Source organism: Lolium rigidum, chromosome 2 (assembly GCF_022539505.1).
Source record: "Lolium rigidum isolate FL_2022 chromosome 2, APGP_CSIRO_Lrig_0.1, whole genome shotgun sequence".
Classification (NCBI taxonomy): Eukaryota; Viridiplantae; Streptophyta; class Magnoliopsida; order Poales; family Poaceae; genus Lolium; species Lolium rigidum.
Window position 1 is genome coordinate 217,171,547 of NC_061509.1, and position 72,089 is coordinate 217,243,635.

General features: G+C 45.8%; 2 protein-coding genes across 2 annotated transcripts in view; both read right to left on the reverse strand.

The window, feature by feature from the left end:
- Positions 1-22,353: 22,353 nt before the first annotated feature.
- LOC124692959 (cation-chloride cotransporter 1-like) lies at positions 22,354-43,706 on the reverse strand. The gene is made up of 14 exons (XM_047226400.1): positions 43,676-43,706; positions 43,231-43,415; positions 29,651-29,797; positions 29,408-29,486; positions 28,998-29,089; positions 28,501-28,615; positions 28,155-28,255; positions 27,399-27,460; positions 26,831-27,079; positions 26,634-26,748; positions 25,793-25,987; positions 24,892-25,292; positions 24,011-24,172; positions 22,354-23,918 (listed from the first exon to the last, which is right to left on the reverse strand). The coding sequence occupies exons 1-14, from the start codon at positions 43,700-43,702 to the stop codon at positions 22,819-22,821; spliced, it is 3,030 nt and encodes a 1,009-aa protein (XP_047082356.1). The 5' UTR covers positions 43,703-43,706; the 3' UTR covers positions 22,354-22,818.
- Positions 43,707-71,713: 28,007 nt separating this feature from the next.
- Positions 71,714-72,089, reverse strand: part of LOC124688138 (putative aminoacrylate hydrolase RutD) — a 2,050-nt gene continuing 1,674 nt past the window's right edge. Inside the window, exons 3-4 of the mRNA XM_047221853.1 lie at positions 71,967-72,034; positions 71,714-71,849 (exon numbers count right to left, since the gene is read on the reverse strand). Coding sequence (XP_047077809.1) covers positions 71,714-71,849; positions 71,967-72,034 — 204 coding nt within the window. The remainder of the gene's footprint in view (positions 71,850-71,966; positions 72,035-72,089) is intronic.

The window sequence follows — 72,089 nt, forward strand, 5'->3', positions numbered from 1 at the left end:
GAGCTATTTTCTGCCAGATTTGCTTTGATCTAGAAGCACCATGGTCTCCAACAACAAAGACAAGGGGCCTTGGAAGGAAGAGATGGATGAAAGGATCAATAAGGAGAAGAAGAAGATAGCATCAGCAAAAGGAGAGTGGGAAACTACGAAGAGTAAGCCAATCTTGGTGGGATCGGTTAACACTGGGCGTTCTTTTTCTCATAACTTGCAGGGAGTTCTTCCGCCTGCTCTGGACCTCGACTCTTCCCCTTGTGTGGAGGAAGCAATACGGGTTGCTGATGAGTTTTGTGATCAATATCGTGCTCTCAAAAGGGAAGTGGAGATACTTCAGGAGGAGAACCAGCGACTTCGCAGAATGCTGGAATATTACTCAATTCCCAGCACAAGGCCGTCACCGCCACATTCGGATAACAATGAGTCTCTTCAAGTTTTGGTGCAGAATTGCAAAATTGAGAAGCTGAAGCTGAAGGAGATCCTTATGAAACGCGAGAAGAATCCATCACCATCACCACCGAAGGAGTAATTCATCATCGGTATTGGCATCCCCTTGGTTTGTTCCAAGCTTGGGGGAGTGCCGCGGTATCACATCATCACTACCTTTATCTTTTACTATCAAGTAGTGTCATATCATGAGTAGGGAAGTTATCATATGGAATAGTTTGCAATGTGGAAGTATCTCTCTTAGTTGGTTATCTATGTATCCGTTGGTGTGAGTTATCGTTATGGAATATTAATGAGAAGTCTTATCATTTACTTTCTGCACACCTTATTTTAGTTTGCAATCTCTATTATATGATTACTCTTGACATTAGTGTTGATATCACTTTGGGAGCATCAAGTAAATCTATTTGGTTTTGGCAAACTTAGCATTGGTCAATAGCAACAACATTTTGATGTTTAATAGAAGAGAGAAATACACTTAGACATATTACTCTATTATCTCCATGCTAATGAGTTTAGTATTCTGAAGTTAAAATTGCTTGTGCTTATGAGAAAGATGCATGATTGTTCTATCATATGTATATTTGTTTGTTTCCCTCAACCTTTATGCTTGCTATCAAACCTTGCTAGCCAAAAACCTGTATTGAGAGGGAATGCTTCTCATGCATCCATAACCTTAGACCAGACTCATGCCATTTGTGTCCAACATACCTACCTACTACATGGTATTTTCTGCCATTCCAAGTAAATGCTTCATGTGCTACCTTTAAATAATTCAAACTATACTACTCCTTATTTGTGTCAATGTTTTATAGCTCATGAGGAAGTATGTGGTGTTTTATCTTTCAATCTTGTTGGGCGGACTTTCACCAATGGACTAGTGGCACATCCGCTTATCCAATAATTTTGCAATAAGAGCTGGCAACGGGGTTCCCAGCCCCAATTAATAACTTTCATTAATAATTCTCTTCACATGTTTTGCCCTGATTTGTCAGTAAGCAACTTAATTTTGCAATAGACACTCCTCCATGGTATGTGAATGTTGGAAGGCACCCGAGGATTCGGTTAGCCATTGATTGAGAAAGCCAAGGTTGGGGGGAGTGTCATCCATAATAAAACTAAAATACATGTGTAAACAAAAGAGAAGGGGGATGATCTACCTTGCTGGTAGAGATGCCGTCCCTCATGGGAGCCGCTCTTGGAAGGTTCGTTTGGCAAGGGGGTTAGAGTGCCCGCTACCATTCGTTGACTACAACAAACACCGCTCAAAATCTTACTTTTATGCTCTTTATGTGATTTCAAAACTTAAAAAGCTCTAGCACATGATTTAATCCCTGCTTCCTGATGACCCACAAGTATAGGGGATCGCAACAGTCTTCGAGGGAAGTAAAACCCAAATTTATTGATTCGACACAAGGGGAGGTAAAGAATACTTATAAGCCTTAACAACTGAGTTGTCAATTCAGCTGCACCTGGAAAAGCACTAGTAACAGGGGTGATGTGAAAGTAGCAGTAATATGAGAGCAGTAGTAAGAGTAACACAGCAGCAGTAATAGTAATATGAGAGCAATGGCACCGGAAAATAGTTGATACTACTTCCAATGACATGAGGAACAAGTATATGATGATGCGAGATGGACCGGGGTTCCCAGCTATCTACACTAGTGGTAACTCTCCAATAACAAGTGTTGGGTGAACAAATTACAGCTTGGGCAATTGATAGGATTGATAAGGCATTAAGAAAGAACATCAATTCATTAATCATGTAGGCATGTTTTCCATATTTAGTCGTACGTGCTCGCAATGAGAAACCGCTTGCACAACATCTATTGTCCTACCAGCCGGTGGCAGCCGGGCCTCAAGGGAATCTACTCGGATATTAAGGTACTCCTTTTAATAGAGCACCGGAGCAAAGCATTAACACTCCGTGAAAACATGTGTCCCTCACATCACCGCCATCCCTCCGGTTGTCCCGATTTCGTCACTTCGGGGCCTTTGGTTCCGGACAGTGACATGTGCATACAACTTGTAGATACAATCTAAGCAATAATTATAGAGCTCAAATCTAAGATCATGCCACTCGGGCCCTAGTGACAAGCATTAAACACAACAAGATTGCAAGCAACAATAACTTCACAAACTTTATAGATAGACTAATCATAATGTATCATCCATCGGATCCCAACAAACACAACACCGATTACATCGGATGAATCTCAATCATGTAAGGCAGCTCATGAGATCATTGTATTGAAGTACATGGGGGAGAGAATACCAACTAGCTACAGCTAGAACCCGTAGTCCATGGGGGAACTACTCACGGAGCATGATGGAGGCGATGGCGTTGATGGAGATGGCTTCCGGGGCACTTCCCCGTCCCGGCAGGGTGCCGGGACAGAGACTTCTGTCCCCCGAATTGGAGTTTCGCGATGGTGGCGGCGCCCCTGGAGTCTTTCTGGAGTTTCGTCAAGTGGTACGGTGTTTTTAGGTCGAAAGGGATTTTATAGGCGAAGAGGCGGCGCAGGGGGGGCACCTGGGGGCGCCACACCCTAGGCCGGCGCGGCCAGGGTCTAGCCCGTGCCGCCATGTGGTGTGGTGGCCCCCTGGCCCCTCTCCGACTCTTCTTCGGTGTTCTGGAGCCTTCCGGGAAAAATAGGAGGTTTGGCGTTGATTTCGTCCAATTCCGAGAATATTGCCCGAACAGCCTTTCTCGGAACCAAAAACAGCAGAAAACGAGAACTGGCACTGTGGCATCTCGTTAATAGGTTAGTTCCGGAAAACGCATAAAAACATCATAAAGTGCAAGCAAAACATGTAAGTATTGTCATAAAACAAGCATGGAACGACAGAAATTATGGATACGTCGGGGACGTATCAGCATCCCCAAGCTTAGTTCTCGCTCGTCCCGAGCAGGTAAACGATAAAAAGAATAATTTCTGTAGTGACATGCTACTTACATAACCTTGATCATACTATTACAAAGCATATGAAATGAATGAAGTGACTCAAGGCAATGATCTATAGTTGCTAACAAATAGATAACATATAGCAAAACTTTTCATGAAGAGTACTTTCAAGACAAGTATCAAAAGTTTTGCACAAGAGTTAACTCATAAAGCAATAAGTTCAAAGTAAAGGCATCGAAGCAACACAAGGGAAGATATAAGTTTCAGCGGTTGCTTTCAACTTGTAACATGCATATCTCATGGATAATTGTCAACACAAAGTAATATGATGAATGCAAATAAGCAAGTATGTAAGAATCAATGCGCAGTTGACACAAGTGTTTGCTTCTAAGATGGAAGGAAGTAGGTAAACTGACTCAACATAAAGTAAAAGAATGGCCCTTCAAAGAGGAAAGCATCGATTGCTATATTTGTGCTAGAGCTTTGGTTTTGAAAACATAAAGAGAGCATAAAAGTAAAAGTTTTGAGAGGTGTTTGTTGTTGTCAACAAATGGTAGTGGGCACTCTAACCCCCTTGCTAGACAAACCTTCAAGAGCGGCTCCCATGAATTATTTTTATTTTTGGGTGGCACTCCTTCCAACCTTTCTTTCACAAACCATGGCTAACCGAATCCTCGGGTGCCTGCCAACAATCTCATACCATGAAGGAGTGCCCTTTTTATTTTAGTTTTATTATGATGACACTCCTCCCCACCTTTGCTTACACAAGCCATGGCTAACCGAATCCTCGGGTGCCGTCCAACAATCACATACCATGGAGGAGTGTCTATTTTTTTGTTAATTAATTTGGGACTGGGAATCCCATTGCCAGCTCTTTTTGCAAAATTATTGGATAAGCGGATGAAGCCACTAGTCCATTGGTGAAAGTTGCCCAACAAGATTGAAAGATAAACACCACATACTTCCTCATGAGCTATAAAACATTGACACAAATCAGAGGTAATAAATTTTGAATTGTTTAAAGGTAGCACTCAAGCAATTTACTTTGGAATGGCAGAGAAATACCATGTAGTAGGTAGGTATGGTGGACACAAATGGCATAGTGGTTGGCTCAAGGATTTTGGATGCATGAGAAGTATTCCCTCTCGATACAAGGTTTAGGCTAGCAAGGTTATTTGAAGCAAACTCAAGGATGAACCGGTGCAGCAAAACTCACATAAAAGACATATTGTAAACATTATAAGACTTTACACCGTCTTCCTTGTTGTTCAAAACTCAATACTAGATATTATCTAGACCTTAGAGAGACCAAATATGCAAATCAAATTTTAGCAAGCTCTATGTATTTCTTCATTAATGGGTGCAAAGCATATGATGCAAGAGCTTAAACATGAGCACAACAATTTCCAAGTATCACATTATCCAAGACATTTTACCAATTACTACATGTAGCATTTTTCCAATTCCAACCATATAACAATTTAACGAAGAGGAAACTTCGCCATGAATATTATGAGCTAAGAACACATGTGTTCATACGAACCAGCGGAGCGTGTCTCTCTCCCACACAAGGATGAACTTATTCAGAGAACTAAGATAACAAAACAAAAATAAAAGCACACACAGACGCTCCAAGTAAAGTACATAAGATGTGACCGAATAAAAATATAGTTTCAAGAGAAGGAACCCGATACTTTGTCGATGAAGAAGGGGATGCCTTGGGCATCCCCAAGCTTAGACGCTTGAGTCTTCTTGAAATATGCAGGGATGAACCACGGGGGCATCCCCAAGCTTAGAGCTTTCACTCCTCTTGATCATAGTATATCATACTCCTCTCTTGACCCTTGAAAACTTCCTTCACACCAAACTTCAAGCAAACTCATTAGAGGGTTAGTGCACAATTAAAAATTCACATATTCAGAGGTGACACAATCATTCTTTACACTTCTGGACATTGCATAAAGCTACTGGACATTAATGGATCAAAGAAATAAATCCAACATAGCAAAAGAGGCAATGCGAAATAAAAGGCAGAATCTGTAAAAAACAGAACAGTCCGTAAAGACGAATTTAAAGCTGGCACCAGACTTGCTCAAATGGAAAAACTCAAAACTAATGAAAGTTGCGTACATATCTGAGGATCACGCTCGTAAATTGGCAGATTTTTTCGAATTTTCTACAGAGGCCTGTGCCCAGATTCGTGACAGACAGCAATGCTGTTTCTGCGCAGCGATCCCAAATATAACATCAACTTTGACATAGAAACTTTACTTGGCACAAAAACATGATAAGGAGAGGTTGCTACAGTAGTAAACAACTTCCAAGACACAAATATAAAACAAAGTACTGTAGTAAAAAAACACATGGGTTATCTCCCAAGAAGTTCTTTCTTTATAGCCATTAAGATGGGCTCAGCAGTTTTAATGATGCACTCGCAAGAAATAGAAGTTGAAGCAAAAGAGAGCATCAAGAGGCAAATTCAAAACATATTTAAGTCTAACATGCTTCCTATGCATAGGAATCTTGTAAATAAACAAGTTCATGAAGAGCAAAGTAACAAGCATAGGAAGATAAAACAAGTGTAGCTTCAAAAATTTCAGCACATAGAGAGGTGTTTTAGTAACATGAAAATTTTTACAACCATATTTTCCTCTCTCATAATAACTTTCAGTAGCAACATGAGCAAACTCAACAATATAACTATCACATAAAGCATTCTTATCATGAGTCTCATGCATAAAATAATTACTACTCCCAACATAAGCATAGTCATTCTTATTAATTGTAGTGGGAGCAAATTCAACAAAGTAGCTATCAAATATAGGAGGTATATTGTAATCATAATCAAATTTATCCTCCATAACAGGTGGTAACAAAAGACTACTATCGTTATAATCATCATAAATGGGAGGCAAAGTATCATCAAAGTAAATTTTCTCCTCAATGCTTGGGGGACTAAAAATATCATGCTCATCAAAACCAGCTTCCCCAAGCTTAGAATTTTCCATATCATTAACAACAATGGTGTTCAAAGCATTCATATTAATATGTTCCATGGTTTTTTTAATTTTCGCATCAAACCATCCATGTCTTAAATCAGGAAATAGAATAAAAAGGTCATTGTTGTCCATTATGCCTAACTAGTGTAAACAAGAAACCAAATGTCGCGATTGCAGAGTCTAAAGGAAATATCTTCGAGCACACACAATGGCGCCAGAAAAGTACTGTTACCTGGAACCAAAGTATGAGTGCCTTTTACCTTTCCTCCCCGGCAACGGCGCCAGAAAAGTGTCTTGATGACCCACAAGTATAGGGGATCGCAACAGTCTTCGAGGGAAGTAAAACCCAAATTTATTGATTCGACACAAGGGGAGGTAAAGAATACTTATAAGCCTTAACAACTGAGTTGTCAATTCAGCTGCACCTGGAAAAGCACTAGTAACAGGGGTGATGTGAAAGTAGCAGTAATATGAGAGCAGTAGTAACAGTAACACAACAGCAGTAATAGCAATATGAGAGCAATGGCACCAGAAAATAGTTGATACTACTTCCAATGACATGAGGAACAAGTATATGATGATGCGAGATGGACCGGGGTTCCCAGCTATCTACACTAGTGGTAACTCTCCAATAACAAGTGTTGGGTGAACAAATTACAGTTGGGCAATTGATAGGATTGATAAGGCATTAAGAAAGAACATCAATTCATTAATCATGTAGGCATGTTTTTCATATTTAGTCGTACGTGCTCGCAATGAGAAACTTGCACAACATCTATTGTCCTACCAGCCGGTGGCAGCCGGGCCTCAAGGGAATCTACTGGATATTAAGGTACTCCTTTTAATAGAGCACCGGAGCAAAGCATTAACACTCCGTGAAAACATGTGTCCCTCACATCACCGCCATCCCCTTCGGTTGTCCCGATTTCGTCACTTCGGGGCCTTTGGTTCCGGACAGTGACATGTGCATACAACTTGTAGATACAATCTAAGCAATAATTATAGAGCTCAAATCTAAGATCATGCCACTCGGGCCCTAGTGACAAGCATTAAACACAACAAGATTGCAGCAACAATAACTTCACAAACTTTATAGATAGACTAATCATAATGTATCATCCATCGGATCCCAACAAACACAACACCGATTACATCGGATGAATCTCAATCATGTAAGGCAGCTCATGAGATCATTGTATTGAAGTACATGGGGGAGAGAATACCAACTAGCTACAGCTAGAACCCGTAGTCCATGGGGGAACTACTCACGGAGCATGATGGAGGCGATGGCGTTGATGGAGATGGCTTCCGGGGCACTTCCCCGTCCCGGCAGGGTGCCGGGACAGAGACTTCTGTCCCCCGAATTGGAGTTTCGCGATGGTGGCGGCGCCCCTGGAGTCTTTCTGAAGTTTCGTCAAGTGGTACGGTGTTTTTAGGTCGAAAGGGATTTTATAGGCGAAGAGGTGGCGCAGGGGGGCACCTGGGGGCGCCACACCCTAGGCCGGCGCGGCCAGGGTCTAGCCCGCGCCGCCATGTGGTGTGGTGGCCCCCTGGCCCCTCTCCGACTCTTCTTCGGTGTTCTGGAGCCTTCCGGGAAAAATAGGAGGTTTGGCGTTGATTTCGTCCAATTCCGAGAATATTGCCCGAACAGCCTTTCTCGGAACCAAAAACAGCAGAAAACAGAACTGGCACTGTGGCATCTCGTTAATAGGTTAGTTCCGGAAAACGCATAAAAACATCATAAAGTGCAAGCAAAACATGTAAGTATTGTCATAAAACAAGCATGGAACGACAGAAATTATGGATACGTCAGGGACGTATCACTTCCCTCTGCGAAGGGCCTATCTTTTACTTTTATGTTGAGTCAGTAAACCTATTTCCCTCTATCTCAAGCAAGCAATTGAGTTGTTGTGAACCAACCATTTATGCGATGATTCAGTTAATCATGTCTTTTATACTTTCTTGTTTAGTACAAATTTTATCTGAATAAATATGACTTTGAAGTTATCAATGATTATGAGGAGATTGTTATGATTGAATATGAAAGTCCTGCTATATAAGTTCTAATATGAAAGCCTTGCTTATTAAATAAGAGCAATCTGTTAGTAGTTCTCTGACCAAGAACAAAGTTTGCCATAACCATTTATGATTTCCTATGCACCTTTACTTGTGATTTCTCTTTACTTATTTCAAGTTGAGTTATATGAAGAGAATGTTTACTAGAATGTCTTGTGTGAATCAATATGATGCTTCTTGTCCGTATTTTATTTATCGACTCTTCACTCCATAAACATGTGGTCTTGTTTAGTGAGCTCAGTTTCGCTTGGGGACAAGCGAGGTCTAAGCTTGGGGGGAGTTGATACGTCCAATTTGCATCACTATTTTGTACTCCCTCCGGTCTCTTTTAATTGACTCAGATTTAGTACAACTTTGTACTAAATTCGAGTCAATTAAAAAGGACCGGAGGGAGTATCATAATTTGCTGTTATTCATTGATATATTTCATATTGGGACACAATACTTATGTTATTTCATCTATTTTGCATGTTTCATCATTATTGGAGGATCAAGCACCGGAGCCAGGATTCTGCTGGAAAAAGCACCGTCAGAACGCAATATTTCGGAAGATCAACTGTGGAAGGAAATTACACGTAAATTCCTATTTTTCCAGATGACGAAGAAAGCCAGAAGGGGGAGCCAGCTGGACCCAAGGTGGGCCCAGATAACATGGCGGCGCGGCCCATGGCCTGGCCGCGCCACCATGGTGTGTGGGGGCCCCACAGCCCCTCTCGCCTCCTTTTCTTCGCGTACTCCTTCGTCCCGAAGACCTAAGCCACAGGGGGTACCTCACGAAGAGTTACAGCCGCCTCTGCGGGGCGGAGAACACCAGAGAGAAAAGAGCTCTCCGGCGGGCAGGAATCCGCCGGGGAAATTCCCTCCCGGAGGGGTAAATCGACGCCATCGCCATCGTCATCGAGCTGGACATCATCTCCATCATCATCATCATCATCTCCACCATCTACACCGCCATCACCACCGTTGCACCTCGTCACCGCTGTAACGATTTGGGTTGGATCTTGATTTTTTGATAGGGGAAACTCTCCCGGTGTTACTTTCTACTTGTTATTGATGCCATTGAGTGAAACCATAGAACCAAGGTTTATGTTCAGATTGTTATTCATCATCATATCACCTCTGATTGTATTCCATATGATGTCTCGTGAGTAGTTCGTTTAGTTCTTGAGGACATGGGTGAAGTCTAAATGTTAGTAGTGAACTATGGTTGAGTAATATTCAATGTTATGATATTTAAGTTGTGGTGTCATTCTTCTAGTGGTGTCGTGTGAACGTCGACTACACGATACTTCACCATTTATGGGCCTAGGGGAGTGCATCTTGTATTCGGTTGCTAATTGCGGGGTTGCCGGAGTGACGAAACCCGAGCCCCCGTTGGTATATCGATGCAAGAGGGATCGCAGGATCTCGGAGTTTAAGGCCGTGGTTAGATTTATCTTAATTACTTTCTTGTAGTTGCGGATGCTTGCAAGGGGTATAATCACAAGTATGTATTAGTCCTAGGAAGGGCGGTGCATTAGCGTAGGTTCACCCACACAACACTTATCAAAACAATGAAGATTATTTAGCTACATGAAGCGAAAGCACTAGACTAAAATCCCCGTGTGTCCTCAAGAACGCTTGGTCATTATAAGTAAACAAACCGGCTTGTCCTTTGTGCTAAAAAGGATTGGGCCACTCGCTGCAATTATTTCTCTCGCATTTTACTTACTCGTACTTTATTTATCTATTACATCAAAACCCCTTGAATACTTGTTTGTGAGCATTTACAGTGAATCCTTCATCGAAACTACTTGTCAACACCTTCTGCTCCTCATTGGGATCGACATTCTTACTTATCGAAGATACTACGATACACCCCCTATACTTGTGGGTCATCAGGGTGTTACCTCCATACGAGGGCCCCGGACCTGGGTACGTCGCGGTGTCACTCGTGCCCATACCCGCATCCGGATACCGCCTTAGACCATTGCAGGAACCACTCTCTTTAGCCATCCTATGGCATATGCCGTGACGATACCACGACACTAGGGTTTGGGGTTTGGCCCAATCCCACCTTGGCCGGCATCCCCACTTCCCTTGGCCGGCCACCCATGCATCCCCCTATATAAGGTGTGGAGCACAAGGGTTGGAGCATCCCCAAGGCATTTTCGAGAGGAGAGCTCTCTCCCTTCCCCATGCGCCTCCACTCTCCCTCTCCCTCACGTGTTCTCTCCCGAGCGTGGATCCCTAAAGATATTTGCACGTGGTAGTCAACTCCATCCCAATACGCCATCATGTTGTTGGGCTTTCAATCTGGAAGATCTACTTCCGCAATCTCGGTTGGATCAGAGGTCCGAGAGTCATCATCGGACACCGTACGCTTGCGAGACCACATTTGTGCTGATATTTGTGGCCCATGTCGTTGTACAAGGATCATCTCGACCCTGAGGTTGGCGACGAAGTACGACTACATTATCCGCGCTCCAGCGGAACATTAACCGCTTTCGGTCTATGAGGGTACGTCACCGAAATGTTCTTTGGTACAACATTATCTTAGATAGATCTGAGCATTCGAGGTACGCTAGTTAGAAAAATTATTGTTTTCTACTCCGAACCCCTTCATAAGGAGGCATTTGCTCGTTTGGAGCTGTAAGCTGCCTTTTATTTTACTAAAAACTCCTCAAACTACTACCCCTTCCATAGTTCCAACCTAAGCTCCTCTCCAATTCCCCACCTCAAAAAAGAATCATATCCCCACTAAGAAGCTCGAGGGGCGCTCGGTGGTGCGACCGCACAGGAGACTGGGCGCATAGGACGAAGGCTTGCTCGTCGCCGTGCCTCCTAGCTATCATGCCGCAAGGTTGAGCACGATCTGCTCCCGGTGTTTGTGGATGGCGAGGTTCAAGGGGCCCTAGTCGCGAGGGGCCGGGGCTCGTCGACCCTCCAGCCCACCAAGGAGCATGAATGTTTGTTGGCCCGCCGGACAAATCGCGCAATCACGACAACATGGACGTCCCGAGGAGCTCCCTCTCCCATCTAGGGCAGCCACACCGACTTGCCCTCAGGTATCGCCTCCGAGGTGGCTCGCCATGCAGGAACGCAGTCGCACGTGGCGTACGTGTGCAGCATCATCTCTGCCCACGCATACATGACTGAATTGCGTCGTGGACGGCGACCGTGGCTACAGCGTACCGAATGCACGACCCTGACCTCCGTGTTGTCTGGACGTGGCGTGGGTCGGCTGCGCAGCTCGTGGCCTCACTACAGCGACAAGGGGGCGCGGAAGACGTCTGCTTGCTGCTGCAGGGAGCGGCCCTCAACTCCTCCACAACACGGCTCAGCCGGGGAGCCCCTGTAATATCCCAGGTATTGGGGTTACAAATATAGAGGAAAGAGATGTGTGCATTGCATTCATGCATAGAAAATCTGGGGAATTTTCGCGCTTTAAAGTAAAACAGTCACAGTACTGAAGTTTCACTTGACCTTGATGGAATTGAAGTAGATCATCAAGCCAAGTGCAATAAACCTCAATGTGACTTTGTTAAAACCTTGTTTTGGGAAAAGATGATTTGATCTAAGGGGTTGGATCAAATGGAATTAAAACCAGCAAAAGAACATATGAATCAAGGATCAACTACTTGATCTTATTTAAGATCACAACATGGTATTCTTTGCCATAACATATGAACATCCATTTAATTGGAAATCAAGTAACAATAAATGAAGAAACTATTCTTCACTTATCTTTTCCATGTCTTAAACCAGATCCATGATCCTACCATGAATATCATGGTAATCATTCCACCTCACTCTTGGATTCATGACAAGGAGATCAACTCTAGAAATATAGATTATTCTCTATTCCAAACATAATATACATCAAACCTATAGAAGTGAGAGTTCTATCTTAATTATTGGAGAAGTAAATAACAAACCTTGAGCTAAACCTTGGATATACATCCATGTGCTCAAATCATCATTCTTAAGAGAAACCCTAGGATATTATTCCAGACATTTCCTAGAGAGAGAAACTATCTATGATAATTAGAGATATTGATGATCACATCATTCTCCATGAAGTCTAACCTTAGGTTAGTATTAAAGACCTTCCCAAATGAGAGAGACCAATCATACTAATTCTAGCTTTACCTATTTAGGATCCAGGACAACCCTTGAACTAAAGTATTAGGTTTTAAACCATTTCCTCCTGGAGTGGTGAGATAACCTAATATCAAGTGGAACAAGATTACAACCATGAATTGATGTAGTAAAGTAGTGACTAACCCAGTTAAGTTATCTAGGGGGAGACTTAACCTTTTCCTATCTAATGAGATCTTGTGAGTACACCATAAACCCTAGAATAACTATACCTATATGAGAGAGATCAAGCTATGGAGCTACACCCAAGCAGTTGAGGCAACACTTGAACTTTAGGGAGAGACCTATCCCTACATCCAAATGGTTAATTAAACCATTATTCCTTAAATAGAGCTATAAGTTATTATCTCAGGCATTCTCCTGGGATATAAATTATTGTGTGGCAACCATAGCAGTACTATCCAAGAAAGTAAAATAGAAGTGCTATACCTTAATTGATCAAGACAATGCTTGATCATGGAAGTGAGAACCCCATTTAATGAGAGATCCTTAGGAAACCAAATCTTGATCGTTATAAATTGAGTGATGATCATAAACCCTTAGAACTTGAGGTAATGATATCAAGAACAAGTTGATCATGTCTAACCATGATCATGCTCTTGAGGTATGTGAGGATAAGTTAAACCCTAATAGGATCAGTAGATACCATTCACCACGTGAAATCATAGGGAGGTCACTGGTAAGCAACCCTAGGCTTATATCCCACCCTTAACTTGTGAATCACTTAGGATCATAAGTAGAATCCTACCATATCTATGTTTCATAAATTAAAGAACCTAAGAAAACCTTAGAGTAAAACTCCATACTTAATATGGTGAGAAACCATCCATCCATATGACCAAAGTTAACTATAAAAAGAACTAGAACAACTTTAGTTACTATAAAAAATAGATTAAGGATAAAATAGAAATCTATTTGTATAATATAAAACCAACTCTCAAGTCCTTAGTAACTAAAGGAGAACCTCAACCATTAAGTAAGTACCCACCTTATCATGGTTAGGGGAAACTAAACCCTAGTACATGCAATATGGTGTCACCCCATATCTATAACCTAGAATTATGCCTTAAACTTAGTTTGTGTATCACATGGGTGATCACAACTAAAACATAAGCCACAATCAAATTCTCAGATAAGAGATTAAGTACTTAGAAAGACTTATGCACATGAGATCATGTCATTAAGTTCCTTGTTTAATAGAACTCCATAAACAAACATTACTTGGTAACTTGTTTCTTGCAAAGCAATACCAAATAAAACAAGACATATCACTAAGTAAGAAAACTACCAATTGGAAAACAATTTGAATATTCCCAAAGATAATATTCAAATTCATGTCTATAGGGGTATTGAAATTCAAATACCAATAATAATAATTAAACCAATGTTATGGTGCCATATTAAAATTGCAAATACACCACTCAAGACCTTGCAGTATCTTGAACTGATCCTTATATGAATTAAATGAGCAATACCTGCAAGATAGAAAACAATTAAAATATGCATTTAAAACATAATTCAAAAACAGAAAATAAGAAGAAAAAGAAAACAGAGAAAAATGGAGAGAGGCTTACCAGACTATCTAGCCGTGCAGCCCACCAAGGGCAGCCCACCACGAGCCCACCAGAACGGCCCAGTCCACCAACAGAGCACAGCCCAATACCCATTCGTCTGAAAGGAACGGAGAGGGGGTCATCCTCATCCCCTCCTCTCGCATGGTCGACAGCACGAAGCCGTGCTCGGCTTCGTCTCGACGCTGGCAGCTTCTCCTCGCCCGGTGGTGTGACGAGGCGCGCACGGAGGCCGTATAAAAGCCCTAGTACGAACCCTGACCTCGGATTTCTTCTCCCTCTGCTCAAATCCTTCCTAGATAGAAACCCTAGCCGCCCGGCCGATTCTCGTCGCCGACGATGGAGACATCCCCGTACCTCGCCGTTGATGCCATCGTCCTCACCACCATCGACTTGCCCATACTGCCCGAGGAATCGAGCCGCCGCGCGCGAAATCGACGCCGTCGAGCTCATCTTCCCCGACACCGGGAGTGACGAATTCCGGCGATGTCGACCACCCCTCGCCTCGCCAACAAGCCGGACGTGTTTGCAGTGAGTTCCTGGTTCGCCTGAGCTCCCCAGCTCCTCCTCTCGCGTCTCCTAGCATGCTCCGCATCATAGGCCCGTGGGCACCGCCGCAGACCATCACCGCCGGTCACGCTCCGGCGACTAAATCGGAGCGGCGCCACCACCAGGAGGTTCGCCTCGGCGTCCTCTTTCCAGCGAGCATGCGCACGCCCCCGCGGGAACCCGAAATCGCCGGCGGCGACCATCACTGGCCGCCGGTGAGGCACATGGTTGCCACGTCGACACCACGTGGCCGCCAGCGTGGACACGGCCCACCAGTCATGGACTGTGTGGGTGTTCTGTCCGGGTAGCTTTAGCAGATTTCCTTTTATTTCAAATTCAATAATATCTGCAACTTCAAATAATTGTAGAAAATTCCTAAAAACTCAGAAAAATACAAATAAGATATCAAAATTCTTATAAAAGAAAAATCTATCCAATAAAAATATAAAATGAAAATTATATTTTTAATAAAAATTCAATTAGTTAATACTTGTTATTAAGCCTTATTTATTAATTCTAAATTCAATTAAACTTCAATAATTAGGAAAACTATCTAAAATAAATAAAAACCAGTAAAGTAAATATAGAAAACATTAACACTAATTTTATTTATTTGTAACTTATTTAAATCCTTAATACTGGAATTTAAACCCTAATTAATAATTACCCTAATTATTAATTCATTAAAAATAATAAAAAGCCCCAAACTAATATTATTTTGATTTCAAAGTTATTAATAACTTCAACTTTAAAAAGAAGTTATTACCTTAAGAATTTTATGGTAGATTAGAAACCCTAGTTCCATTATACATAAAACAATAGTTTCATCATTTAATGTGGAACCCTAAAAAACCCTAATTCATTTAGAAACCCTAGGTCCACTATTTCATGTGAACCTTAATCTGTTTCTAAACCTAAACTCTAGGTTAGAGCATGTGATCATACTACTTTGATTTCATAGCCCATGGTAGCAACTAAACAATTGCCAAGTCTTCATAAAATAATAGAGACCCATCTCTAATACATTGGTATTACATGTGTTCATACCTAGTTGATCAAATAGAACCAACCCTAGTTCCTATCTTCTGAGACACCAACCCTAATCATTCCTATTTAGCACCACACCATTATGATAAACCCTAATAGTAACCATGACTGATGTTCACCTTACATACCATAATCCACTAAACCCTACTAGTGTGAGATACTTAGGAACCATTCCATTTAAGAACCAACCATTCTTTACTTAAGGATCCAACATCAAACCTAGACAATCTCCACTTAATTGAGATACTTCTTATTACTTAAGAAGTGTGTTCTTCAAAAGTTATTCTTTTGAAGAAAATAAGGAATTATCATCAATCCTGCCTAATAGGACCTATAGCCAATAACCAGCTGTCACCAAAGAAGGTATACCAACCTTGATAGCAACTAATTATAATAAATTGCTCAAGATGCCTAGGCTTAACTCAACCTTACAAGCCCTTTGGGTTGATGAATCCAACTAGGTTGTGATCCATCTAATACTTACTCCAAAAACTAGATGAAACCATAATCAACCATAGAACCCCACCAATCTAATTATCATACTTGTTCTTTATTCAAGAACATGTTCTTCAAAAGTTATTCTTTTGAAGTATATGACAAATAATCATCAACCATACACTATAGGACTTAAGATTGACAACTGCTCTTTACTTATTATACAACTACTAATCTTTGATATGTATGATTGATTACTATGCTTTATTTTGTAACTTGTACATAATACCAAGTAATCACACCTGAATAAGAACCTTGTTTGTGAATCACTCTAAAAGTGCAACACACCCTGAACCAATCTTTACAACCACTGATCCTAAATCATCGGGGTTAGGTCACGCTTAGAGCGATTGCATCTCATACTTATGCATTACTGCATCCTTGCCAATCTTTTAAACATCGTCCTTACCGGACGATGATGCTATTTCAGAATTTGGAGTTATTGCGTATCGAAGACCTTGCCTGCATAATCTTGCAGTCAAGAAAGGCAAGTTCATCGCTTGCTCATGTCATTTGAGTATTTTTTACCAAATTACTTGCAAAGTACTATGTTTATCACTATTGCATAAAAAGCAAAACCACTATTTTCATAACTATGAATATGACTATGTGGTGGGCAATGGAACCATGGATTGTGTTGATATGGTGGAGGTTCCATTGCAAGGGTTTATATCCATCTAGGATTAAACAACAAATGTCGTCCAGTGATTCTTGTGCCGTAATACCCGTGTTAACCATAAGATCTGGAATGGGACGGAGTAGTCAAAAGTGTTTCCACCTCTCGTTCATCAACGGATGCTCATTACCGGGTGCACATGATCTCGAGAGACATGATGCAGGGGTGGGAACCCGTAGAAGTCCCGACGGGAATGAGGTCTATGATGGGTTGCAACTGCCGGCGTAGGAATGTATGGTAGAGCCCTGCATTGTCGTCGTGGTCGGGGACCAGCCTTAATTGGCGTAAATGAACCGGCGTGGACCCAGGGTCAGAGATTGCAACAAAGGGTGGGTGTTCGAGGTAGCGGAGGACATGATTGACTAGGACCTTATACCGGGCCTCACACCAAAGGAAGTGTGGACGAGAACATGACTCGGTTGGCACCAAGGTTAAGATCTCTTATGGGTAAAGCAACACACCTCTGCAGAGTGTAACGAACTGTGACCAGTCACTCCCTGTTCCGGGATATGGAACTGCGAACGCTGCCGGAAAGGAACTCCATGAAGTTCTAGTCAACCGGTGAAGGCCGACGGACATAGCTCTTCGGAATAAAAGCAACCTTTTGAAGAAATGTTTACAAAAACTTGCATGCCTATGACTTTCTGGTCTATGGCTGTAGCTAGTGCATTAAACACCTCTTTCCTATAATGAACTTGTTGAGTACGCTCGTACTCATCCCACTCTTAAATCCCCTGCTTAGGTATGGAGACATCAAAGGAGAATCTACAGTGTAACTCGAAGGCCGAGGAGTCAACAACTACTTCAAGAAACATGACCATGTCAGAAGAGTCGGATACCACATTCAACAAGGAGAAAACCTAGATTAGCAATAGAAAGGAACTAGCTTCCAAAACTTAGCTCCTATTTAGCTAGAATCTATTCTTAGCCTCTATAGCTAGTTAAATACTCTACAAATAGAGTTCATGATAGGATTAGACTACGAGTCGTTCTTCTGGAGCTTATTTGAAGATTTACCTCATTGTAAAGTAGGAGGCTGTGCTGATATTCTGTAACAGAGTCGGAGTTGTAATTCTATAGACATGCCTTGGACCCGCATATGTTTCTGTTGTACCACTCTGAGCGATATAATACTAGTGGAACGGTGTTTCATTGGTGTTATATCAGACTTGCATACTACACCATGCAGTGGTATGCCGGGTCACCACAGCCCCGCGCCAATTCCTCTGCCCCTCTGGCATGGGTGGACGCTAGAGCATCTCCACCGGTAGTCCCCAAATAGGCGCTGGCAGGGGCGCCGGCATCTTCATTTGGGAGATGCCGGCACTGCATTCTCTATTTGGGAAAGCCGTTTCCACACCGGCGTCCCAAAACGGCGGCCCCGATATAAGTTTTTTTACACAAACTACATACTATGCTTAGAGTTTCATGTAATGTTATTTAGGATGGAGGAATGAATAATATTTTCGGGCAAAACCGAGTAAAACATTATTCACTCCTCAACCCGGGATGACATTTGAAACATATTATCTCTAGCCTACTACCTACTGGCTACCCGGCTCTGTGGAGGTGGACGATCGACCGGAGCTCTCTCCCATGCTCTCTACCCTGCTCCTCCATCGTTGATCCCCCGCTGATCTCTCTGCCACGAACGTCAAGTAGGCGGCTCTATCCGCGGCCGCCGCCTCCTGCTGCAGTTGCCGCTCCAGCTCCTCCCGCCGCCGACGGTGATCCAACTCCTGCCTCTGTAGCCGGAGCTGCATCTCCGCCAAACGACGTGCCTCGTAGACTTCATCCTGACGCTGTGTCTCCTCCCACAGCAACCGCCGCAGCGCAAGCTCCTCCCACCCCTTCTGCCGTCGCGCCTCCAGCCGGCACTAGGTCAGCTCCTCCCGCCGCTGCCGCGACTCCAGGAACTCCAGCCGCTCCGCCTCCTCGAGCGCCACCCGGTTCTCCTCGTCATGGCGCCGCCACTCCGCCTCCTGGCATTGCCGCTCCACCTCCTGCCACGCCTCCCCGCGCTCCCGCCGCTCCTTGCGCTGCCGCTCACTCGCGTCGTAGGCATCTACGGTCGCCACTAGCGCCGCCTCCTCCCACGCCTCGTACTCTGCGAGCTGCGGGTCTGTCTCCACCACTTCTACGGCCGCCTCTAGCGCCGCCTCGTCCCACGAATCCCACATTGTGCTTTTTTCTAGTGTTTTTGCAACAATGGCGGGGGAGGAGGGATAATATAGACCGCCGGCGAGGCGGGAAACATCCCGCGCGGCGCCGTGGCGGGAGACTTTCCCGCGCGGCACCGTGGCGGGAGAGTTTCCGGCCAGGCGTCGTGGCGGTAAAATATCCCGCGCGGCGCCCTGGCATCAATGACAGGTGGCTCCCACGCCCAAAATTTTCATCCCCGCGAGGCGCCGGCGCGCCCGATTCGCACCCTTGGCGAAGGGGCCGGCACGGGGTTGCCGGCGATTCTATTGGGCTCCAAAATTGGCCGGCGCCGTTTGGGGCGCGCCGGTGCGAGCCCATTTTCGCTCCCGGCCCCCAAAATGCTATCGGGGGCGCCGGTGGATATGCTCTTAGCGTTTCCGCCCTGTAGAGCTGCAGCTGATGCCGGCAACACCAACGCACGCGCCTTGCTGCGGCCACCAGCACGTGTCCGCAAGCACCGCCACCTCGCCCTGGTACGTTGTGCCTGGCGTCGCCCCGCAAGAACCGGCCGCCCTTCCTACAACCGCGCCGCGGCCACCTACGCGCACCGGCAAGAACACCGGTGATCTCGGGGTCGATGGGGAGGAGTTGTTGGGGCCTGATGCTGATGAGGCTCGGGAGCGGGGGACCGGCCATGGAGGCACGCACGGGAAAGAGGATTGAGGTCCTTAGCCCTTTAGTCAACTTTGCAATTTAGCCCTTATTTCTTTTTCCACCTTAGGCCAGGCTTTTTATTATTCGGAAATGCTCCATGTAAACAGTTAGGGACTGATAAACATGTCAACCACTTGCCACGTCAGGAAATACATCTGTGTAAGATAACCTAGTGACCCAAATAAACATTGTGCAGTATTTACGTGCCATACATCGCGTAACGAAAAGTTTTTTTTAGATGAACAAGGAGCGCTCCCCAGCTCCATTTTCATTGAAAATGAAACATACTAGAGTCCTACAGAATGATCCAGCCCACCATTACCTGGGGTCTTATAACAAGGAACATCTCAAGTTCAGAAAGAAAAGCTACATAGGAAGTAACATACATGAAAACTACTCTCCAGCTAAAACAAGGATTTATGCCCAGATCGCATCATGCAACTTCCAGCAACCTTGCTCTCTTCATCTCCGTTATCTTTTGCTTTTTGAAACCACCCACGTCAAGTCACCACATAGATGTTGTCCAATTCTTTAGGTAGGCTTCAGAAGCACGGCCAGCATATGAAGACGTTGAAAAAGCTTCCCAAGTTGAAATCCAGTCGAAGGAGGTACATCTCAGTCCGGCATCAACGATGGCAAGCTCTTCAGTTTTCTCACCAGGGGATCCTACTTCAGATTTTTGAAAGGCATCTGCCAGGTCGTTAGATACGACGGGACCAGCCCCCACACTTATTTCATAGATAGCTAAGTTTTTCTGTTGACCAAGTGGTTTCTATTATTTCATATGCTTTAGACTACAGCAGATAAAACTACATTGAACTACTCAAAACTCTTATTGCATAGTCATTTAGAAGCGAAAGAAGGTAATCATTAACTTCTACACCGACGTAAATCGAAAAGTGACCATATACGATACCGTGGTTGCATTTTACTCCGCCGAGATTGTAATTCTGCTTGCCTTGTTGGGAGTGGAGACAAAGCGAGACACACGGTGTATACGACACCAAATTGTTACGGATGTGTTATCTGTTCCAAATTTTCAACTTTCTCACCACGTAGGCCATGTCAAACATTCCTGAAATTGAACCTGTATATAGTACTTCTTCTATTCCACAAAACAAGACCATATTTTTTCTGACGGAACAAAACAAGAAAATATAAGTTTAATTATAATTTAAAATTTAAAAAGTTGGCTAACTCATATAGCAACTCACGATTAGCACGATCATAACGCAAATCTGGGAGATTTTTCTAGTTGCAACCTCATTTTCAGTTGCAACCCAACTTGTAACACAAAAACCTCAGTTACAACATATTTTGTAACTTAAGTTCATGAATCACGATGCAAATTTAATAGTGTAGGACTCGACTTAGAAATAAAGTTAATTCTCAGCAGCAAAACGGTTCACGCAAACATCCTTTATACCTAACCTCTGCAACAACGAAATGTCCTAAAGATTTTACGGATGCATACAACCCTACTAAGAAAAGAAAAAAAGAAAAATCCCGTTACCGTGATCAAAATCTTGTAGCTCCAACACAAACCACTGCCAAGATAGCATCCCGAGTCCACGCTCTCAAAAAAATGCTTTCAACAAAGCAATTGTTAGGTACAACCAATTAAAGCTAGACCTTTAATTTTCACCATGGAGCAAGTCCGTCATCTCAAAACAATGTCTTCGGTAAGGGACCTTAGATTTTCACTCTTAAAGATAAGACTATGTACTTTCCATGTGTTGCCATCCCCGCTTGTTGGTGTCATTGTTGCAAGACAAGAAGCACCAAGCAAAGCCCTCTTCGCCACGAAGACTCGACATGTCATTACTAGACCTCCGACATAACATTCTCCACCATTGTCTTCTCCATGAAAATCGATAACCAACATATCCCATGAATGTCATTGTTGCAAGTCAAGAAGCACCAAGAAAAGCCCTCTTCGCCACGAAGACTCGGCATGTCATTACTAAACCTCGAACATGAACCATCATAACATTCTCCACCATTATCTTCTCTATGAAAATTGAAAACCAACATATCCCATGATGACAACAGATAGCGAAGCTTCGCATCACTTCGTCTTGAAGCCGCACGGCTAGAAATATAGATGCATACGACCGAATCTCATCTGGTTCAACAATTTACAAGCATCATGTGCCCAATAAAGATCGTCGGCGAAGCCTTTCGGAACTCGTCACCGGCCAAATCAATGAAGACCGACGTCAAGCAAACCACCGTCTTAGCACAAGAAGAACCCAAGGACCGTTCTCCTAGATCGGTAGACCCATGCCGCAACCCGTCAGCTTTCAATAGCAGATCGGAGATCTAAGCGGGCATCGCCACCATTACCCACACCACACGGAAAATTAGGGCTAAGCAATCCCCGTCATCCATCTCTGCCGCTGCCAGTCACACTCGGAGATGAGAATGACCGCAGGCTGGCCGGTTTTGATTGAAGAACAGTACCACGATAAATGCACGCAATGACAGCATAAAATATCACAGGTACCCCACCAAAAGTTCACGCTAATTTATGAGAAGTCCGCATTAGACAGAAAAACTTCAGACACTTGCCCGAAGGACAACAGAAGTGCAATGTATAACAATACTTGATAGTGTCAAAAATAAACAAAACCAATCATATCAGCCAATGTTTCACATGTATCTACAGAAATGCATTGACATCAGCCGTTAACAGAATATTCTCTAATTATAGCCCACGACCATGAATTCTGCAGTATTTGCTCTTCCATCAAGGCATCAACCGACACAAATAGGGTCACTATTGCTACTGTTGTGTGTTTCTAAACTGTTAAGTATGGTGGACATGGGTACAAAATTCGTAATGATTAAGTATTCATCTGTCGTGTCCAAGATAAGAATGAAGATACTACAATTCACGCACCTAATATGACAATAGCAGCCCAGAGCATCTCATCTCAAGGCAGCCTTCAAGGGGAGGGCTTCAAACTTAAGGCACTGAATCTGCACAGATCTGCGTGTTCATTCTGCTATGATGGTACAACAGCCAAACGGAGCTCGGTGTTCCAAAAGTATACATCTAATCATGTGAAAAACGTGACAACATCTCTTCTGTATCCCCTAACTATCAACATGCGTGGGATATTCTCTACAAGAAGATCCATATACTCCATGTAGAAATATGCAGGGTGATTCAGCGGTGGCGGAGGGAGGCTCACTAGCACCACAGCTGCCATTCTGGAGTACCTGAGTATCATGGAGTTTAATTTCAACATTGTATAGAGGAATTTATCAACCTTTTGTTCGTTCACAACAAGTTGCTTCCCATGCTCCATTTGTGGCCGCCCTTCCCTTTCTGTGGTTTCCTTCATCTCTGAAAGGTATGTGCTGATCCTTCCCTGTGCACTAATGTAAGCCTCTTGGGAATCATCTGGCTGAGCACCACTGCTACTGCTCTCCAAGTGAGATTCCCACGACTTCATTGTCAGAACTATGACCTCGGCATGCATCCTAAGATCATACAAGAACTTTTTGACATCAGTCTTCAGCTCTTCAGCATCACTGTCCTCTTCAGCTATGCAAAAGACTTGGATCTTGCAGCTTTCAAAGGTCTCTTTCGTGAGCAGGAGCTGAGACAGAAGAAGCATCAATCCTCCATCTCTCACAATCCAGTAGAGGTCAATAGTCCCATACTGTCTCTGGAACTCATTAGGCCACTCATCAAGGCCCTTCACAATAACAACAGCCTTGTTAGCAATGATGCAATCATTTATTATACTGACAAATGTTGATGGTATCTCTGTCAGATTCTCACGGCGCCAGATCTCAGGGTACCGCACCACAACGATATTCGGCTTCAAGTTACCTAGCCCCATCGTCTGAACAATGCTGCGAAAACCCTCAGACATTGAAGGTGCTACAATGATCTCCGCAACACCCTCACAGCGTTTGTACTCAATGTAGGCTTCCAGCTGATGACAAGCAGTCTTAGCATCCTCAGCCAGTTCATGGTAATCACCGTCAATTGTTGAGACAAATATTGACATACCACGGCCCTTTTTCTTCATACAATTGGCAAAATCTGCAAGCTTTGGATGACAAGGGACATTTTCTGGAAGTTTGCCCCAAGGGCGGCATAATATCAGAGGAATGGGGTACCAATTCTTAGGATGAACTTGGTTTGCTGCAAGAAGAACAATGAGTGTTAGAAGTTAGAACAATGGGGGTTCGTGCAGTTACTTATGAATATTTCTTATTCAATGCAGAAAGATATACCTCCTAGCGATCTGAGACTTCGCAGTGCCAACTGAAAATATGCACTCTTGAACCCATCTCCCCAGTCACCAGCCTTCCCTTTTATACTCACATAGTAATAGATGAGGCTTGCAAGGGCAAGTGAGATAACAGTGAAGGACCAAGAGATCAAAAACATGATAACTGAAATTGAGAGAGAGATTCATGTAAGTGGAAAGCACTGCTATCATAAACACAATGAGAGGATGCATTCTAACTAGCTGTACTATAATAAACACAATGAGATTATGCATTCTAACTAGCTGTGGGCCACAAGAAATACAAAGTACACAATACTTCAGTGCAGGTTAGCAGAAGCTGGTTGGATGAAAAGAACACATGTGAACAGAATTCTTCAATCAAAATATTGTCTAAGTCAAGTAAGTACATTATAACCAATATATACAAGAAGGATACCCCGCGCGTTGCAGCGGGAATTTCTCCGATAACTCTATTTTGTAAAAAACAAAAGGATATAAGTTGATTGTAATAGGATGTTATTTGTAGGAACATGCATGATTCAATTGGCGTAAATAGTCAAGAGGCTAACTTAAAAAAACTGACTTGAAATGGTTATGTAGTTGACGGCTAAAAGAGTTGATGATTGGATAATTGGATGGCTTAAAAATAGATGATGTGGCTTGCATATAGAGTATTAATGAATGTTAGTGGGGGATGACATGGACAATTGGATGGCTAATAAAATGGATGATGTGGATAGCTTGCATGTTGAGATAGACAACTTAAATGACCCTCTAGTGGGGTTTTGCTTTATAAGATATAGATTCAGTAAAAGTATTACAGAAAACTCAGGATGGATGTCATGAATGACGAAATAATGTGGTAAGGGTCAAAAAGCATACCAATGCAAAGCGATGCACCAACAAGTGAAAGACTCCAGTGATGAAATTTCCATCGAGGGCGCCAACTAGGAGCATCAAGTAAGTCAAGCAGAAAGCACGACAGGTTCACACCAGCATAACACAGTAGAAAAAACATAGTGATCGTTGGTGTAATTAAATCTAAGTTCCCAATAATCACACATCCAATACAGATGAACGCTGTGAACAAAGTTGCCGCATGAGGTTCGGCGCCTTCAGAAACCTTGAAGTAGTTAAGGACTGGAAGAATGTCATCATTTGCTATTGCTGCTAGCAACCTTGGAGCTCCTGTCAAACTCTGCAGTGCTGCGCCTAAAGTGGACAGTATAATACCAATGTAAATCACTACTGGAGCAGGCCATGCCACTGTAGCAGTAAGAAGCCTGCAAGTATTAAGGATATTTATGAGCTTAAGCACACAACAACTCAGTAATTTAACAGCTTATGGGACTAAGATGGAACTACATGTAACCTACAGCCATGCTGTATGAATGTAGTTGTTCGATAAAACAATACAGAGAAAAAACAGATTTCAGCAATGTGCAGTATATAAAGCATGAATATTGACCATATGAAGTAGATTAGTCTATAGAACTTTCCATTAGCTCAGATGAAACAAATCATACTGCGTGTACAAGCAAGGAGTATATACAACCTCAAACAGGACCCTTACAAGGAAGATGCACTAACAACAAAAGTAACTTTACTGCCCGTGAGAACGTAACCAAAACCAACGCAATGAATCAATATATTTCTCTACTCATAGAGCAGATAATCATGCCCTGGCAGCATCATGGATACAGATCCTAAACAAATAAATTATTCAAAACCATAGAGAACACATTACCTTCAATGGCAATTTGCAGCATTAAAAAGCACTTACCTATCAGTTAGAAGCTCTTCTCTTGTGGACAAGGCTCCAAATAGAAGCACAGAAAACAAGTACATAGCAGTCGTTGTAAGAGTAGCGAATAATGTTCCAATTGGTATTGAACGTTGTGTATCTTTCAGTTCTGCGGATCGGTTTGAGCCTGCCATAATTCCAGTGACTGCTGGGAAAAAGAGACCTACCAAAGCACTGAAAAGTACACAAAATGTGTTGAGGAGTTACATTTGCACAAAGATTTAAAAAATAATATTGTCCTGCAGGACAAAAACCTAATTTTTCAATAATAGAGTTTGATTCATCTCCAGCCTTCAAGCTCGTGAGGTTAAATAACAGGTCCCAAAACTCATTTCCAAGTTTCGCTTAAGCCCTTTTAAGCTTGGATTTATCAAGAACTAAAACTTATATGTATATATTACGTCCCATTATATACATGTATGAAATTATTCAGATTTTTCAAATATGTTTTTCTACAGGACCTGGTGCAAAGTGCAAAATTATTGTGCCAGACCTAGTGCAAAGTGAAAACTCTTGTAAAATGTGGTGCAAAGTAAAATATATGGCCGTGTAATGAGTGCAAAGTATATTTTTACTCTAAAGTTTTGGACATGTGTAAATTGTGTATCCTGGTCCAAAAGAATGAATATGCTTGTGAGCAAACTCAAGCCCCAGTGTTCATCCTATTAACGACAAATAATGGAAGTGGGGTCATTGTCATGATTGGTCAAAGGGTAAAGTGAAAATTGTGCATAATGACTTCAGTATGCTTTAGATTCCTCATAAGTTCACATGGAGTGATAAGAGAATTTTCAAGTAATGGGAGAAGTTACAAGCTTACTTGAAATCCCAATATATAGACCCATTTGGATCAGGAACTCCAGCATTGTTTGTACGTTGATATTCTGAACCCCAGTTGTCTCTGAGTGAAGTTAGACTCAACCCGGTGATCCCCTCTAGGTAGGAAAACCGACATTACAATTGATCACATAAATGCGTAATGTTGATCTTCCAATATAGACGTCACATTGTACTTACTTGGAGCATTGTGTCTTGGTGCAATGAAGACACCAAGATAAATGCATAACAGTGAAAACAGTACTGGTATTAAGAAGGCAGGCGCAACCTTGTTGATGATTTTGACACCACCAAACACAATAAAACAGAGCAATATGGTCACAATAACACCATATACTTGAAGGTCATGCAAGCTGGGTGTCGATATAGTTGCTGTGCCGGCTACTGCTGTACCGTTTGATAACGTATTGTTGACCACTGTTACACTCTCTGCGTCATTAATAAACTATAAGTTAGTGAAATAAAAATAGAAACTGACATTACAAGTTAAGAAAATAGTAAGTATTGTCTAGTTGTAGTGCAGATCTGCTTCCTTTTCTCGATTTCACATGAAGCATGCACCCAAGCTAGCAAGGCAAATTAAATTAAAATGAAATTGACCCAATTAAATATAGGTATTTTCTATACCCTAACAAAAAAATTGATGTACAAGGGTCTACGCTTTGCACATTTGGAAATGGTTCACCATTTGTACTCGGCACTCGCAAATATAAACAAAACATGTTGACTAGTATCACTCGAAACTTACTTTGAAACAATCCTGCAGAAGGAAGGGCGTCCAAAAAGGTCTCTACAGCACCCAGAACGTACCTGAAATGACAGGTAAGTTGGGGAGGGAGTGTTGGGGAGCAACCAACATATATGAATACATGTCAAACTAACAAGTAATAAAAAATAAAAAAAATGTATCTGAAATGCAGTGGTCCGAAGAGTTCAGAGTTTATACTACTAATTCAGCTGTTTCTATCATTATACTCAATCCAGACATGTTCTTTCTAACATAATGGTTTAAGTGAAGGTATATGGAAATTTTATAAATAACCAACTTTTGGAACATCTGCAAACAAATCATTCATTGGTACAGGACAGGTTAACAAAAAAAAGTGACCAGCAGACGGGGGAGCCCCTGTGGCAATAGATTAAGGAGAAGCAACTTGGGCGCAATCCTGTGGAGCCAAGGCTTGAACGTGGGTCGTGGGCTATGCGGCTATGCGCACAGCCATCCACATGCCAATAGCCAACTGATCCGTGCCCAGTTCCCAGGACAGGGCTAACAAGTATCAGCGTATAACACAAAACCCTTTCGTTTCACTTCTTTTATATTTTAACAAAATCCATTCCGCTCATTACATGCTAACTTGAACAACTACATGACACCACTAATGCAATGCCAGCTTCCAAGCAGCAGGTGCACAAATATCCTCACAACTTCTCCACAAGCAAACAAAAGATAAAGGATTTAAATGAGAACTGCAAGTACTTGGCTATTGCAGTGTACACTCACATTGATCCAGCAACCGCGTTTCCAAGGAAGAAACACAATCCAATACTAACTCCAACTTCAGGACCAAGTGCACGACCAATGAGATAATATGGTCCACCACCCTATGGATCATACAAAATGTATATCAGCTAACTGGTATTTCAGTTTATTGAGGTAGCAGCACAGAATATCAAGCAAAGCTCCCAAAGTAGCAATGAGTCTAGATGAACTTTAACCATACAAATAAAATTTAATCATATCTAGGCACCAGGTTTCACATATGAAATGAAAACAACTCAGCCAGCAAAAATAAGGCATATCAGGTATCAAGACTATCATACACGGACCCGCCACCAGTAGTTCATACCTTCATTGCCCCGTTTGTTGCAATGGCACTTAATGATAAGCTGGTTAAAAATGTACATGCACCACAGAATGAGACCAAAACAAGAGACTGCCATATGCCTGCCATACCTACAATCCTACAGAACGTAAAACGTATTTGTCAGTGTTGCTTGTTCAATAACCTAAAACGAACTAGGCCCATGAAGAAAGACATGTATCACAATTCCTCAAATACCACTTCCAACCACGGTAAAAAGTGTCCAAGGTACCAAAGGGATTAATACTGCAAGAGCAGTCAAATATGTTCACACAAGGACAGCAATATATCTTTAGACTTTGCAGTTACTTTAAATTGGTTCTACCAAAGCTCAACCATCTAGGAATAGAAATATTAGAAGTCGTCTTCTGCCAAAAAATGACAATAACTATATGGAAACAACATGGCAGCGTAGCAAATTCGTTGTGCAGAAACCAAATAGGAATGTAGCAAAACCAAGTGCACACAATACCAATACTCACCAGGTAAAGCGGATATAATAAATGATTCCCAAGATATTCTGCAAGCATGGCACAAAGACCCCCATCATTGTACCAAACTTAGGTCCAAAATCCTGCTAACCATATAAAATTAATGGAGTAAATAATATAGTTTTTACAAACACTCATACATTGAAATGATAAACCAAATAAACAGAAAAAATAACCGGTCAACTAAAATCAATGAAAAACTCTGAACTTTGGAGATCAGGCATGAAAACTCAAATGTACAAATCAGCAACTTAACGTTGAGTAAATATAATTAGGGATGCAACAACTCGTCGATACGATACGTGGAGTACTACTGTTGCCTGTTAACTAAATCATTCTAACTCTTGGTTATTCATCATTAAGCCGGTGGCACTCATCCTAAATGTAGAACCAGAGACAACCTTCGGGCGTCCGATGGTGATCGCTACATCCTCCCCCTCTCTAGGACTTGAAGGAGCTTGCACCTGTTCTCCTGTCATGCTGTTCAGATTCAATCAAATGATTATGTCATAAAGTAAAATCAACTATTTCTTTGGAGAGCACATGCTTAACATATTAGGCAAAAACTATGTGCGCTTAACAAAATAAGATGGATCTCAAGTTTTTAGTCAACCTAGATAAAATTATAAAAAGATGGATCATACCTCTTGAGGCCCAGAATATTTACAAGTGAGTCAAAGCCAAAAAGCTCTAGCTTTGAATCCCTCTGAGGTCCAATGGATGTAGCATGATCACTAGAACCTTCTTGCATGCTTGGATCAATAGTTAGATTAGCGCCAGACTTAAGGTTCCTATAATATATATACAAGAAAACATGAGTTCATAAATTCAAAGCTATTAAGTATGCTAATTGTAATGACCATCGAAAGAAATACATGAAAAGAAATCTGGCAAATTGTGCCTGATTATGTACTCCCTCCAGTAGTATCATGGAATATGCCAAAATAGTGAACAGAGCAGGGAAGCCAACAGGGTACAAAAATAAAGATGTACATTGATGATGCAAATAGGTAATCTAATGTCAAGTAATATCTCAACTAAATTACCAAGAATAAGAACTGATAGTCTTAAGGTAAAAAATTAACTGTATCAAGTAGCAACAGGTGTGGCATCCATAGACTAACACACTAACTATGGAAGCTTGACACCAATGTCGATATATGAGTGAGTACATACAAAAACAATCATAGGAGAAAAGGAATTCCTGCTGCTCAGTCATTCAAATTTGCTCAAGCCAAAGAAAATTACAGTATCATCAACAAATTTTTGAAGTGGGGGTGATAGCCTTACATTGCAGATATTCTACTTGTAGCCATCAGCAAATTTTTGTGTTTTTTTGCTTTTTGAGTTCATGGCATCGGCACAAGATGCCATTGCTTATATATAACATTCTGCCTTCTATAAAATTAAGGTACGCGATTGCGTACTCTCACGAAATATTTTTAAACTCCAAAATAGCAAAATTGCCTTTGGACCGGGACCAACTCGAGGGAGATAGAATCAGACCTAAGCTCCATTACCCTCGTGTCTGGGACCGAATGGAGGGAAATGGAATATTTATCCTCGTCGTTGGTACCAAATCGAGTGAAATAGAATCAGATCAAAGGTCCATTACCCTCCTCTGTCCTCTATTTGATACTTAACAATCAATATTGAAGTACAAGTGACAAAAATCAAGCTTAATGTTAGCCCATAGGCTCAGTATTTGATACTTTGTTAATCAATACTAATGCTCCAAATTTCACTAACATCATCCATAGTCAAACCCAAGGTAATTTAACTCCAACACCTCAGTGGCAGCAAGCGTAACAAAGGGGGCAAAGACCTGTGTATCAGACCTCTAGGTACTGCAGAAGATCGGGGCATGCAAGCAGATGAAGACGATGACATCGAGGAGGTGGACGGCGAGCACGAGGAAGAAGAGGGAGGATCTGGGTGGAGGCGAAGCGGGCAACATCGATACATGGAGTTTCCTTTTTTTTATCCCTCATGTGATGTTTCTTCAGCCCCCCTGATACATCTTCGGTTCCTGGTCCTAAAAAAATATAGTCAATGGAAAGCATTAGCTCAATTCTTCTCCAGTCCATCAATGTTCAGCTCTATCTCAATGAATGAATGAATGGCATGGCATGTAGGCCTCCGCCTTCGACCGACGGGGATGATAGATATGATTCGACTTAGCATTAACATGGGATTGAAAATATTCCACGAATGGTATACCAGCAGATGCGTTAGCCTCTTCTTTTGTAGCAACAGATCTTAATGGGACTACAAGTAAATAAGATAAAGGTATTAGAAACTTTAGCACCATTATCAACATAGAAACTGACATTAATTGCCGCTGCACATTTCAAGATCTCCACCCCCATGTGTTCTTCGATGAGTCTTAGCAAGTAAATAAAAGCACCGCCATGATTCCTCGTGTGGTCTCCATGACGTTTTCTGTCAAAACAGTGGAAGTTAATTGGCTAGTGATATCAAGCTATTACTTAAACTCAAGGTAGACTAATTAAAATATAGGAAATTGTTGTGTGGACTCACATTTTAACCTCGACTCATCTGGATACTTCATAGGAAAATTAGTGTCATCCTTTAAATTGAATTGCAAAGTTGGTTTAAATTTATTTGTGTTCGGCATTTTGCCCTCTATATATTCTAACTGCAACCTCAGCAGGGAGCTTTGTAACTTACCAACCTGTTAATTCAGATACATATGAATTAAATTAGTTGGCTAGAAATTAACTGAATCTTTAAGATAAGTGCACCAACCACTTTTTTTTATGACTGCTCCATGTATATTATCCTTTTTCGAGTCATTGACTGTAGCCAGAAAATATACAAGTTCTCATCTCCAAGATGCAGAGACATGATGCATAAAACCCAGTGACCCGTATTGTTCAGAATAATGTAAATCTGCAAAACAAATTTCAGTTAACTGAGTGGATCATTTTTCACTGGAAATGAAATCATTTGCTCAAGCCAGCATTTACCCTCTCGAGAATCTTCACCTATTTTGGTGTCAAAAGGAAAAAATCAGCTAGTCGTTTTTGGCAAATCAAATAGTTATAAAAGAAAGTGTGCATACCACAGTCGGCTGGTCGATGATCAAGCAGGTTGTGGTCTTATTTTTCCAGTCTGTGATCATGGCCTTAATGCACACATTCACAAATTCCATGGTTTTCTTCTCCTCCTTTCAATAAATTTACAAACTGTTCTGCAGTTACAAAACTACCACCAATTGTAACCTTTGGATTGCCATTAGTTTCCTTTCAGCACATGCTTCTCATACGATTGTTCATAGAGAGCCACATTAGGTCATGTGCTGAAAGGAGAAACTAATGGCAATCCAAAGGTTACAATTGGTGGTACTTAACCTAATGTGGCTCTCTATGAACAATCGTATGAGAAGCATGTGCTGAAAGGAGAAACTAATGGCAATCCAAAGGTTACAATTGGTGGTACTTCTGTAACTGCAGAACAGTTTGTAAATTCATTGAAAGGAGGAGAAGAAACCATGGAATTTGTGAATATGTGCATCAAAGCCATGATCACAGACTGGAAAAATAAGACCACAACTTGCTTGATCATCGATTAGCCGACTCTGGTATGCACACTTTCTTTTATAACTATTTGATTTGATTTGCCAAAAACGACTAGCTGATTTTTTCCTTTTGACACTAAAATAGGTGAAGATTCTTGATGACGATTGTACACAAGAGTCCACTGATGAGTATCTTAGAAAAGAAGCAACTTTAGAACTTCTCGAGAGGGTAAATGCTGGCTTGAGCAAATGATTTCATTTCCAGTGAAAAATGATCCACTCAGTTAACTGAAATTTCTTTTGCAGATTTACATTATTCTGAACAATACGGGTCACTGGGTTTTATGCATCATGTCTCTGCATCTTGAAGATAAGAACTTATATATTTTCTGCCTACAGTCAATGACTCGGAAAAGGATAATATACATGGAGCTGTCATAAAAGAAGTGGTTGGTGCACTTATCTTAAAGATTCAGTTAATTTCTAGCAACTAATTTAATTCATATGTATCTGAATTAACAGGTTGGTAAGTTACAAAGCTCCCTGCTGAGGTTGCAGTTAGAATATACAGAGGGCAAAATGCCGAACACAAATAAATTTAAACCAACTTTGCAATTCAATTTAAAGGATGACACTAATTTTCCTATGAAATATCCAGATGAGTCGAGGTCAAAATGTGAGTCCACACAACAACTTCCTATATTTTAATTAGTCTACCTTGAGTTTAAGTAATAGCTTACATCACTAGCCAATTAACTTCCACTGTTTTGACAGAAAACGTCCTGGAGACCACACGAGGAATCATGGCGGTGCTTTTATTTACTTGCTAAGACTCATCGAAGAACACATGGGGGTGGAGATCTTGAAATGTGCAGCGGTAATTAATGTCAGTTTCTATGCTAATAATGGTGCTAAAGTTTTGTAATACATTTATCATATTTACTTGTAGTCCCATGAAGATCTGTTGCTACAAAAGAAGAGGCTAACACATCTGCTGGTATACCATTCGTGGAATATTTTCAATCCCATGTTAATGGTAAGTCAAATCATATCCATCATCCCCGTCGGTCGAAGGCGGAGGCCTACATGCCATGCCATTCATTCATTGACATAGCGCTGAACATTGATGGACTGGAGAAGAATTGAGCTAATGCTTTCCATTGACTATATTTTTTTAGGACCAGGAACCGAAGATGTATCAGGGGGCTGAAGAAACATCACATGAGGGATAAAAAAAAAACTTACACAGTTGTTCTGTCTTTGCCCCCTCTGCTATGCTTGCTGCCATTTCAAACTCCATGTATCGATGTTGCCCGCTTCGTCTCCACCCAGATCCTCCCTCTTCTTCCTCGTGCTCGTCGTCCACCTCCTCGATGTCATCGTCTTCATCTGCTTGGATGCCCCGATCTTCTGTAGTACCTAGAGGTCTGATACACATTTGTTCTGTCTTTGCCCCCTTTGTTACGCTTGCTGCCACTGAGGTGTTGGAATTAAATTACCTTGGGTTTGACTATAGATGATGTTAGTGAAATTTGGAGCATTAGTATTGATTAACAAAGTATCAAATACTGAGCCTATGGGCTAACATTAAGCTTGATTTTTGTCACTTGTACTTCAGTATTGATTGTTAAGTATCAAATACTGGCAGAGAGGACAGAGGAGGGTAATGGACCTTTGATCTGATTCTATTTCACTCGATTTGGTACGAGCGATGAGGATAAATAATTCCATTTCCCTCCATTCGGTCCCAGACACGAGGGTAATGGAGCTTAGGTCTGATTCTATCTCCCTCGAGTTGGTCCCGGTCCAAAGGCAATTTTGCTATTTTGGAGTTTAAAAATATTTCGCGAGAGTATGCAATCACGTACCTTAATTTTATAGAAGGCAGAATGTTATATACAAGCAATGGCATCTTGTGCCGAACACAAGTGCCATGAACTCAAAAAGCAAAAAAACACAAAGCCTACTCTCTCGCTATATCGTTAGCTCCTCCTCCTCCTTCTCTGATCGTACGCAATAGTTTAAACTCCTGGAGGATGGCTGCTTGTTATAGAAGGCAATGTTATATACAAGCAATGGCATCTTAATTTTATAGAAGGCAATGTTATATACAAGCTCCTCCTCCTCCTTAATTTTATAGAAGGCAGAATGTTATATACAAGCAATGGCATCTTGTGCCGAACACAAGTGCCATGAACTCAAAAAGCAAAAAAACACAAAGCCTACTCTCTCGCTATATCGTTAGCTCCTCCTCCTCCTCCTTCTCTGATCGTACGCAATAGTTTAAACTCCTGGAGGATGGCTGCCGCAATTTCGACGGCAGGCTTTTGCAGGTGCCTATTGTTGAAGCACCATGCATTCCTGTTTTTCCAAAGCGCAGGTCCAGTGATACAAACAAGACCGTCAAACCACTTCCTCTCTCTAGCTTTAATCCGCGCACTCTCAGCAATCCACCAAGCCTCCAGCGTGTCCTCGCTCTCTGGTGCCCTAAACCCATAACGGAGTCCTTGTTTGCAATGATGACAGACCTCCCTCGCTGTTACGCACTAAATCAAAATGTGTTCAGCCGTATCCTCCACCTGCAAACATACCCAGCACACATCCGAATTCTGTTGCAGGCCGTGCCTCACTCTTCTGTCCGAGGTCCAGATACGGTGTTGGGCAGCCAACCATATCAAGAGCTTACTCTTAGGCGTGGCTACGCCTCACCAGATTGTCGTTCCCAGCTGAAAATTGCTTCTGCCCTCCATCAGCATCTTGTAAGTGGACTTGGAGGTGTAAATTCCATGTGGCGACCACGGCCAGGTGTACTTGTCATCGTCTTCGCTGGCACGCTCCACAGCTTGGATCGCTAGCCATAGTGCTAGGCATTCCCGCACCCCACCAGCAGCTACTCTCCCTGGGAGATCAAGCAGCCAACGGTTCTCATGGAGTCCTTGCTCCACCGTCCTAACGTTCCTCACTCGAGTGGCAACAATCTGAGACAGACCCGGCGCGAAATCTCAGCTCTTTTGCCATTGATCCACCTGCCACGCCAGAACAGGGTGTCCTTGCCATTTCCCACAACAATCTTCACTAAACTGTCAAAGACCTCTCTCAGCCGAGGAGATCACACAGCAGTCGAGCCAGCCGAGGAGATCACACAGCAGTCGAGCCAGCCAGAGCGCCTAAGTGCAGGCAGTGGAGGCCGCGATGTACTCGGCCTCGCAGATGGACATGGCCACCACCTGCTACTTGACCGACTGCCAGCTCACGAGGCACTTGCCGAGGAAAAGGAGAATCCCGCTCGTGCTCTTGCTGGTGTCGATGTCGCAGGCATGGTCGTTGTCCTTGTACCCGACGAAGTCTGCTGCCCCAGGACACCTAGGGTAGTCGAGGCCATGGTCGAGAGTCCCCGCAACGTAGCGGATGATCCTCTTCATAGCCTGCTAGTGCTCCGTCGTCGGTCACTCCATGAACCGACTAACATAGCTGACGGAGAATGCCAAGTCCGGCCGTGTGTGGGCGAGGTAGCGAAGGCTCTCCACAAGACGCCGGCACTGAGTAGCGTCCACTTCCTCCGTCGTGCTATCGCGCCTCAGTTTCAGCCTCTCCTCCATCAGAGTGAGGTCTGGGTTGCAGTCGGTGAGCCCAGCTAGCTCAACGATGCGCTTGGCGTAGGCGGTCTGTCGAAGCATGACCTAGTGCACCTCGAAGGAGAGGAGCCCCGGATCACTCATCTGGAAGGCGGCCTTCATCTCTTCCTTGAACGCCGCCACCTCCGCATCCTTGATGCCGGTGATCACCAAGTCGTCGACATAGACGCCTACCAACAGGGTGTTTCCACCACTCCCCCATCGGTAGACGGCTGCCTTGTGCGGGCTTTGCTCGAAGCCCATCGTCTTCAACGTGGAATCCAGCTTGGCATTCCACGCCCTTGGTGCCTGCCGTAGGCCATAGAGGGCCTTGCGCAAACGGAGTACCTTGCCCTCCTGGCCGGGAATCACAAATCCTAGCGGTTGTTGCACGTACACCTCCTCCTTCAAGTCATTGTTGAGGAAGGCAGACTTGACATCCATGTGATGGACGCGCCATCCCTCCTAGGCAGCTAGCGCAAGGCACAGACTCCATCCATGCCACAGGATTGAAGGCGTCGTCGAAGTCGACTCCCTCCTACTGAAACCTCGTGCACCAGGTGAGCCTTATGCTTGATGATGGCGCCGGCTTCATCCCTCTTTAGCTCGAACACCCACTTAAGGGTGATCGCGTGATGACCACGAGGGAGGTCAGCAAGCTCCCAGGTGCGGTTCTTCTCGACCGCATCCATCTCCATCAGCATCGCGGGGCGCCATGCCGCATCTCTTTCAGCCTCGAGGCTCGCCGTCATCACGCGCAAGCTACAGGCGCCTCCAGGCCGCGTGGCACCAGTCTCGGCACCGGATGGTCGCCGAGCAGGTTCTCCATCGTACGGTACCGCATTGGCGCGCCATAATGATATGGGTCGATGTGCTCCCTGTCGTGAGAAAGCGGGGAAGCGAACTCCACTGGGCTGTGCTCGACATGAGCGACGTGCCCGAAGGAGTGACTGCCGGTGCTGGAGTACGTGGCGTCGCCGTCTGTCGTGCCGTTGGTGTAGCAACCACCGGTGTCAGTGGAGACTTCGGGGCTGAGGTAGACATGCTCGCCGAAGAGGAGCTGCCTACTCCCCCGGCTCTCTCGAAGTGGACATAGTCGACAGTGAAGTCGTCAGACGTCGGAGTCGAGTTGTCGTCCACCACCTTACCCCATGCCCAGCCTCGCGACGTCTCGCGCCGTGCACACACGCTGTGTCTTTGGGTCGAGGATGCGGTAGGCCTTCACACCCTCCGAGTAGCCAATGAACACTCCCGGAGTGCTCCTGTCATCGAGCTTGCCCACGTTGCCGAGCCCCTTGGCGAATGCGAGGTAGCCGAAAACCCGCAAATGGGAGACTACCGGCTTTCGCCGATGCCAGGCCTCGTCCGGCGTCCTTCCGTCGAGAGCCTTGGTAGGCGAGCGGTTGAGGATGTAGACGACCGTCAGCATCACCTCTCCCCAGAAAACAGCCGACATCCCTCTCTGCTTGAGGAGGGGCCGAGCCACCCCCACAACCGTCTGTTTGCGCCGCACGGCGACGTAGTTTTGCTGCGGGCTGTATGGCGCGGAGTAGTGGCGATGGATGCCTTCATCAGCGCGGTACGACGCGAATTCAGCCTCCGTGAACTCGCCGCCGTTGTCGGTACGCAGCACGCGCAGCTTGTGGCCGCACTGCGCCTTCGCAGCAACCTCCGCACGCCTGATGACATCCGCTGCCTCTCCCATGCTGCCGAGGAGCACCACCCTCATGTAGCGAGAGTGGTCGTCGACGAGCAGCAGGAAGTAGCGTCGTCCTCCTAGTGTGGCGGGTGTCACTGGGCTGCACAAGTCCCCGTGCACGACTCGAGCTTCTCCTTGGCTCTGAAACTCGCTTGCTAGGGAAAGGGGTGTCGTCTCTGCTTCGTCAATACGCAGGCGTTGCAGAACTACTCCGCATGGTCAAGGCACGGCAGGCCTCGCACCATCTCCTTGGTACAAAGCCGCTTCAGGGCCTCGAAGTGAAGGTGCCCGAAGCGCTCGTGCCACAGCCATGCCCTGTCGTCCCGACAAGCAGCGAGACAAGAGGGGTTGTGCCACCTGCACATCAAGCACGTAGAGCCAATTTTCGCCTCTAGTTACCTTGGCAAGAAGGCGATGGTGGCGATCCCAGATGCGCATGATCCCGTGCTCGATCAGCACGCGCGAGCCGTTCTCATCCAGCTGTCCCAGGCTGATGATGGAGTTCCTCAACGCGGGGATGTAGTAGACAGCTGTGAGCAACCGGTGCTCCCCAGTCTTGGCGGTGAAGATGACGGAGCCAACACCCTGAATTTGCACGACGGAGGCATCCCCAAACTTGACGGAGCCTCGCACATCTAAGTCGAGCTCGGCAAAGAACTCCCGTCAGCCGGTCATGTGATGGGTGGCGCCGGTGTCGAGGCACCACCCACCGGTCTTGTCGTTGCCGGATCCGGAGCCGTCGCCGAGAAGGGCGTGAGCCTTTGGCTCGTCAAGGTGAAGGAGAGCCGCTGCGGTCGGTGCCGCTGGGGGTAGCTCGATGCTTGTGTGCGCCATGAATAGAGCCAGCTCCTCCTCCCCTGCCTGTGCGACGTGGGTCTGGCCGCGCAGTGGTTGTCGACAGTCCTTGGCCCAATTGTGGTTGTCGACAGTTGTGGCAGGTGTCGACATGTGCCGGCTTGGGCCTGCCGGCGGCGCCTCCCCGGGCACCACCTTGCGCCCTGGCATGGCTGTCTTTGCGCGCCTACGGCCGCCCGTCGTGGAAGAGGACTCCCCTTCTTCCTATCTCCGTGGCCAGCATCCCACTCCTCCCGAGTGAGAAGTAGCTTCCCGCCAGTGGTGATGGGCCCCGAGAGAGGCTGCGGCTCGTCGGTGTCGACGACCTTGAGGCGACCTATTGCCTCCTCGATTGACATCTGCTTGTACTTCTCGGGGATGCAACGAAAGAGCTTCTCAACAGCTCTCTCCTCGTCGTAGGTGTCATCGCCGAACTACACCATCTTCTGCAACAGAGTGTTAAGACGGAGAGCAAAGTCATCAATGTCCTCACCTGGCTTGAAGGCCAGGTTCTCCCACTCCTTGCGAAGTGCCTGCAGTGTGGACTTGCGAGCACGGTCGCTGTCGATGCGTGCCGCAGCGATGGCGTCCCAAGCCTCCTTGGCAGTCCGCTTGTTGGAAAGCGAGAACTGCATTTCGGGCGGGACTACGGCATCCAATGCCCGTCGATCCTCATGGTGGTCGACGTCGCTATCCTGGACTGCCTCCCACATGTGCCGCACCTAGAGCCTGATCCTCATGACCGAGGCCCACTCGACGTAGTTGGTTTTGGTGAGCGTAGGCCACCCAGCACCGGGACCAACGTCCTTGACCACAGTCCGGACCCCGTAGAGGCCGCGGTCTTGGTCGTTCCAGCTGTCGTCGCCGCGTGCGCCTCCTCTAGGGGCGCCACCGCCGCGGGCGTGCTCAGCTACCCACTGCGTCGCCCGCTCACGCGCTGCGGCGTTGTGGTCTGCGGCAGCGTTGCCATCAGCGGAAGCAGAGCTGTTAGCGCTGCCGCGGAAGCCCTCGACCTCTGCCGCTGCAGCACATGCTGCCTCCGCTGCCGCTGCTGCTTCTACCTCCGCTCTGGCTGCTGCCAGCCTCGACGCCCTTGCTGCCGCCGCAGCGGCTACTGCAGCCACTCGTTCACACTCCTCTCTCGCGGCGCGATCAGCCTCCTACCGACGCCGCGTGCTGGAGGTAGCCGTGTGCTGAGAGTGGCCGTCGGACATGGCTCGCTGCCGGGGAGCTGAGCGCTGCTTCTGACGAGCTGCTGCTCGACAACCCGGAGGGAGGGAAGTAACCAGGGGCAGCAGGAGCTACTACTGACTAGGCTGCTCGTTTCCCCGTTTCCCTGTGAGGGAAACACTTATGCTGCAAGACAACCTTGCTCTGATACCACTTAGTATCTCTAGCCTCACTTTCATGAAGAAGAGGATGACACTAGGAGAGTTGGGGCAATTTTTGTTGGTTTTATTTCTCACACATCTCACACAATGCCATACCCAACCTGAGGGTTAGGGATACAAATATATAGCTGCTAGCCAGCCACGAATATGCTAAAACAACCGGTCTAAGATGCTAGTCTAACTGCCAGTCCTTGATGCCCCTAAAAGCAGTCAAATGTGGTATCCTATTTTAACAGCCAGTCCTTCACAAGGACCATGTGCAGCAGCATATCCTATCCTAACAACCAGTCCTTCACAAGGACCATGTGCAGCAGCATATCCTATCCTAACAACCAGTCCTTCACAAGGACCATGTGTGTGCTGCAGCCAGTCCTTCACAAGGACCATGTGCAGCAGCATAGACTTATCCAACAGTGGTCACCGCCTCCCCAAAAGAAGCTTGGCATCTTCTTGTCCTTCATCAACAGCACGGTCTGATTGCGGCACTCCGCGAAGTGTTCGGCGAGCGTGTTGGAGGTGAACTCTCCGCCACGGCCGATGCATGCGTGCGAAGCTTGCGCCGCGCCTCCGTCTGCGCCTCAGCCTTGAAGCGCTTGAGACCCATGCCCGCTTCGTCCTTCGTCGACAGCAACACAAGCCACATGTAGCGGCTATAGTCGTCGACGAGGAGCAAGAAGTAACGGCGGCCACCTAGCGTGGGCGGCGTGATGGCGCCGCAAAGATCAACGTCCACCAATTTGAGCGGCTCCTCCGCTCTGAACTTGGCTTTCTACGGGAAGGCGTTCGACAGTGCTTCCCCTCGACGGTGGGCATGCCGCGCACCATATGCTCGCGCACCATCTTCTGCAGCGCCTCGAAGTGGAGGTGCCCAAAACACGTGTGCCAGCGCCACAACGCCATGTCATGGCACAGAGCTAGGCACACGGGCTGCACAGGTTGAATGATGAGTTTGTAAAGGCGATTTGGTGCACGCTTTACCTTGACGATGAGGTTGGCGCGCCTGTCGCGGATCGCGGATTGTTAGGACACCATGCTTGATCCTGACATCGCAAGCGTGCTTGTCCAACTGCCCGCGGCTGACAATGCTGCTCCCGAGCCTGGGAATGTAGTAGACATCCAGAACGCGCGCTGCAGTCCTCCGTCGATGCTTAAGGTGATGGTGTCGCGCCACATGATCTGCACCACGGAGCCATCGCCGAACTTGACGCTGCCGCACACTGCTTCGTTGAGCTCCACGAACGATGCGCACTCCCCCGTCATATGGTTCGACGCGCCTATGTCTAGGTACCAGGCGGAGTATACGGGGTCGGTGTCGCACCCTAGGACAACCTCCGCCTTCTCATTGAGGAAGATCAATTCACGCTCTGGCGCGAGCGGCGTAGTGGACGTCGTGGTCGTTGCGTGCACCAGCGCGGTGCAAGCACCACCTTGCACGGCCAGAGCAGCTGCAGGAGTGGGCGATGCCGCCTCTAGAGCAGGTTGTGCTCCGTCCAACACGATCTCTGCGAGCAGCATCCGAGGGATCGACGTTGTCGTCGACCTTGGCCAGGTGCACCTCCTTCCTCATCTTCTTGCGACATTCGCGGGCCAATGTCCCTTTTTGCCACAGTAGCGGCAAGTGTCATCCTTCTTGGACCCGCTGAAGGCGTTCGCGCCATCCACGGTTGTTCGCTTGTCGTCGCGATCCTTGTCGCGTTCTTGCCCTAGCGGTGATCACCGCCCGAGCTGTTGCCACTCCCGTCGTGGGTGCCGCGCTTGAAGCGTTCTCGCCACTCCTCCGTGAGGAGTAGCTTGCCGGTGTCGTCGTCACCGTCGAGGGCCTCGTTCTCCTCCACCACGAGTAGTCGCCCGCCCGCTGAGCTCTTCAATGGAGATGGTTTTGAGGTCAAGCAAGGATTCAATGGAGGATGCAATCTGTCGATACTTACGGGGCAGCATGCGCACGAATTTTCTAACGGCCTTCCGCTCGTCCTCCAGGTCACCGAGCATCTCCGATCGTGGAGAGACGCAACGTGAAGGTTTCGACAGTCTCACCATCCATGAACAAGACGATCATAATCCTGGCTGCGCGTCTGTGCTTTTAACTCGTGCACGGGCTGATGCACAGAGTCTTGATCGTATCCCATGCTGCCTTGGCGTTGTCCTTGGCGGCGAGGACGCGCACTAGCTCAGTTGGCACGATGCGCAGGAGAGCCCGTGCACCTGCAGTTGGACGGGCATGAGCTCCGTCCAGTCCGCTTAGTTGGTACGCGTCAGGGTCTACCACTACGAGCTGTCGGTGACGGCTCGCACCACCCTCTCCCTCATCGCTAGCTCGCGCCCATGGTGTTGGCTCCAACCACGGCAAGTGGGCAACAGAGAGGTTCGCCTTGGAGACTTTGATCCCGACCCGAACGCAGCGTCCGTGAGCTTCTTCTTCTCTGTCGGCCTAACCTTCTTCGGTGGCGGCGTATTCGATCCGCCATGATCGGCAATCTCTGATACCACTTGCAGCCTTTCTCCTCCCCCTTGTCAAACAAACAAGAACATAGAGAGACCAGGCGAGGGTTTTGTGGTTCGTGCAACTGTTGCAGCTTTTTCTCTTTCTTTCTCCTTTTATTCAGCAAGACATCGATCGTGCCTGCTCACACGATGCTCAGAACGACCGTGTCATCCCACAACCGAGCAACCAGGCTTACAACGCAAAGGTCGTATCAACACAAAGACCAGCTCATATCCTATATGTTCCTAACAAATAGCTGAAAAATTAACTGAAACTAGATTGACGAAACCGACACTACTAACTGAACTTGACACTTATTCGATGCACGCTAGATTAACCAAGCACACAACAAGCCCAAAAGGCTTTAAGCCTAAAAATAGTAATGCCAACTCTCAAACACTCCACAACCAGTATGAAGTTAAAACTTCAGGTAAACTCATGTCCGCTACGTACTGCTTCTGGTTAGTTACTAACACCATCAAGACTAACCTCCTAATCGGACTGGTCGATTAAACACTCCATTTGGCTAAATAAGTCATGGTCAAGACAGTGCACACACGAATACACAACAACAATGCTAGTAGTAATACACGCATAAGAGTAATCTGTACTAAACGCGAAACCCTTAATACTAGGTACAAATTTGAGCTAAGTCTGCATCACCTTGGTGGCTGGGGTGTTACGCCAGCAACAGTAGTTGCGGAGGTGGAGGAGCCGTCCATGGAGGTCATCTGGATGACGGCGCTGTCTTCCGATACCACCGGTCGGTACCGTCGCCCGTTGGGCGGTGCTGGCACCGGTAGCCCATCTTCGGCGGCCTCGATCTCCCCATTCTCCATCCCGCTGAGCTGCGGCAAGGATAAGTTTGCTAATTATAATGGCCATCGAAAGAAATACATGAAAAGAAATCTAGAAAATTATGCCTGATTATGTACTCCCTCTAATAGTATCATAGAATATGCCAAAATAGACGAACAGAGCAGGGAAGCCAGTAAGGTACGAAATAAAGATGTACATTGATGATGCAAATAAGTAATCTAATGTCAAGTAATATCCCAACCAAATTACCAAGAATAAGAACTAATAGTCTAAAGGAAAAAACATTAACTGCTTCAAGTAGCAACAGGTGTGGCATCCATAGACTAGCTTGAAATCAATACCTATATATGAGTGAGTACATACAAAAAAAAATCATAGGAGAAAAGAAATCCATGTTGCTCAGGCATTCAAATTTGCTCAAGCCAAAGAAAATTCATCAACGAATTTTTAAAGTGGAGGTGATAGCTTTACATACAAATACACAAAACTCAGCAAGCCCAAAAGGCTTTAAGCCTAAAAATAGTAATGCCAGCTCTCAAATGCTCCACAACCAGTATGTAGTTAAAACTTCAGGTAAACTCTTGCCCTCAACTAAACACTACATTTGGCTAAATAAGTCATGGTCAAGACAATGTAATGTCCTCAACTCAAATATGAAACTACTTTCCAAGGTGCTGAGCGCAAAAAATGAAACCAGTTGACTCAGAAAACTCTCCTCCGACCGTTGCCCACCTTCCCCGTTAACTCCCTTCTCCATTTTCCTCGCCACCGGCGACCACTCTCTCGCCGCAGCGCGCACCTCCACCACCTCTGTTCTTCATCGAATCCAGTAAGCTTCCAGTGATCCCGCCCCGTCCTCTCCTGCACCGCCCCTTATCCCCACACCCCGCCTTGGATCCAGATCCACGGCCACTGCTCCGCCGCTAGTCAGGAGTGCTCCAGCAAGTTAGCAACTAGTCTAAAATTTATATCTCACGACGTCCCGTTACGCCCCTAACGGGACGGAGAATGGGGAGATTGAGGCCGCCGAAGACGGGCTACCGGTGCCAGCATCACCCAACGGGCGTAGTACCGACCGATTGGATCGGAAGACAGTGTTGTCATCATATGACCTCCATGGATGGCTCCTCCACCTCCGCCACTGTCGTTGCTGGCATAACACCCTAGCCGCCAAGGTGATACAGACATCGCTCAAATTTGTACCCAGTATTAAGGGTTTTGGGTTTAGTACAGATTACTCTTCTGCGTGAATTACTACTAGCATTGTTGTTGTATATTTGTGTGTGCATTGTCTTGACCATGACTTATTTAGCCAAATGAAGTGTTTAACCGACCAGTCTGATTAGGAGGGTAGTCTTGCCGGTGATAGGAACTAACGAGAAGCAGGACAGGAGCTTACTTGAAGTTTTAACTACATGTTGGTTGTGGAGTGTTTGAGAGTTGGCATTGCTATTTTTAGGCTTAAAGCCTTTTGGGCTTCGCTAAGTTTTGTGTGTTCGTAGAATATCTGCAATTTTAAGTCTATCACCTCCACTTTAAAAATTTGCTGATGATACTGTAATTTTCTTTGGCTTGAGCAAATTTGAATGACTGAGCAGCAGGAATTTCTTTGGCAATGAAACAGAAAATGATCTAAAAAAACAAATTTATAGTATACGGAGGCCATACTCTCGTAGAGGAAAAACAGGTCAGTAAGCATTTAATCATGGAGCATGTATATATGTAATCATACTTCACGAGCAGTACTTTTCCTGTAATAAATTTGGTTCACATCAAGAGTGCAAGACACTTGATCCTTAGAATCCAGTAGCAAAAAACTCTTCATACACGGGCATTATATGTTGCTGGTCATAAACAAGTACTACTAACAGATGCAATCAAGAAACAGAGACCTAATCTGTCATTTTTTTACAATACAATAATCAAGACAGAAAGGAACCATCTCCAAGAAAGATGCAGCTCCCCGGCCCTTTCCTCTGCTTTTCCCCAAACGAAAAAAGGCTGGAGGTAGCCAGCTCCAATTCGGGCAAGATCACATGAACATATGGCGTGTATGCGCGCGTTCGTGGGATAGGAAAAATTCTGAGCACCCCAACTTGAGAGAGGTTATAGGAACCCTAACCTCGCTGCAGCCTCCAACAGGTGTTACAGGTCTGCTGATAGTAGATCTCGAACGACAGCAACAATCTGCTCACTAGACGAAGAAGAAGAAGGTCAACAACCCAAACCTGCCACAGATCCGGAGGGAGCTGGTCTTGGGCATGGAAAAGGAGAAGGGGCGTGGGGGATCCGGAGAAGAGTGGTACCTCAACTCAAACGTGGAACTGGGTCTGCGACGGCCTCTGCTCCTCGCGTGGCGCCGCCGCTGCTCCTCCTCGAGTGGTGTTGCTGCGCGAGGAAGATGCCTTCCACGGGGAGACTCCGGGCAGCACCGTGCCAACGCCGGGAACCAATACGGCGGAGGAGCGGCGGGATCTGGAGGGGCGAGCCGCGAGCGAGGTGGGCTTGGCTTCAGTAACGTGCTGGTCGGGACTCATAAGCCACCGTGAGATCTGTGCCATCCATTGCTCATCGAACGCGTGAGAACGACCAAAGGAGAAAGGGAACGCCTAGCGCTCAGCCGACTGACCGACGTCAGGTCAGCTGATCACACTTGGTCAATTCTCCCGGGCACTTTTCCGTTCCGGTCGTTATCCTAGCTATACATTCAACCACAAACCGATATCGCAATTTCTATTTGGCAGCCGACCTTGATCGGGCTTTAGAGCGAGGTCACTCGCGCTGCCGTGCGATCTCAATCTAGCGGTCCTTCTCAGCGCGTGGTGGAAGTGCAGCACCACAAGGAAACAAGGCCACACACGCATTCCCCGACCCGCACGCCCTCGACCGGTGCGCCGCCGCCGCCCGAGCTCTTGCTCTGCCGTACCGCGAGCTCCCGCGCCGCCCCCCACGAGATCTCGTTCCTCCATGCCTTGCTTGGCAACCCGACCCTCGCGTACGCCATCGAAGGCCACCGTCGTCGACGCGGTGCGCGAGGCCGCGAGCTTGCTGGCGCAACCTCCACTTTGACCTTGTGGTCAGCTGTGACCCGCCAACCTCCACGTGCGCCGATTCGCCGGCCTTCTCGGCCTCGCCGTCCGGGCCGATGTCTACAACGACGGAATGGCTCGGGATCTGGGGCGGTGGCGCTCCATGTTCGTGCTTCTCCGCCCGCATCCGCCGCGAGGGAGTTCTAGGCTGCGCCGCAGGGAAATAGGCATGGATTTCTGGTAGATAGGTGGTACTCGGGAGAAATTCCACTTCGTTTTGGTCGGATTATGGTCAGATTCAGGTAAAAAAACTACACAAACCTGCTATGCGTAAATGATGATACAGTTTGACAGGTTACACCCTATTTTTTTCAGGATGTAATGAATTTGTGAACTAGATGGTGCGGCCCCTTGTGTTTTAGTTTGATTTTTTTTTATGTAACTAGTTGAATGCCCGTGCGTTGCCACGATCGATCTCTTAAAAATGCTTCCTCGCCAGACATTTGGATACAATACATGTAAAATTTCACACATGTTGCATCTTGATATCACATTAAAAAAAAGAGCACATTTGTCGATTAAACTAAAAAATATAATCATCTGGAAGAAATGAGGGCATAAATAATCGCATCGAGCATAGGAATGCATTAAAAATAGCATATAACAAGTGCAATATTAATTTATCAAAATACAACTATAATTATTGTAGAAAAAATTTACTGCTAGGCTTTTGGATCCTAATCTAAAATTTACTGCTAGGCTTTTGGATCTTAATCCAACAGTTCATCGATATGATATGAAGGTTCTAAAAATAGGCACCATATTTGTAACATGTTATTTAATGTCCAGAATTCTGGTGAGCATGCATATAAAATTAGTGGAGTGTGGGGTCTCAGTTCAATAGAGATGATTAACTATGCCAAAAAAGGATGAGGAACATAAGATCTCCCAAGTAGAACAAACAAAGAAACAACAAATTGACGTCACCACTACATGCCCTTCATATCATTCTTATGCTCCAATCATAGATAGAAGAGAACTGTATGATAAACATCCATAAATTATGCCTACATATATAGTGTTGATTCTGTAGTCTGAAAGTTTGGTTCTTCAGTTAACTACACATTCTGACCATAACAACAAGGATTCAAAGTACTGTCTAAATTTTATTTCATTTCAGACAATATATCTTGCTCTATTCGTGTGTTAAGCACAGAACATATTTTATGTTGATTCTAACAGGTACTGAACTTTAATATTTGCCGGTCGTGATGCTAAATACCTCAAACCTATAAACATACACTTTCATGATTAGATACAAATTCAGTACTGAGATTACAAGAGAAGGATGTCCATCTGTCATTTTAACACAAACACTTAAAAACTGCCGCTCTAACTTCTCCAGCGTGCATGGTCATGATATCGAGTGCCCGTTCTCCTCCAATGGACTCGCGTGAAGAAGTTAACTGTTCCAGTGTTGTCTTCTCTTCTCTTGGATTGATAGGAAAGGCACCTAAACATTCACCCTCTAGTCGGAGCTAAGAAGAGAACTCATGGCTTGGTGCAAGAGCGCCCGTTACCAGCGCAGATAACACACTCCAGTTGCACACACGAAATTTCCGCCATGAACTTGGTCATCAGCGAACCATGAAGTGTTGTTTCACGGATGGGGAATCTGACTTGACAGGTTATCAATGCCGTCGAAGTATAACAACAGTCAGAGGCACAATAGTAGGAATAGGAACCCCACTCAAATATTCTTCAAAAATAGGAACTTGAGTGAGAAACTTGAGTGAAAAAGGTAGAAAATAATTGAAATTTATAACATACTGAGACCATAAACACACCACATCAAAAATTAAAATTCTGCAGTCCAAGGCATATGGATCATGGACTTGATCAGTTCAATAGTTAATAGAACATGATAAACAGAAGAAAGAGCTGGGCATGAACATGCCAAAGGAACGGTAGCGATGGTGTTCAACCATTTGCAATGAAAATTTATTGTCATGTACCGATAAATGTCTGCGATAATTAAAACTTCAACTTACTTGGTCTGAGGGCAAGGCAAACTAAATTCACATACTTAGCCTGAGGAGCAACGGGGAACCAGAAGTTTATAATAATTAAATCTCATCTCGCAATCAATAGCATATAAGTAGGTGTTTAAGTGCATGGTATGACAAAGTAACAAATAAAATCCAGTTCTGGGTAAGCAAGAGTTATATCCAAACCTGGGTAATCTGACGAGCATCCAATTCATAATTGTTGTTGCAGATTAATCAAACGAATACCTCAACTCCTTTATTTTGTCCCTGCCAACTCACGGATGAACCAGGTGATGATCGCAGAGCAATGAGGCAAAACACTTCGCAAAAAGCGAATACAAAATGAATGCAAAGAAACACCACTAATAGATAGAACCGTAGATAAATTCTTTCTACAGTTACGCAACCACATAATTTATATACGAACAGTTGCAATTTTCAGAGGAAGAAATTACAAAATCATCAAAAAAGTATGTATCAAACAAATATTATTAAATAAAAATGAAGTAATACACAACTATAAGAAGCTACATTACCTTTTTGGATCATTGACTACTGTCCTTGCTGATTTTGAATTGGATTGGCTACTATTTCGGCCTCTTTTCATGCTTATGCACAAAAATATGTACATGATGTAACGGACAGAAAGAAAATGGTACGCATAATGGTAAAACCCACTAACCATAAATCTGAAAAACATTGCAGAAATCTGAAACAGTAGATTCCTATAACAGATCAGTATCAGGCAGGAAGGGTGAAACCTCTGGACACAAGGATAGTACCCGAGAGATCATTTTAACATTTCAGACATCCATTAGTTCCTACTAATGCATTGCTACAGTGCATCTAACTTCTGAGGTCAGTACCACACTACCACCCCTATCCCTAGTAGAGCCTTCACCAATTTCTTATTTAGATGAACTGAATGTGTCTTACAAAAATCCATATGTAGTTGACAGTTCCAACAAATACATACCATTCCATCCCACATCCTCACTATCCTACATCCATCCCTAGTACTGCCCAGATGTGTCTCCCATTTAAAATAAGAATAACACAAGTTCAAGCTTTAGAATGCCACGTAATAAAACTCCATTCAAAAATGAAAATGCTTCAGCAAGAATCCTAAAAAAAACAAGCACGAATTTCTTCATCGGGTGTACCACATCAAATTTATCCAAGTTCCAAAATTTTGTCTCAAATGCAGTATACTCTAGAAAAGTGTCACGTACCTGAAGTTGCTTTATCTTTCTCTTCACGTATTATTCAGTACTTCTCCTAGGGTTAATCAATATAAAAACCACCTATGTGAATCACAGTTTCTTGAACTATGATGTTGACTTAATCACAGTTCGAAAACTGAGCCTCCCAATTCTTTTGAGCCTGTAATCTATAGAAAACACATAAATATAAGAAATGCAGAAAACGCACTAACACCAAATATTTTTTTTATCTAATTGTATGCTCAGACAATCAAACAAAATTTGTACCAGCCAATTGTCCACCGGAGTGTGAGTGGCAGTTCCCTCGGGCTAAGATCCACTACCATCCTGGTTTGTCTTGCTTCAAACGTTTCAATGCATAAGCTGTCCATCTCACCTGCAGGTGATAGAAGAGAATCTAATTAAAGGCCATAGGTGATCATTAGTGAGCCGACCCACTGTCTGTCTAAACTGTCTGCTGAAGTTTAGAAGCACAAAAATTGCCTCTGTTTTATGCAATTTTCTTGGGCACAAGGTTCAGCTACAGAAGCAGAAGGTTCTGTTAGCATCTACACTTATCTATAGAACAATGTGAAGCACAAGCACAAGCAACAGCAAACACGATTGGTAGATACCATGTACCACACTGGTACAGTTCATACATTACTGGATCATCATGCAGTTCCACACTACTACATAATTAGGGTTCTGGTTACCACAACATAAGATCTAGTAGTCTTCATAGAAAGGGGCACACATTAGCAACAGTAGTTCAAAAGCAACATAATTAAACATCATCAGAACTATACTGATGATGTACTGGTTCACATCCAGGGGCGGAGCTCCCCTTAGGGCAAGATGGGGCAGCTGCCCTACCTTTATATTTGGATAAAAACTACATATATTCACGTATGTTGTTATGTGTATACAATGTTCATTATTTTCTGTTAAGTAAATCAGACTTTTTGGTCCCATAAAAACTCAGATTTAGATGTTTAAATAGGCAAATTAAAGTTTTAGAAGAGGCACACAACTCCCATGTCTTGATTTACTTTATTTTATATCATCTTTCCAAAGCCTTTTGGCGATCTAGAAGAACAAGTCTATGACGGATAAATTTTGAGAAATTCCAAATTTCAACACAATGAGAGGCTATTTCGTGATTAGTCTAATATACATGCAATCCTTACATATCAAAGTGTAGTTAAAAACATGTGTATTTTTACAACTATTAATATGTTAGTCTCAATAAATATAATAAAACTTATCAAGTATCATGAATAATAACATTAGAAACATCAAAATAATAGACATGTTTCGTATGAGCGTGCTACATAGAGCGGGATATATTCAAAAGCAAAAAATGATATACTCACGAGCAGATCTGTACGGGATTTGTTTACTGGCACGACGTGGACTTGAGTTATAGGAAGAGAGTCCTTCACCAGTTCTTGCAAGATCCCATGCGGTCGCTCGCTGGTTGCCAACTCATCCCGTAAAAAAATCCTGTACGAATCTCCCATAAGTGTAGCATTCTTATCGTGCTGAAACTGAGAAAGATTTTCAAAAAGAAGCTATAGCTTTTCTACTGTCTACGACTTTTGGATGGAAATAAAACTTCACTTTTGGTTTATAGGTTCTACTTCTATTTTACGTATGCGATTACCTTGCGTTTATAAATAGTATACCAATTCAAATAAACAACTTTTACGTATGCGATCAAATTTTAATAGGAATCCTTTAAAAATTAAAAAAAACTGACTTACACAATACAAATATAGGGGAGGGGGCATCTGCCCCCCCCCCCCTCCCCCAAACTACCCATGGTTCAAGTTAAATAATAACGTATGCCTATGATTTTGCCCTACCAAACTTTCAGAACGTCCACCGCCACTGTTCACATCCCAAAGTACTCCAGTACCTTGATCAGGGCAGCATGGATGGCCTTGTCGCGCAGATTCTTCGGCTTCACAGTTTTGGCATGGGTCACAAGCCCTTTGCGGCTACCATCCCTAGGAACCTTCTTGTTGGGATGGAACTTGCAGTAGTAATCCAGGTTCTTGTTCAGGTAAGCATCCAGACCCTGCTCCCAGATCTTCTCCTCAATCTTCTTCTCGTACGACGCCACATTGTACTTGCTGGCAGCATCATCTGAGTCAGCATCTTGTACTGCAAACAAAAATCTCAGTTAGACAAACATCATATGTTCATCATATGTTCATCACATGTATTCTACAACAATAAGGTCAAAATTTACATATCACAATTACACCATGCTCATTCAACATTGATAAAAGGATCTCACCGAGATGGCATCACCGGAAGAGATTTCAGATGAGCGGTAGGAATGGGCTGACTGATCAGAAACCTCATGGTCCAACTGGTCATATTTCCTTTTGCAGTCAGAGGCGGCATGCGAGGTCTCCACAACCTGATTTACAAACATGTAAAAAAAGTTGCATAAATAGAGATTTCACATTGTCAAATTTCAACTAAATAAAAGTTGACCTACTAAGCACATAATACAGTATATGATGCTTTTTTGTAATTAAATTTAACTCTACACCTAATAAATTTACTCATTATTACCAAGATTTAACAGTACACCTAATAAATTTAACAGCAAACTAACATTTTGCAGCATATACAGTACTACAATAAATAAAATGGATAATATTATACATGTTATAACTGAGCAATATTGGTCACAATATTTCGCTGGAAATAATTGCTGAATATGATGCTGGACAGAAAATCACTAAATTTGTTTTGATAGCTGGTGTATGAAGTAGGCTTTGATTGTTGAAATTCACTAAACATGTGAGATCATCGAAGACTGTCAAGAAATATGCATCAATCAGACAAACTAACTTCATATTGTGAGAGTGCTAACATTATGTAACTGTAGCCATGAAACTAACTGCAAATTAGAGCATCCGCAACACATATTTTAGGAAGTAGTTTCTAAATACGCACACACTTCCCAGTGCAGGGATGGTCGCCCGCGTTGAGTAGCAGCAGGCTGTCGATCTGGTGACGGGTGGCGGCGCGCCGTGGAAGTCGGCGGTGCGGCGTTGTAGGTGAAGCAGTCTGCAGATGAGAACATATGATACTTGCTATGTCAGTACCAAACTAACGATGAACATTTTGATCTGCTATGAAGCTGACTCACGCCTTTGTTACAAACATAAAGGATTCCCTGTATTACATGGAAGTATGAATAAACAAAACGAAAATGAACTGAACTTTCTGATCTACAATCTGAATCAATGCATGTTAGAGCATTCCAGAATGTAGAACAACACAAAAAAAAAGATGAAAAAGACGCATTGCCGAATACAGTGATTGTGCTGCTCGTGGATAGGCAACTTTAGAGGATACGTTATACATTAACATGCTGCTAAAAAACTTCATTTTCTTGATCCAGTGAACGAAGGGGAAATATTGCATCAAAGCATCGGAAAGTAGTTGGCAATGAATTCTGAAAACAGACCTTGATTTTGCAGTGTCCAATTCGTTTGCAGGTATGCAGCGTTTGTTCTGGCGCCGTGTGGGTGCGTGTCTTCTGAAAACAGAGGATGGAGTGCCAGATTCTGGAACTGAAAACACGAGCCCGTGTTCTGAAAACTAAAACAACAGACGGTAAAAAGACAGGAAACTGGGGCGTTAGTTTCTCCTAAGAATTGTTATTGGGTATGCTGGGCAGTGGTCAGGCAAACAACAAACTGGATTATGGATCGTTTGTGACAGGAAACATGATCGATTTGCTTTGGGTTAGAACTCGTGGTGATGAACTGAAACTAACGAAACTGAAGAACTGTCGTCCACCACGGTAACAACAATCAGAGATGTCGACGATGTCGGCCAGGAGACCAAGGGGAGGCCGGCCGGCAAGACAGCAGTGCAGGGGATGTGATGTCGGAAGGTGATGCAGAGAAGCCGGGCGGGCTCGCGCACGGCGGCGGCAGGATCAATTAAGGGGCGGAGGCAGACAGAGCTGGGTCGACGGGCGACGTGGGATTGTGCAGCGGCGGCGGCGCCCGCGCTTGTGAGGGACGACGCTGGCGGCGCTGTAGGTGAGGGGCGACGCTGGCTGGCGGCGCGGCGTCGGCCTAAGCGACGGTGCGGCCTGAGCGACAGGCGTTGTTTGAGGGATCAGGGCCGGGTGATTAGCTGGGAGTTGTCAGCCTGGGCTGTTTTAACGCTAATTATGGTGAAGATTTGGAGCGGTAGATGTCCATCTGATGGCCGTGTTCCGTTGGTTCTGCCCCCACTGTGCTTTTTTATATTGGTATTTTTATATTGGTATAGATGTAGATGCAAATCTAGAAAGGCTGACACATTCTGTTTTTGTGTTCCACCATGTTGTTAGATGTAACGTAGTGCTATTTTTAATTCTAAAACTAGATGAGAGTTTTAGCTAACGGTGGCTGCATCTTCGAGGTTTGGGATACATCTTCTCGGCGGAGGATTAATAGTCACGGGGCGGAGGTTGCATCATCGAGGATGCGACTACATCCCTCGACCAGGCGGCTGCAACTAGTTAGGGTGGATACAACCTCGTGGTGATGGCTACATCCTTTCGGCGTCACCTACTTCCAGGTTCCAGGTGTCGCCGGCTACATCCACGAGTCGTCGACCACATCCACGCTCGTTGGCTACATCCGAGCGGCTCCTGCTACATCTCTTTTTCCACAAGGTAAATATGTGTTCTACGTTAGAACATCTCGATGTAGCAGTTTTGAGTAATTTTGTTGTGCATTTTGGGGTTCGGATTATTGATGTAGATGTAGCAGCGAGAGAGAGGGGGTGGTGGATACTGTGTTGTTGTGTCCGTTTGTGTGCTTTTGATGCTACTGATTTGTTGTTCTTCGTAGATGTGAACCTAGTATCTGTGGCCTGGTTTTGTCTTTTTACTAGTAGATGTAACCAATAAATCCATAAAACTTAGCCCCTGTTATGTAATTGATATGCATCAGGTTAGTAACTCCTTCCATCAAGTAGATGTAGCCATTGATTTACTGCTTCCATCAGTGTTACTAGATGCCATCTATTTGTTTCAACCACCTGTAACATTTTGTTTTTTTTTTTGCGATTCTGATGTGCACAGGGCCACTGAAGCAAACGATTGAGCAGCAAGCAAGCGGCAGGCGAAGCTCGAGCTAGCCGCGGCGGACACCTAGGGCAGGCGCGCGAGGAGAGCCGCGACGGGCGGAGCTCTGGGATGCGGGAGCCAGGCTGGGCCGACGGAGCTCGACGGAAATTCATGCGGAGGTCCCTGGAGGGCCAGACGAGGCCAAGCGCGGCCACTGGATCTCCTCGTCGTCGCAGCGCGGAGGACCGGGCAAGGCCAGGCGTGGCTGGCGGACCTCTTCGTCGTCGCTGCGGAGAGGCAGGCGAGGCCAAGATATTTCAGAGTCGTTTTTCTTCGCGCGGTGGGAAGGATCGCGGTGCCAGCTTACAGCGCATGCTAGCCGGCGCATATACAGATTTGGATGGCGCAAACTACCGAACGCACTAAAATATTTACAGCACGATCTACTTTGCAGCGTCTGCTGGAGGGCGCAAAAACGCGTTCGGCACTGTATATTGACAAGGTTTTTTTAGCGCAAGCCTAGTTTACAGCCTCGGTTATCTTCCTTTCTCCTCGTTAACTCATTGCCACATAAGCAAATTTAGTGAGTTGAACACTTAATTATTAGCGCTAGTTATTAGTGCAGTTCGTCGTAGTAAGTAGTCTTATGCGGGCTCCCGCATGTGCACAGAATATTTTAGCAGACGAGAATACTAGTACACAGGATGGAACGGTTTATACTTGATCCACGGGATTCCACCACGCGTTCCGTGTTCTAATCGTGGCGGATGGATCCGTGCAACACACGCGCCGCCGATGGCCAGCCACACGCCGCCGGCCTATCTCCTCGCAGGCTGGCATCAACACCCTCTCGCCCGCTTCTCCTCAACCTGGTGTAGCATCTCGTCGCGCCCCTGCGTGCGACCGGTGGTGGTGGCGTCGCGGTCCTCGTTCTTGGTGTCGTCGAGGCCCTCCATGAGCTCCCACACATTGATCACCTCGGGGAGGCTAGCGGAACGGCTTCTTGGCCAGCGCGACGACGGGCGTATGGCTCTGCCGCCGCCGCCGGCGGCGGCGGCGTGGTCTTCGGTTACCCTGTGCCGCGGAAGTTGTCGGCGCACGCACCACTTGAGCATCTCCTCATCCGGGTCGAGGCTGAGCAAGGCGAGCATGGAGGACTTGAGCGGGACGGTGTGGTGCACCACCATGGCCCGGCCGGAGCGGCTACGCCCGAAGGACATGCGGACGCCACCCCCGCTAGCGCTGCTACAACCTATGAACACCTACCGCGGTAACCGCCGAGCCGGGACTGGACGGACGGCTGGCCGTGTACGGCGTGCCCGGCCAGCGTCGGCCGGCGACCGACCGGCACCACGTGCCGGGGCGTGCCGTTCGTGCATGAACGCGGCCGGTGAGGTCCGCGCGCGCGGCGACCCAGTGAAAACAGGCGCGCGTGGCGACAGGCCGGGAAGGGAGCGGTAATGCTGAGTTTACGGACGCTTTGTTACGGAAAGAATCTACGGACATGCTCCAACCCAGCCCGACCTCCCAGCGTCACACTGCTGCTGGTGCGCTTGCCGTACGGTCAACCTCGAAGCCTACCGTCCCACGACCGATCGAAACTGCTTCTCACCTGCTCGATTGGTAACGCGTCGGGTCATTCGTTTGCTTGTGTTCGATAGATAGTCTTTTTGTTTTTTTTTGAATGTCGATAGATAGTCTTTCTCCTTCGTGACTGGACTATCCAACAGTGAGTCAATGACCGCAAAATCTAAAAGTCCACCAATATTTGAATAAAACTTCAAAATTTCTATTGAAACATAAATGCAAATTAAATTATATTTGAAAAGAAGAGGGAATGCGTTTATCGTGATCGGTCAGCCAATCTACACATTTTGGTGTTTCGCTCCCATGAATTCCCTCCGTGGCTCACTATTGGTGCGAAATGTGGAAAAAAAGAATAAAGGTGTGTCATAAAATAGACACAACATTAACATGATTTACCCGTCATTAATCAATTGTGTAAACGAAAACCTAGGGTCAAACTGCCCCCTTAATTACTGTCCAGCACACGAACACAAAAAGTAGTATCGCTGGTTGCGGTGCCGGTCAAGGTTTCGTGGCATGATTTTGGCGATAGATCACAAATTCACAATGCTAATATAGTAATTTCCCCACTCCACTCCACGTTTTTTGAACTTGACTATTTACCCCATACTTCAAGGAATTACGAAACTCGACATTATTGCCATTTATAATTCATGGAGAAATTATTTTAATACAATTTATATTAAACTTTTATACATATTCTTAACATGCCAAGGTCTTAGCATGTATTATTTTTCTTTTTATTATTTGGAATTGTTAACAACATGTCAATTGAAAAAATAGTTGCATCATTCTTTTTTATATATTTATAATGCATATTTCAAAAAACGTTTGCGCTCCGAGATATTTAAATTGTATTTTGTAGCATAATTTTCTTCATCGACTATTTTCGATAACCGCATAAACAATATAATTTATGCATATTTATGGTAGGGATGTATAAAGCATAGGACTAACAAAATATCTTAATAGAGAATTTTAGCGTACAATTCGGTAATCATATCTATTGAAGAACAAAGAGTGCTATGCATTGCAGAAAAAAGCTTCCAACATATTTTCGTGATACATACAAGGAAACTGAATGGAAACCAGGAGAATCTACTAGAAAAAACAGAGCGAAAATTTGATGAGCTACCTTGGGTGATGAAAATACTAAATTCTAAAAAAAAAACTGATTACATACAATATTGTTCAAAATCATAATCTTTCACGCCTAGATGATCCCTTCACTATTTAGTCTTTTCCATAGTACACACTAGTTTCTTCCTACTTTTCCTCCCCACCAAGGGTATTGATGGCCACTTTTAGGGCTCCTTTGATTTATAGGATAGGAAAAACATATGAATAGGAAAAGCATAGGATTGAGATGTCATGCTGATGTGAATTCTATGGGAAGATAGAGTGTGTTTGATTGTAGCAAAGAAATTTTTCTATGAGGTATGACCTAATGTTTTATAGGATTTACATACAAGGGTTCCTATAAAATGTGTTCCTACGAATCAAACAACTTGTATAGGAAAATTTCGCATGGGATCCAAATTCTACACAATTCCTTTACAAATCCTATGAATCAAAGGATCCCTTACAAGGAATCGATCCTATAGAAGGCACCCCTAGGGGTCACTTGTACTCCATCTCTCATATGAAGAAAGAGCTCCCCCTCAAGTGGGAGACCTACTGCTTCGATTTGAGAGGGAAAAGACGAAGAAAAAGAAAACTCCATGGAAAGAAAGAGAAGCTCATCAAGCCCATGAGTGTTCCTCTACATGGGTCCAAGGCATTGGCCAGAGAATACTGAAATGCCCTAGCTTTTCTCCACTTGGGGGATTTTTAGTCTTTTCCATAGAATAGACTAATTTTCCCTACTTCCCCTGCCAACCAAGGGTATTTGTGATCATTTGTACAAGGCCTCAATCCCAAAAAAGGCATCCCTATGGGTCGCTTGTTATCTATTTATCGTATGAAGCAAGATATATTCTTCAAGTGGGGACCTACTTCTTGAGTTGATCATCTCGGACTTTAATATTGAGGTTGATTCCTCGAATGGACGCCCTCTGAATTTCTAGCCTCGGAAATAAATCGGGAATTTCTAGGGTAGGCGAGGAGGTTGTGAGGCAGAAGGGCCCGACGTCGGGCAATCTTCTGCTGCCGCTCCCGGCCCAGCCGTGGCACCGGTGGCATGAGAACCCTCCGGTGGCTTAGGAGCCAGCCACCGGGGAGGTGGACGCCGTTCTACCCAGGAGCGCACGGCGTACGCTCCCAGTACATGACTCAAGCCACACTAACGGTGATGAGGACGTTCATGCATGGCTTCTTCATCTTTTTGGTTGCCACCGATGACAATCTGGCCTCGTGGTAGTTCTTCGGCTTCCTTTACGGCCATCCCCTTGCCCATGGTTGAGGTCACACTGCCTGTTCTATGGGAAGTAGAGAGGGATGAGCGATGGAGGAGAGCTCGGCTAAAAGGTGGCGATGGCGGGGAAAAGCCGATGCCCTTAAAAGGGGTATGCAACCGCTATGAATCTCGGTGTTGGTTTCTAGGCACGTGCTATTGATTGAGGTGCAAAAGCCCAACCGATGCCCACCAGTCTTGGCACTGCCGCTGAAGACGACGCGTGCCATTGATGGCGCCCACATCGATTAGGCACACACATGGGCAGCAATGCGGACAGGGTAGAGAGGCGAAGTGATGCAGACCACTTGTCCACTACCAAAAGGGCCTAGGTCTGGAGGCCCAATCACTCATTGCGTCGGTGGTGTTTCCATGACCACGGATTTGCGGCCCAAAAATATTAGGTGGCGAGAAAACTTCACATTTTGTGACGCAACCTTTCCAACAAATATAATAAATCACGGCGTCATGTCGTCACATGCATGTTGCAAAATGTTCTGCAACATGTGAGAACATCCTAGGAAACATCGAAATCCAAAATAGCAAACCTCTTTTTTTTACAAATAATAGTTTATAGGGGCAAGCTCACAACATCGAAAATCCAATATATCCGGCTCACACTCCATTTTACTACAACTACATGCAATGTGGAATTCTTTGATTTGAGATTAAAAGATTGACCACGACTTCATCCATGCCATCAAGGTTTGTGACCTCCATACTTGGTAGGAGTAGGCGATCAGATAAATTTGAAGAAAAAAAAACAATTAGATGATGGGAACAACTTAACGTTGACCTCATGTCAAGGAGTAGAAGGCGGAGTGGGAGTTTCTCCGTCTTGGGAGAGACGAAGCACTAGTTAGAAATGCGAACTCGTGGGGAAAAAAGCAGTTGACTTGATCGTTAACCGAAGGAGAGCCAAATTATGTCAGTTTGACCAAGTTTGTGGAAGCATATATCAATATATACAACACCAATTCGGTTTTATTGATCCATCATGTACATTACATTTCATAAAATAAATATGCGGATATTAACATACCCTACTATAATAAAGTTGGAAGGATTCCAATTCTCTCAGTTTTTTGCCTTTCTTGACCTATCATATGGTGACACGTACATAAGATGGTGCTAGGTGTCTTCAGCTGGTTGGTTGCAGCTTTTGTTGACTTATTATGTTTGACTTTTTTCTCAATTATTTTTCCCATACTTGATTGGGAACCGGTTGCCCATTGTGTTCAGTTCTAAGTCTGACCGGATGTTTTTCTTGTGATTTTTTTTTTGCCATTACACCGGTTGGTTCCCAGTGGTATTCTTATTTTATGTTTTCTTTGTAACCGGTTGTGACTCAGCCTTCCGGTGACTCCTTTTTTTTCCCTTATATCTTTCTTTGATAGCTTGGCCGTCAAGTTACATATTATAGTAGTTTTCGTTTTGTTCTTATCTCCTTTCTTTGAACTTAGCCCCTACGTTTCTTCTTGTTTCTATGAAGCTTGGCGCGCAAGGTTTCTATTCTTGTCTCTATATATATGTCTGTCGCCTGAGTTTCTTCTCTATTTTTCTCTTTCACGATGGCTTACCAGTTTTCTTCTTTGATTCTTTCCGCAGAGCCGAGCTCCACTGCAGAGAGATGAATATCCAGATGGCTGGCATGTCCCCCTTCCTTGCACCGGCGAAGGCAGCGGTGGTGGACTCATGGTGGTGTGAGGAGGGAGCACGGCTGGCCCCGGATTAGAGATAATGCTGGAGTCATGACAAGAGGATCCTGGGCTCACCGATCATCCGGGGAAGCTCGAGGCGACTTCAAGCTAGGAATGTATGGGAGCCGCGGCGATGAGGATACTCGCGTGAGCTGGTGACAATCGAACCCGAGTTCATGATGATGCATCTATTCCCCACCACCAGCCACCATGCCACATTGGGATGCACCCAGATGCGGCACCTTGGGTGTTTCTTGCCAGGGGATTGCAGCAGACCCTGTCTGGGATTCCTTGTCGCAGAAGTGCAACAGCGGATTTTTTGCTGGGCCCGGTTTTCCTCCATCATGCATAGAATCTGCATCCATTACGCATTGGGTATTACTATCTCAAAGACAACACTCCAAATAATTAGACAGGGAAGAATATCCTCATCCCAGAAAAGAGAACGTATTAATCATTAGTAGGATAATTATGCACCGTTAGAATATTTTCGTTTGGCCATTAATTCTTATTTGATATTGCAGTTCGTGCAATTAATCTTTCTGAAATACAAGCAGGTCAAGCAGAATAAGAACTTGCAGATATAAACATGGAGCACCTCATGTAAGTAAAATTTTCCATAAAACTGAAATATATGTAGTTTGTTTAGAAAATAACAAATTGTTACCTAATTACGTACTGCAATGATTCCCACATGCAGAATCATAGGGTGTATCTGTGTAGATCCACGATATTACAGATGATTGCTTATAAGGCAGGCCTAGCTATACATGCAGCGCAGTCTGGGCAGAGACCATAAGGAAGCTACCAAGAATGGGTAACTATGGATCTGCCAGACCACCTAAAGTACCTACAATATCACGTCATACTTTCTATGGAGAACTTATGAATACCCAGATACAGGCTGAAGAAAGTGCAGCTACAGCGGCAATATAGTATCTATGTTCATGCTATTGTTTCAAAATCGATTATTATAATTATAGAGAGGTGTAATCTCAGATGGTTAGAGTATGGCAAGCCCAGATAAAGCTAAACACTGCTGAGAAAACAGGAAGCTACTACAGTACATGCTCTAAGAAATGCATGCATCCAAGATTCAGATGTGTTGCCTATAGAAGTCCAGCATCTAGAGTTCTAGACACCATGAACCCAAATCCTCAGGATACTACCTACAAAGGGTCTGCACCGCCAAGAACCAACGCTGAAGCATTAGCTTATGAAAAGCATTATCAACAATGTTGTCCATCAAAACACTCCAGAGGAGTAGAAGTAAAAGTATTTCCAAACAGTAGACAGTAATGTAGAAGACAACAAAGCACATTGTTAGTCTTTGTGCTTCATCTTCTGGTTGTGAGCGCAATTGGAGCGTCTTTGAGGCGGTGAGCTGGCATGTTGTTGCATATATATGCTTATTTGATTTCAGTTCAGCAAAGCTATTTTGTTACTGATTGTTTGATTGCTATGAGTAAATGGAACATGCTACAGCACAAGAAGATGAATGATTGTGCATTTGTTTCATACATCCAACAAATGGCAAGCATGTTCCAAAAGTGGCGTGAGAATGCGGGTAAAAAAGACTATGATCCTTTGATCACTGAAGATTTCGACTGGGACAATGAACGGGGCTGAACCTATAGTGGAACTACCTCAAGGTGCTCATGGTCTCGTGCAAGATCTCACATGGGCCAATGTTGATGTAGCTGTCTTCCCTCTTGCTTCAAGGCCGTAACTTTCCTAGGGCTGCTCATACTACCCAACAAGGTCGTAAGTCTGAAAGAGGATCTTCATCAAGTGTGGGACAAGAGCAAGTTGAAGATGTGGAAGAAGTGGAGGAGTTCATTATTGGTGATCATGATTTGTCAAGTGAGGATGAAGAAGATGCAATCAATGCTGCAAATGGTGATGGAGACAACATGGATGCCACTCACAATGACGAGTTTAACTTTGACGATGGCTATTGATGATGTGGGACTTCAGAGATGAGAGAGTTAGTCTTTTGTTTAATTTGTTGTGTGAACCTAAGTTATCCCATTAGACTTTTAGATCATGGACTCCTATTTGTTGTTGAGCTGTGTAATTTTATTGTATTTGACTATTTGTTTTGCTGGTGCTTATGAGCTATTATGTAGCTTTGTTTCTTCTCAATCCTCATGTTTATTTCTCAGTTTTATAATGTCTGTTATTGTTATGTTGTGGAATATGGACTTATTTTTCATCGGAGAAAAGAAGAGACAAGCAAGTGAGAATACAATCTGTACTACGTGGGCAACCATGTAAGCATATATAGTAGTCATGTACATTTAGTCCTGATTTAATTTGCTATCATTCGCCATAAGGTTCTGTCTATAAGATGTCGCCATGCGATACGCCACAAGCGTTACAATGTTATGAAGGGGGTCGGTCGCCATAAAAACCTTGGTAGAATTTTTCTAATGCAGTTCTACTTTCAGTTACAAGAACAAGTTAGTACTAAAATAAGTATTTCCAGTAGTAGACAGTAAAGTAGAAGTTATGCAATGCAGTTCTACTTCTACTAGAATAAGTTGGTACTACAATATTCTAGCATGTTTCGAAAATGTGTAAAATAGCTGCAAGCAGTGACACCATCTGTAATATATTTTGAAGCAGTGGTATCATGTATAATAATATATTTTTATTAGTTTATATCTACCAATGTACTCCCTCTGTTCACAAATATAAGACAAATATAAGACGTTTTGGACATTTAAAAGTTAATGAATTAGATACACACCATAATGAGTGAACCTACACACTAAAAGTAGACTAGATACATATCAAAATAGATGAATCTACTAATAAAAACTAAAACATCTTATAGGAGTATTAATGAACGGAGGAAGTACATATTATTAAATTGCACAGTTTTAGATTTTGCAGCCCAATCCAAAATATAAAAGTACTAGCATTACTAACTGGAAAAAGGTACTCCTTCTACATACCAGTAGCAAATTACCTGAATCTGACTGTTATTTACTGTCATCTTAAACAGAAACGAATCCAATAACAATCCCTTGTCATTCACTTCTCTCAAACCAAAATATAGGCCTTCGCTCCAAGTTATTTTCCTGATAAACCGTAATTACTAAATGTAAAAGATAGTTGCTTCCGAAATCAAAAGCAGGACATGATTTTTAAAAAGGCTAACAAACCGTATATATTTAGTAAACTCAAGCCTCAAATGGTGGCTATAATTTACTAAGTTAAATATCCAAGTACACGCCACTGCCATTAGTTTCATTCTTCCGGCAGAATACACCGTTTGATTAGTATTTCTGATTAGCATTCAGATTAGATTTTCGGCAGAATACACCTCGTGTAAATACCTCCCTTTCTCACGTACTTTACACTAAAAATAACATGTTCCATTGTATCACAACCATACTATTCCCCAACAATTAATCGGTTAGACGATTTGTCTCAAAAACACTACCGTAACTACTAAACTATCAAGACATAACGAAATTTTATAAACAGAAAGATTAGAAGAGACTTACTTGCAGACTTCCAGCTGCAACCAGAGATGTGGCGGACGGACTTTGCGCGAAGATGGCAGCCAACCAGCGCGCGGAGGCAGCGGACAGTGCACAATCAAGGCGACGGTGCCTGGCTGGCAGCTGGATCAGGACGGCGTCGACAGCGTCAGGAAGAGCGGCTCGGCGGAGGGTCCAGTGGCGCAGAGAGCTCGAAGAGCATGCCAATGTTGTTTTTTGTCATACAGAAACAACCATTACTATCAACCAGTGATTCAATCCATATCTACCTTTTCGCCAAGATCAGTAACAAGCATACACTCATCATTCATAGAGGCCTACTAATTGCATCCCCACGGTGCCATCTATATTCTTCAGTTTTGCAAACACCCATCCTCCCAAATGCCCACCGTATTTACCGCCTCCACATACCAGTGAGGGCATGCAGTACAATGCAGGCCCTTAGAGCGGACGCCCGGGTCAAATTCCGCTTGGCCCGATTCCCGTCCGAGATTGGGATTCTGGCTTGCGTCAACGCAAGAAGTGGCGTCGGGCGCTCCCTGGAGAATCGGAAGCTGGAGCTACTCAATCTAGCGCCCTCCTGTGAAGAAAAAAAACTGAAGTAACAATTTGATACGAAAATAGTGGACCACCTGGTTTGGGCAAATGATTTGTTGCCGCAAGGAGTCTGACCGATTCATTAATCTACCATTTCTTTCCTAGAAGCTCTAGCCAATTCATGTCAAAAGTTGTAATCCGATGCCCCAACTATATCGAAGAGAAGAAAATTGTTGAAAAGAAATTATGGATAGAAAGGGGGGAAATCACATCACGAGTCCTCCTGGACTTTGGAATGGGGATTGCACATGCCCAGGCGCAGCTCCAGTTCTCACCTGCTACAAATGCTCGCCACAGCTACAAATGTCTTCTACTTCCGCCGCATCCTCGGTCGCCGCATGGGAAATCCGCCACGAATGGAGGTCTTGATGCTGCGGAAGTGCGGAAGGGGTAGGCGGATTGGGGCCGCGCGGCGCAGTCGTTTTCAGATCGAAGGTAACGGGACGAGGGTGGTGCCGCTGCGGTGAGCTAGGTCACGGCGGCTTGGCCGGGGCCTTGCAGGAACGCGGCTATGGCATCGGGTAAGGAAAATCTGGGGTGGTGTCCGAAGTGGAGATTGAGAGAGAGAGAGAGAGGGGCGAGCTGCGGGGTCGATGAGAGCATCTTCATCAGCAGTCGCCTCCCAAACCATCTCCAAAGGTTTTTGTAAGGGCATCTCCACCGGCGCAAGGCATTTTAGCGTCCGCTTGCGTTCGTTTGCGTCGGTCCTTTTGGTCGAAATTGATCGCGCCTCCGTTTGTGTCGGGGTGGCTCCAGCGGCACGACGCATTTTTTGGCCGAACCATTTTTTTTAAACATGAAACATAATTTACATACTTAAAACATGAAAAAAAACCTAAACGCCTACTGCTGATCATCGTCGTTGTGCTGCTCCTCGTCGCTATGGACCACGATGAGCTCTGGTATCACCCACGGCCAGTAGCCAGCCAGGGGAGGGTACGCCGGGCGCGCCGCCGGTGCTGGAGGTGGAGGGGGTTGCGGCTGTGGCGGCGGTGGAGGCGCCCAAGGCTGCGGCTGTGGCGGCGGTTGAGGCGCCCAGGGATGCGGCTGTGGCGGTGGTGGAGGAGGCGCCCAGGGTTGCGGCTGTGGCGGCGGTTGAGGCGCCCAGGGATGCGGTTGTGGCGGCAGTGGAGGAGGCGCCGCCGAGGCCAGGAGCGCCTGTCGAAGGGCTTCATCCGCCGATAGGCCCGGCGGCATGACGGCGGTGGCGTCGCTGTCGTCCTTCACCTCCTCGATGTGGTACGCGAGCGCCTCGATGTAATCGGCGTCGTTGTCGTAGGCGTCGTAGGCTTCATCGTCGTCGTCGTCGTCGCGGTCGTCGGCGTCGTTGTGTTGCGTCTGCTGACGACGCGTCGGCGCCTGCTGACGACGAGCCGGCGGTGCAGGGCCGAAGGGATAATCCCTGTCGCCCATGAAGCCCGCCCTTCTTCTCCTATCCGTCTCCGTGGACAGGTACGTACGCCAACTCTCCGAGTCGATGGCGTACGCCAGATCGGCGCGGAGATCCGCCGGCAGATAGCGCCTCCTTCGCCGTTTCTCCGCGGTCCGATCAGGCTCGCGCGCAGGTACTGGAGGGATGGACACCCGGCGGCAGCTGAGCCGCCAGCCGCCAGGCAGCTACACGCCGGACCAGGTGTCATCGCACGGCAACCATTTGTCGACATGAGCCTCCCCACCGTGACGGGGAGCGGCACCTTCTTGCTGCCGCTGCCGGAGGCCTAGAAGTCGTTCTTCTTCCCCATGGCGCAGCGGTGGTTGTGGTGCGAGTGGAGCTGTGGGCGAAGGAGCAACGCGGCCGGTGGACTTTTAAGGGCGGCCGCGCGCGGGATACGATGCCATTGAAGGCGGCGCAGAAGCCCAGCCGCCGCCCGTCAGTGCGCGCGCAGAACAGGCAGCCGCGCCATTGATGGCGAAGGCTGCGGTGCAGACGCGGAAGAGCTGACCGCTTAAGCGATGCCCTCGATGCAGACTCGCTGCCAGGCGGGCCCGGTGGAGACGCGAGCGGACACTTTGCGCGTCCGCGCAGTGTCCGCAGAGACGCAAACCTGCCGCATATTTGGGCCAGGTTTGCGTCTCCGCAGACGGCCCGGTCACTTTGCGTCGCGCCGCTGGAGAGGGTGCCAGACGCATTTTCGGTCAAAGCGGACGCAAGCGGTCGCTAAGCGTCCGTTTGCGTCCCGCCGCTGGAGATGCCCTAAAGCACATTTTTTCGGCCTCCCAAAGTCTCTTTCTGTCCTACACGGCTCAATACGGTGTCCGGCGGGACGCACCGGACGCGTAGGACAGAGCGAGAAGCGAGACGGGGAGTGGAAGACCCGATGCGTCATTGCCACACGAATGAACCGTCGCAGGCTCGTAGCTTTGCCTTAATGGCGACGGTGGGGCAGGCGAGACGTCCTGTTGACACTGCGCCTCCCCGACGCATCTCTGCGTCTCCTCCACGCATCGCCACCGTTCGCACGCCACCACACATTCCGCTCTTTTTTTACACGGCTTCTGGCATGTTCCCATGCTTTCTTCCCACCTCTTCTCGCGTCGCCGGCGCCTATAAAAGGCCTCATTCGCTCAATGGACACCACCTCAGCCGCCGGCATCCCTTTCTCCGTCGCAAACACATGCCTCGTCGCCTACGCACCACCTACCCAATGATGAACTGCGCCGCCGGCGGCCAGTTGCCTCCACAACCGTCTCCACCTCCATTTCCACCACCACCGAAGTTCGACGTCCACCCGGAGGCCGTGGAGAACGAGGCGTGGGAGGAGGCGGCGCTAGCGGATAAAATAGCGATGTTCGATGCCGCCACGGCTGAAGAGGCGTGCCACCGCCTGGAGGAGGAGTTGGACGAGCGGCGGCGTGCACAACAACTGCAGGGGTGCCGCCGTGCGGACGAGATGGAGTTGTGGCGGCGTGCGAACGAGTTGTACGAGCAGCGACGCATTGATGAGCTGCATGAGCGGCTGGGGATGCGGGAGCTCCATCAACGGCTGCGGCAAGAGACGCTGGAGCAGTAGCTGCGGGAGGAGGCGGCGGCAGCGGAAGTCACGACCTCGGCGGCGGAGGCGCAAGTGGAGGAGGAGGACGGCAACTTCGACTGGTCCGACGACGATGGGCAGGACCCGGAGGAGGCGGCAGCGCAGCAGCGGGCACTTCTCGAGTTGTTCGAGTCGGAGAATAAGTTGCAGGACGACACCCGTGCCCGCGAGGAGGACAACGAAGCGCGGGTTCGCCGTGGCGTCGAACTCTCCCTTCAGCAGGAGCAGCTGCGGAGTGTTGGCGACGACGCGGCGAACGAGCTCGTCACGCTCCGTAGGAAGAGACGGCGCGCGGCGTAGGAGCTGCGACGGAGGGGAGGCGACGACGGGGCGGGGCCGTTGAATGCACCGCCGAGCGGCCAAGAGGCTAGGGTTAGATAATCTAGCCGTTTTAAAATATAATCAAATTGAATGAAAACCTTTATTTTCGTGCATTTTTTATTGATTTGGGGCCTGCTTTGGGGGACGCGACTGGGCAGCGACGTCCCCTAAACGCGACACGAAGAAAAAGCGTCCCCCAAACGCTCGATCCGGCACCGTTTGGGGGACGCTTTGGGGGAAGCGACTGGAGATGGTCTGGAGTGGCCCGTCGGCGTCGCTTAGACCAATCGACCATACCATTTAAGTTTTGATCTGGTCGAGGAAGCCTAACAGCCGACGAATTTTAGTTTTAATAGAGGGCATATATATTTTACATTAATAAAAAATAATTTACATAACGTGAAAAATAAGAAAATAAATAAATAAGTAAACCCTAGCTAATTATGGTTTGCGCTATCGCCACCTATTCCTCGTCACCGAGGTCGATGAATGTTGTTGGCTCCCAAAGGCCAGTATGGCATCGAAGGATGGCCAGCCGCTCGCTGACTCTATAGTACGAGGTGGCGCGCGCAGCTGAGGGTGCATCGGCGTGAGAGGCATGAGCCAATGCGGATTCTAGCAGCAGGCTGGAAAGGCGCTGCCACTTGGCGAGGTCGTCGAGCCTGCTCTTGGTGATGGTTGATGGCCTCCTCCTCGCTCAGCTCTGGTGGTTGGAGAGCCTCCTCATGCTTGACCACCGGTAGGTTAGGCGCCCCTTCATTGCCGTTGTCTCCGTTGTCATCTTCGTCGTTTTTCATGGCCACAGACGTAGTTGTGACTCAAGTACTCGACGTTGCCTAGGTAGCCGGCTCGGCGGCGCGGGTTGAGCTCCCAAGCATCAAACGTGTCAAGGCGGCGGAGTCAAACGCAAAGGCCGTATTGTTCCGCGGATCCGTGGGAGGATGAATCCCCTACGACGAATCTCATCTCGCCGTTCACGCCCAATGGTTCTCATGGCACCAGCGGCCCCGACACCCGCGCGAGTTTAGAAGCCAACTCGCGGGATGGTTCACGTCTGGCCATGGGACCGGTGACCCCCTCTCGTACAACTGCCGAAAGAAGTCGACAGGGACATACCGACGGTCCCTCTCCCGGCAGTGGCCATGCAAAGACCCTGCCTCATAGTCGTTCATGGTCTTCCTGAACAGCCAGGGCTTCCCCATGGTAGAGTGTTCTTTGCGATCGGTGGGGTGTGGACCATGCGATAATGGAATGGGAAAAACCTGCTTGGCCGCAATCGTTATAAAGTGCAGATGCGAGCGGGCGCCATCAATGCCGGCTCTGACCTTCGGGGCATTGCTGGCAGGCGGAAGGCAAGCGTCACACGCTAGCACTAGCGCACAGAAGACGAAGCAGGCGCCATTAAGCCGGCAACTACCACTACTGCGTAGAAGGAGAAGCAGGTGCAAATGTTGTTATGCAGTCAACATGTTGTTGAGGGAGGACACGCGCAGGGTCCGCGCTGCGTCCACATCGACACATTTCTACCCAAAGTTACGCTGCAAATGGGTCGTCACGGATACGTCGGTCTGTTTGCGTTGGGCCGTTGAGCTGGGATTTTGGTATCCAAAAAAAGATAGCCGCTATCTGTTGCGTCTACCCATTGGAGATGTCCTTAGCTTTTCTGTGTCGTGGGAGACGAGCGCTAATTTGTTTTCTAACCCGTGTGTAGCACCTACGAGATTGGCGTCCATCTTCAACGAGGACGCTTGAAGGTTTTATGATTTCATTAGATTATTCTTTTCCTCTCGAGCTCTTAGCATTGTACATGCCCTAGACCCCGGATGCCCCTCAGGCTCGAGCCACACGGCCACCGCGAATAGTCATCGCCAACCCACCTCTTAAGACATACGGCAACCACGAAAACTCACCACCGCCACATGCACCCCTCGATCGAGCCACACTACCACCACGACAACCCCCAAACGCCACACACACACACACACACACCCCTCGAGCATTGAGGCTACCGCTGATGACCCTAAACACCGCTAACTTCAACAGGCGGAGGGCAACCCCACGGATCCGTGCCGCCACATTCCCCCTCTAGCCACAGGGCCACCCCTCAGGTCCCGGCCGCCACATGCCCTTCTCAAGCCATAGAGTTACCTCCGCCCAATGGCGAGGTTCGTATTAACCAACGTGTCCAAAGACATTTCTCTAAGGGAATAAAGAAATGTTGAGGAATAAACGAAATGATAAATTAGAGATAGTTGTCCTCAGGGTTAGGCGACATATTCGGGTCGTAAAAGTCAGTTTGAGGGGGAAAACATGGTTCAAACAAATATAACATCATATTTAGTCGCAACTAAATATATTACAATCGCAATTACACCCACCTTCTCATCGGTACAGTTGATACATAGATGTACTAGGAAAATGTATATATTTTTGCACAGGGATAGGCTCCGAAGGGCCTATATACTGCATTAAACCAAAAGCGGTGTGGTACAAATTACATGAAGGACCTCAATAAACAAGATGATTCGAACCATGTCCTTTGCTTGTACATAATAGATCCTAACAGAAAGAAGGAAACACAATCGGGTCTTCCATCACCACCTATGATCTTAGGCCTCAAGCGATGGTCATCGCCACCACCACCGGGGACTAGGCCACTTGGTGCAGTGGAGAGAGTGAGCTCTGCCACGAGTCTTCAAAGGGCCTCTAAGGAAGATTGAATAAAACCTGACGCAACACCGATGTTAGGCCAGAGTTGCTTACCGCCAGCATCAATAGTCGGCAGCCAAACTCAGGCCACCGATTATGAACTCCAAGCAACTACGGTACCATGAAATCTCTAGCCCCCTTTGTCGCTTGAGAACGCATCAGACAACTCGCCTTTCTCCTCGCCTCCATGGCCGGTGAGAAGGGAGAGCAGCAGCAGTGATATCCAGCATGAGAGAAGACCACCAAATCGATCTCTCCAAATTTTCAGACCAAGCCTAGGTTCCACCTTGGAAGCCTGGCATTGAGCATCACCAGCGACCGTCCGGTGCCACAAAAAAGCACCAGATCGAGCAGCCTCCAGAAGACGGGGAAGACAGTCTTATTTATGAAGATGCCTAGCTCCACCTTCCTCCCAAGCCGCAGCTCCTGCCACAAGAGCAGGGCTGCGAGGACGACGAAGCACCAGATCCAGCCGTTGAGGTCTAGCGACCTACTCCCAAACTCCACCAAGGGTAAACGTACACAAAAACAAAACCTACCACTATTTCCAACGCCCTTCCTTTGCCTACTCCAGCCAGCATCGCCGGTGAAAGCGGCTCCGGTTTGGCCCAGCGGCGCGGAGAAGAGGAGGAGGCGAGAAAGCTTCTAGAGAGAACGACAAAGGTGGAAAAAGGATGTGGTCAGATGTCGTAGGAGTACTAGCAATACGTAGAGATCATTGTAAGGATGATAGCTAAATATTTCAAACCAATTATTCCACGGGCGCGGCGATGCGCCGCGCCAAAGCCTACTAGTATTTTATATGGCAGGATTGCAAAGAACAGGAAGCATGACGCGTGTCCTAGGCCAGCCCACCAACAAGGCAACAAACAACACCCTAGATTTTAGGTGACACGACAAAAACGTAATGGCATCAACTGTGCCTAAGAAACGTTCGGAGCGTCAAAGCAAACAGTCGCCATGAACAGGAAGACATAAACGCGATCACGCCGTACCAAGCGTAGCGTCAACTCATGAATTGATAATCTACGCTCGACTGCCACGTAGTAGTCCTGAGACCTAGCAACAGTCTCCCATGCAGCACCATTGACTTGTGGAGGCAATCAATTGGCTTCTTCCTGGGAGTTGACGTGGGCGAGGAACCTCCCAAGCTGGCGATTGTAGGCGCACGGCCGCTCGAGGTGCAGCAGGTGGCCGGCCTTCGGGATGCCATGGAGTTGGCAGTTCTCGCCCAGCTGCCTGTAAATGAACCGTCAGGTTTCAGTGAGTTTATTCGGATATATCTTGTTTCGACTGAACTGAACTGCGTGTAGAGGTTTCTGCTCAAGATGATGGGCAGGGAGAGGTGATGCTTACTCTTTCATGTTCTTGGCGAGCTCTATGTCGAAAAGCTTGTCCTCCTCGCCCCAGATCAGTATTATCTTCTGTAATCACGACAGGAATCCCGTTATTTTTCAGTATTTTTTTTATGGTTAACCC

Excerpts from the sequence above, each read along its gene's own strand:
- LOC124692959 (XM_047226400.1), bottom strand. The coding sequence starts at position 43,702 with ATGCCACACCTGTTGCTACTTGAAGCA. Across the intron at positions 27,080-27,398 it reads TTCTGCAGGATTGTTTCAAA|AGAGTGTAACAGTGGTCAAC; the intron begins GTAAGTTTCGAG and ends TTAATGACGCAG. Across the intron at positions 23,919-24,010 it reads AAGTCTCAGATCGCTAGGAG|CAAACCAAGTTCATCCTAAG; the intron begins GTATATCTTTCT and ends TTCTTCTTGCAG.